This window comes from Hibiscus syriacus, unplaced genomic scaffold (assembly GCF_006381635.1).
Source record: "Hibiscus syriacus cultivar Baekdansim isolate YM2019G1 unplaced genomic scaffold, ASM638163v2 tig00110342_pilon, whole genome shotgun sequence".
NCBI classification, from domain to species: Eukaryota; Viridiplantae; Streptophyta; class Magnoliopsida; order Malvales; family Malvaceae; genus Hibiscus; species Hibiscus syriacus.
This window is the reverse complement of record NW_024062693.1, coordinates 101,804-173,892: the sequence shown is the minus strand read 5'-3', so window position 1 is coordinate 173,892 and position 72,089 is coordinate 101,804. Positions and strand designations below refer to the sequence as shown.

The following is a 72,089-nucleotide window of genomic DNA, read 5'->3' as shown; positions in this document are numbered from 1 at the left end:
TTATGACAAGTCAAATTCAACTTCTAAATCCATTTATACATCCTTATTCAAAATTTCACTTATCCATTTCCTATCTTTAATCCTTCATAACTTACAAATCTGTGAGTTTTTATAACCTTTTTCATCTATATCATCTTCCCTAAAGCTTCATGAATCAAAACCATGTTTAAATTTGAAGGATTAACCAAAAGAAATCAAACTCACCTTGGCTATGAGGCTTCACGGTTGGAAGAATAGAAGAAGTTAAAGAAGATAAGCTGGAAACTTATCTCCTCAATTATGATTCACATGGGTATTATAATACCCACTAATTATTATTTTATTTTTTTTATTTGTTCAATGACCCTTTTACTTCTCATTCACTTATTAATTCATCCTATACCAACATCTTTTAATTAATTCCTTCAGTTTTCAATTTATTTAATCTGGTCATTGAATTTTAAAATCTTACACTTTAATCACTAACTCGATATTGAGGATGTTACAAATCTCCCCCTTAAGAAAATTCGTCCTCAAATTTTTCATTACACGAAGAAATGGGGGTACTGATGTCGCATATCCTCTTCATTTAAAAACAATAAAGATCCTTAAACACTATAATTTCCAATCTATCTAAACTAATTAACTTTACCATTTCTATTCTACAATCAAAATTTGCATACTTGCTATATAACTAGTCTATTTCCAATATTACTTCAAATCCCTTAATATATCTTATTTACTTGAGCACTTTGCCTTAATGGATTTGTATCTACAATATTACTACAAATAACTTCTAACTAAATTCTCAATTCTCTCTCCAATTTACTATTCATATATGAATATACAAACCCAGATCAACCAATATCACAACATATTTACTATACAATAGAAATATACCTGATATCATCTCTGGATCATCACAGTCCTCATTACTCTGAAGATTATATACTATAGTAGTGGAGCGTACTTCCTATTGAGTAGAAGATTCGATTTGTTTTTTACCTTTTCATCTACCTCTTCCTCTTTGAGATATTGAAACAGATCGTTCCAACTGTACAGACTTTCTTGTCCCTAATGGACAATCTTTCATGAAATGTCCTGTTTCCCCACATCGGAAACAAGCTCCAAATTAACTCTACATGTCCCACCATGATATATTCCTTAAATCTGACAATATCTCTGTTGTGCTCTTTCATCACCATACCTTACCGATTGAGTCTGTTCCACTCTCATCTGACTTGATCCTCTAGCAGAGGATGCCATCGATTCAGATCCTACTTGGGATCGAAATTCAGAATCCCTTCTTCTCTTGGATAGTGCAGAACTTGATGAAGTCCCAATTCTTTTAAACGATTGGCCTCTTTGCTCCCCAAATCGTTCATTTTGAGCTCTCTCTAGAGCTTTAGTACGGTTTATCACTTCTTGAAATGAAGACAAATTTAACACGATTAACATTTCTTTGAGCTTTAAGAACAAGCCCTCAATAAACCACTCACGTGCATCTTTTTCTGTAGGCACAAGCTCAACTGCAAACCAACTCATCTTATTAAATTCATAATCATATTCGTATATGGAGCGATTCATTTGTTTCAAATTCATAAACTCCTATTTCATTTGCCTGATGAATTGATCTCCAATGTACTTGTGCTTAAATTCTTCCAAAACAGAGACCAAGTCAACTGGTCACTTGACATTCTCATGGTAACGTTCGTCCACCATATCCTCGCTTGTTCCACTTAACAAACACACAACTCCATCCAACTTCTCCACTTCAGAGCAGTAGAGACCATCTAGCATGATTTTTTAAATCATTCAACCAAAGATCCGTTGACACCGGACCTTCCTCAGCTTCTCCCTTAAATTCTGGATCTCCTAATCCTTTCAACTCCTTTGCTACATTTACGTTGGGAGTTGATGGAGCAAGAGGTTGGAAACGTGTCAGGACAGTGTCTAATGTCCTGAAGAAAATATCTTGATCACGTAAAGGCACTCCAGATGATACATGTTCTTCACCTTGCCTGGCCAGGGCAGGTGAATGATTACTTTCAGCGGGTCTATCATCTCCCGCATCACTTCGATAACTATAATGTCCGGACATCTAATAAAATACAACCATATAACTCTATTAGCAAAATAACATACTTGTTACTCTTGTCAGATAAGAAGTTTTCACATCTATGTTGGCATGTACACCTATAAAGACACTCTAGACTTCGATTTAAGCCTAGAATCGACTAAACCGTAGCTCTGATACCATTAAATGTAACACCCAACCCGTATCCGACTCGGATACAAGACCGAGATGTCACATTAACATTAGGCCTGTAAATGAACTGAACGTTCATCGAACCATTCATGAACCGTGCGGTGGAAGTTCGTTTATGTGCGTTTATTTATTAAATGAACGAACATGAACAAGATTTTGTGTTCGTTTAATTAAATGAACGAACATGAACATAGTTCTCGTTCGTTCATTTACGCTCGTGAACGTTCGGCTATGTTCGTTCATTTATGTTCGTTTATGTTCATTCATTTATGTTTAACCCAATCTTCTTAAATCAATTTTGGTGACCAATTTGTGAGTATTTTAAAAATATTAATTAATCTGATATTCTGATGACAACTCCATAATTAACCTAATTTTATTTGGAGATTAAATCCAATACGTTAACCTGTGAGGTACCTCGCACCTATATTCATTTTCCCCATTTTTTCCCAAACCCTAGTGTTCACTGGAGAGTGGAGACGATCGCTGAAAGCTTCAAAACAAGTTATATTATAGTGCAATCTGAAGTTTTATAGGTCTGTTTTCATCTCTCTCTGTTTTATTTGGCTTAATAGTTGATATGTAAAGTTATTGCAGATATCTTCACATCTAAAACTCAAGAAAACATCATACTTCTTTCTAGAAATATATGGGAAGATAAAGGTAACAACCGGAAGTATATTAGCATCAGTAAAGAGAAAAATATATAGAATTTGCCAGAAAATAAAACAAATGTTTCTATGCAATTTCTGAAAAAAGTGTAATAGCGGAAGTAATGAGTTTTCCAGGAAGAACCCATTAATAAGTAGAAAATACACTTTGACAATGAACTTTTGTTTTCACAGTTCTTGTGTAACCTTTAGTTGTAGAGTAGACTTTAGGTACGTTAAAATTTTGAATGGTGGTTTAGCAATAATATCAGTTACGATATGTAGCATCGAAGAGATTTCAGATCTATGTTATTGCCTTGTAGTCCAATTTGTACCGTTCGAAATCTTCATGCTGTTAAATTTTCTACTCTGCCAACGGAAAGGACCATTATTAACAAACCTCACTAAAGTCTGACATTGATTTCACAAAACTTTTAGCCGGCGAATTTATTAGAATAACGTAGTGGAAAATGATTGTTCATATGTAATCATGGACCACTAAGATAAATGTTATAGCGTTAAATTAAAGTCGTGTGATTCATTTAATATCTTTAAAAGATCGATCGAAATATTTGATATCTTCAAACATTTCATCACTGTTAATCAACTCTTACGCTATTTATCACTGTAGATTTGGTTGATTTGCATTGTCGACTATTTTTCATGAAAGAACAATGGAAGGTAGGGTCTCCAACGTTTATGTTTGTGTTCATTTATGTTCGTGTTCGTTTATGTTCATGTTCGTTTATTTATTAAATGAACGAACATGAACAAGTTATATTCCTTAATAAACGAACATGAAGAAAAAAATTGTGTTCGTTTATTTATTAAATGAACGAACATGAACATACATCCGTTCGTGTGCGTTCGGTTCGTTTACAGGCCTAATTAACATTTCAAAACCTTTATTCTTGCAAAATAACAGAACATTTGAACTCATATTAAGAAAATACGATCGTATATTGTTGAATTGTGTTTGTTATAAAATTTTGAGGCAAAAAGTATTTATGAACAGTAAAATACGGTCTGAACAGTACCATGAACAATATCGTGAACAATACCGTGAACAGTACCCTACTACAGTACCAAATGCTAAAATTTTCCAGATTACTGCCAGGGAACCGATTCCCCTAATACAGTACTGCTATAGTACTTTCGTAAAACATACATAAACTCTTAAAAATATAATCGTTCATTACTATACGTTTACCATTTACATAAATACGTTTAAAACATTCTAAAATTTGATCATAGCACACATACTTAATTTAAAGACTTTGTTACATGCCAACCTATTTAACATATAGTAATACATGCTCTTTAATCTACTTCTGATCTGAACTTTAAATGGAGATATGTTGTTCTACTGAGCTTATAATGGATCTCTCTGCTTTTCGGTACCTACATGTAAAACACTTACACGTTAAGTCCTAGACTTAGTGAGACATAAACATATAATAAAGAATTTCTATAATTATAAACATTTAGTCAAATATCTAATAACAATTATACATATTACATTATAAATACATATTGTCATATAAGAATCAATATAAACAATAATAATATTTTATCATGCAAACCTGCACACACTCTTTACATCTTTTATAAGCCCGTGCACACTATTGAGAACTCAAGGTATACGAGTACGATGAGGTTGTGTACACTTATGTTGTCACCACATCTCATATAAAATCCACTAAGTGACATATGAAATCTGTGTCCCGAAGGACCTATCCATATGTTCTTAAGAACATAGGTAACTGTCCATATGTCCCGAAAAACATAGGTAATTCTGTCCATATGTCCCGAAAGACATAGGTAATACTGCCCATATATCCCGAAAGACATAGATAATACTGTCCATATGTCCCGAAAGACATAAGTAATTCTGTCCATATGTTCCATAGAACATAGGTAAACCATCGACTCTTGGCATGCCAACTATACCACTAGCTCTCATATTACATAACATGGGCATTATCATTTATAACATTTCATATCACATGTATCACAAGTGCATATTGTAGACGCTCGTTTTTGTTCGGCTTTAAAATATTATATATATATTATTAATTTTTTTTTATTTTATTATTAATTATTATTTTTTACATATGTTTTGCAGTTAATCACGTGAAGCATCAACCCCAAATAAATCTACTAACTACTCCAACTACAAACTACCCACTCACCCACTACCCAACCATTACCACCCACTTCGCACGTTTTTTTCTCTCAAAAAGAAAGTGGAAATCTAGATCAGGGGGAGCCTTGCTATTTATTTAAAGAAACTTGAGATTGGCAGGGAGAAAAAAAAAGGACAGAGGGAAACCGATGCTCCAAGGCTTTTGTTGTGTAAAACCCTCTCCAAACTCCATAACCAAATGCGTATCGGATCACCCGTATCTTTCTCTACTGCATCACTAAAACCCTAGTGGCTACTTTCATACCCAGAAACTCAAGAAATCAACAAAACACAAGAGGAACCACGGTCGTTTTATAAGCTTTTATTCTGTTTTGTAAAAGCAAACATTAATCACGGTCGATAAACAGTGCCTGCTGGTTGCTGTCTCTAACGCTGCTTTTCGTTGCGAGCGATGCGGGTTTCTTGTTACACAAAGCGGATATATTAGTCTACAATGACGTGCACGTCGGGACGAATATCAACATCCATTGCGAATCAAAGAACGACGACCTCGGCGTCCATGTCCTACCGTACCACTACCGCTTTCAAATTCCACCCACATTTCTGGGGAGTTACCTTGTTTTTCTGCAAAAATACAGTGGAATGGAGAATCACACTGGTTCGACATTTATGAGCAAAACAGGGATTCCAGGCTGTGTAATCGTTGCTTGTGGATTATAAAGCACAAAGGTCCCTGCATGCTTAATTATAAAACTCTCAAGTTGTTGATACCTTCTTGAAGCCACTGATAAGTTCATCCAACGACAACCAAAGGATTTGGGTGAGTCGGCTGGCTCAATGTTAGGACGAGACCTGGAAGCTTTGATCCAGCGCGCTAGGGCGTACAAGGAGTATGTGGATTCATTTGTTTATGTTGAGCATTTGGTTCTTTGGTTTACACAAGATCAACGTTTTAGGAAGCATTCCAAGTATTTTACTGGTTTTGAATTCGTGTTACCGATTGCCTTTTCGAAGGATGGTGACAACTATTGAACCTTGACCAACAAGTATTTGTTTGGTACGACCAGAAGCAGAAAAGAGTGAAAGAAGGGAGAAATAACAAAGCAAAGTGGGACCCATGTTTTAATGCCTTATTAATTTTGTTTTGGGTGCCCACGTGAAGTAAGCCATGGGTTTATTCTTTTCTTTTCTTTTGTTTATTTTATTACTTTTAAAATCTTAAATTTATTATTATTATTTTATTTTATTTTTTCTTTGATTCATTTAATATTTATTTATTATTTTTTATCTAACATTTTTAACTTTTTAAGGGTACATTTTTCAATCAATCGAAGGTAAGCAATTCGAACTGAATTTTTAAATTTTAATTTTAATTTTAATTTTAATTTTCGCAAATAAAGACAACCGACAAAATTAATTGGTACCGAAAGGAAGGTTCAAAGGTGATAATCCTTCCGTGACCGTAACCGACTCCCGAACCCGACACGTTTCTGGTAAACGCAGATCAGGTAAGATGGTGTCCGACCTACCTAAATTAGTTTTAAAATGGTCGGTGACGACTCTAAAGCATTTAATCAACGTCGAAACCCAATTCTGGACCCAACCGAAAGATGGTTCCGACACATATATTCACGTAGATCGTTTCATATGGCTTATACCATTTCTCATTTGTTCATGTAAACTCTCATGTCATATCATGTAACATATATCACATAATCATATAGGCTTACGGTTTTATCACCTATCATGTTATTTCACATATACACTTTTATATCACATAAACTCATATCTTCTTATCACATAACTTCTTATTATATCATTCACCTCATATAACTTATCTTTTGTGATCATGAAATCACATAAGTTTGAACCATGTTTTTCATATAACTCATATAATCCTTTCATATAATTCACATCTTATTGTCACATATTGCATAACACATATACTATATTCACATACTTCACTATCATTGGACTTATTTCCCTATATTACATTAAAACATAGACATGAAATCTTATGTGACATATCAATACTATTTGTTCATATAATCTCCTTTATTTCATCCAAATTCTTAAGGCTAAGAATCATACAAAATTTTCCATGTAATCTGCACTTATTTCCAACACTTATAACTTATTATTCACACTTATGACAAGTCAAATTCAACTTCTAAATCCATTTATACATCCTTATTCAAAATTTCACTTATCCATTTCCTATCTTTAATCCTTCATAACTTACAAATCTTTGAGTTTTTATAACCATTTTCATCTCTATCATCTTCCCTAAATCTTCATGAATCAAAACCATGTTTGAATTTGAAGGATTAACCAAAAGAAATCAAACTCACCTTGGCTATGAGGCTTCACGGTTAGAAGAAGAGAAGAAGTTGAAGAAGATAAGCTGGAACACATGAGTATTATAATGTCCACTAATTATTATTTTATTTTTTATTTGTTCAATGACCCTTTTACTTCTCATTCACTTATTAATTCATCCTACACCAACATCTTTTAATTAATTCCTTCACTTTTCAATTTATTTAATTTGATCATTGAATTTTAAAATCTTACACTTTAATCACTAACCCGATATTAAGGATGTTACAGATATGATCCCACTCACCCGTAACCGCATTCTCTGACGAATATGCTTGAGTGTATTGCGGTGCATCTCATGAACCTCCAACCCAATTCAGTTGGGTCTCGGCTGAAGTATGAAATAGAGGATAAAAACTGGAACTAGCCTGATGTAATATCCCAAATAACGGGTTAGTGACTAAATTGTAAAAATTTAGAATTTGGTGATTAAAGTAGAATAATTAAATAGTTTAAAAATAATTGTTAGTAAATATGAAATGAATTAAAGGATAAAATGGTCATTTATAAGGAAAAATAATTAAAAATTTGGATGGGTTTATATTAACCCACGTGGAAGAGGATAGGAAGGCAAAATTTGTTCAAGAGTTCATTTTCTCTTCTTCTCCTTGTTTTCCTCTTCTTCACGTTGGCTTTGGCTACAAAGGTAAGTTTGATTTTTATGGTTAATTTATGGAATTTTAAAGAGGGTTTTGATTCTTTGGGTGTTAATTAAGCTTAAGGAAAGCTTAATTTGTTCTAAAACAACAAGATAAATGTTTTAGAGATAGATTTGAAAAATGGGTTTTTAGATGAAATTTTGATATGGATGAGTTTTTGAAGTTTGAATAAGATTTTTGACTTGTCAATAAGTTAATTAAGGAATATGGAGTGTTAGAATTGGATTTAAAACATGTTAAAAATTGGGTATGATTTTTAGCTTTGAGAATTTGAATGAAGCATGGGAGATTTTAAAGTATTGGAATTGATAGAAGTTAATTAAAATGGTTGTAGTTAAGTTTGGTGGTATGAAAGGAACCTTGTCTGAGAAATTTAGTGAAGAGTTGATGATCTTCGGGTTTGAACAGTAAAATTTCAGATTATGCAGAGGGAATCGATACCCCTTGGGGGGAATCGATTCCCCCTAAAGGAAATGTTGAAGTTTGGTTTATTAAATTAGTTTAATTTGTTAGTATCAAATTACAAGGGTTAGGCTTCTGATAAATATCTTGAAAATTATGTTTATGTAGATATAAAACGTAATTCTATTCCGGAACAATCGAAGAGTTAGGATTGAAACAACGAAAGCGAGGCCAAGGTGAGTGCCTATTTTAAGGGTAGTACAATGGAATAAGACTTGTGATAAGTCTAATCCTATGATGATTTTTATAGAACAATAGTTATGAACATGCATACATGATAATTATTATGATACATGCATAAGGTATATATGCTCATATGATTTGATAAATGATATATGTGAATAAATTCAAATGTATATGTGATATGATAAGTGACATGAGCACATGAACATATGAATTATAAGAATGATGCCCATAGTATACGATATGAGAGCTATAGGTATAGTTGGCATGTCAAGAGTCGAGGGTTTCATAGGTCCTTCGGGACAACTCATAGGTCCTTCGGGACATATTCACATGTCCTTCGGGACAAATTTCATATGCCACTAAGTGGGACTTATACGAGCTGTGGTGAAAGTAATAGTGCACAACCTCAATGTACTCAAATACCTTGAGTTCTCAGTAATGTACATGGGCTTATAGAATGTTATCAAAGGTAATTGCATTATTATTGTTATATGTTATATCATTGAATGGATAGATCACATGTTCATATTTATAAGGAATACATCATCATTATATTTATATACCTCACTAAGTCTATGACTTAGCGTGTAAGAGATTTACACGTAAGTACAGAAAAGTAAGAAGATCGATCTTAAGAGAAGCAACGCAGCATACCATCATTAGGGGATCAAATCAGAAGTAAACAACAAAGTATGCATTTTAGTTGTATAAAGTATGTTGGCATGTAATAAGTTGTTAGTTACGAACACTCTGATCGACTTTTCTAATGTTTTTAAATGTAATTATGTAAGTGTATAGTAATGAACGGATGAATTTTTACGAATTTTATGTACATTTTTACGGAAGTACTGTAGCAGTACTGTAGCAGGGGAATCGGTTCCCTGTAGCAGGGGAATCGATTCCCTATTTGTAAACTGGAAAATTGAACATTTCGGGTACTGTAGCAGGTTACTGTTCACGGTATTGTAGCAGATTATTGTTTATACGTATTTTATTGTTCGTAAATACATTTTTTTTACCTCAAAATTTTATACTGAATATAATTTAATAATATATTATCTTATTTTCCTAAAATAAGTTCAAATATTTTGTTATTTTATAAGGAAAATTATTTTAAAAAGGTAATGTCACATCTCGGACTAGTATTCGGGTCGGGTATGGGTTAGGGGTGTTACATTTAATGGTATCAGAGCAAGGTTTAGTCGATTCTCGGCATAAACCGGAGTCTATAGTGTTTATAATGTATACATGCCAACAAAATAGTGAAAACTTCTTATCTGGTATGGTAATGAGTATGTTGTTTTGCTAATAGAATGGTATGTTTATTTTTAATAGATGTCCGGACATGATAGTTCTCGAAGTCAAGCGGGAGATGATCAACCCGCTGAAAGTAGTAATTCACCTGCCCTGGCCAGGCAAGGTGAAGAACATACACCTTCTAGAGTGCCTGTAGCTGATCAAGATATGTTATTTAGAACGTTAGATGCAGTATTGACGCGTTTCCAACCTCCTGTTACTTCAACTCCAAAAATGAATGTTGCATAGGAGTTGAAGGGTTTAGGAGCTCCAGAGTTTAAAGGTGAAGCCGAGGAAGGTCCTGTTGCTGCGGACCTTTGGCTTAATGATGTGAAAATTATGTTAGAAGGACTCCACTGTTCTGATGTGGAGAAGTTGGACGGGGTGGTCTCTTTGCTTCGTGGGCAAGCGAGAATTTGGTGGACAAATATCACTTTGAGGATGACCAGTGATCAAGTGACATGGTCTCTGTTCCTGGAAGAGTTTCAGCATAAGTATATAGGAGACCAATTCATCAAGCAAATGAAGCAAGAATTTTTAAATTTGAAACAAATGAATCGCACTGTATATGAGTATGAGTGCGAATTTAATAAGTTAAGTCGCTTTGCAGCAGAGTTGGTGCCTACAGAGAAAGATTCATGTGAGTGGTTTGTTGAGGGCTTGCGTCCAAGGCTAAAAGAAATGTTGATTGTATTGAATATGTCCTCATTCCAAGAAGTAGTAAATCGTGCTAAAGCTCTAGAGAGAGCGCATAATGAATGGTTTGGGGAGCAGAGAGCTCTACCATCCAAAAGAACTGGAGCTTCATCAAGCTCTACACTACCAAAGAGAGGTAGAGATTTTGGTTTTCGATATCAAACAAGATCTGAATCAGTGGCATCCTCTACTAGAGGATCGAATCAGGAAAGAGCTAGACGAACTCAATCTGTGGGGACTGGTGATGGGCGAGCACAACAGAGTCAAGTTGGGCAGTGTCAGATCTGTGGAAGAAACCATAGTGGAATATACAGAGTTAAAACAGGAGCTTGTTTTTGATGTGGGGTAACAGGACATTTTATGAGAGAATGTCCTTTGAGGGTAGAAGAGTCTGTTCCACAGGAGAGGTCTGCTTCAATGTCCCAGAGGGGACGGGGTAGAGGAAGAGGTAAAACTCAACATGAATCCTCTACTCAGCAAGAAGTTCGCTCTACTGCTCGGGTGTATAATCTCAAAACCAATGAAGACCGGGATGATCCAGAGATAATAACAGGTACCTTTTTACTGTTTGATAAACATGTTATGGTATTGATTAATCCGGGGTCTACATACTCATACATTAGTAGCAAGTTAGTTAGAGAACTGAACATTCCGCTAGAAGCCACTGATAATGAAGTAATAGTGACAAATCCATTAGGGCATAGTACTAGTGTGAATTTGGTATGTCGAGGATGTCCCATACGGATTCAGGAAATTGAATTCCCTGCTAATTTGATGAAATTACCCTTCGATGAATTTGAAGTGATACTGGGAATGGATTGGTTGTTTCGTTATTATGGGAATGTGGATTGTAGATTAAAAAGAGTAACGTTGAAAAGTCCAGAAGGGGTAGAAGTCGTGGTGGTTAGTGAAGGGTGGAATCCATTGGCAAATGTAATCTCCGCGATAACGACAAAGAAGTTACTGCTACAGGGATGTCAAGGGTTCATTATTAATGTGTTGGATATTAGAACCAAGGAGAAAAGAATTGAAGAAATTCCTATAGTCACAGAGTTTCCCGATATATTTCCTGCAGAATTACCAGGTTTGCCTCCAAACAGAGAGGTAGAATTCCATATTGAAATAATGCCTGGAACTGCGCCTATTACTATAGCTCCATACAGAATGGCTCCAAAAGAATTGCAAGAGTTAAAGATACAGTTAAAGGAGTTGTTAGATAAAGGATTTATAAGACCAAGTGTCTCACCGTGGGGAGCTCCGGTGTTGTTCGTCAAAAAGAAGGATGGATCAATGCGTCTTTGCATTGATTATAGACAGCTTAATAAGGTGACCATCAAGAACAAATATCCACTTCCCCGAATTGACGATCTGTTTGATCAATTAAAAGGAGCTTCAGTGTTCTCGAAAATTGATTTACGTTCTGGTTATCATCAATTAAAGATTCAAGACAAAGATATCCCAAAGACGACATTTAGAACGAGATATGGTCACTATGAGTTTATTGTGATGCCGTTTGGAGTTACTAATGCACCAGCTGCTTTCATTGATCTCATGAACAGAATATTCCAACCCTATTTGGATCAATTTGTGGTGGTATTTATTGACGATATTCTCGTGTATTCAAAGTCCAAAGAAGAACATAGTTCACACTTGAAGAAGGTGTTACAGATTTTGAGATAAAATAATCTTTATGCCAAACTCTCCAAATGTGAATTCTGGTTAAAGGAAGTGACTTTCCTTGGATATGTGATTTCTGCAGAAGGAATTCGAGTGGATCCCCAAAAGATTAAAGCTATTTTAGAATGGGAAGTTCCAAAGAATGTGTCAGAAGTCCGGAGTTTTCTGGGGTTAGCTGGTTATTACCGAAGATTCGTTAAAAACTTTTCGATAATAGCATTACCCCTAACCAAGTTATTGAGGAAAGAGGTAAAATTTTCTTGGACTCCAGAATGTCAGGAAAGTTTTGAAAATTTAAAGAAGATTTTGACAGAAGCTCATGTGTTGGTTCAACCTGAGTCTGGCAAGAATTTTGTGGTTTATAGTGATGCGTCCCATAATGGCTTGGGATGTGTGTTGATGCAAGAAGGCAAAGTGGTGGCATATGCGTCAAGACAATTGAAGTCACATGAGAAAAACTATCCAACGCATGATTTGGAGATGGCTGCAGTAGTATTTGCTCTTAAGATTTGGCGTCACTACTTGTATGGTGAAAGATGTTATTTATATACAGATCACAAGAGTTTAAAGTACTTGATGACTCAGAAAGAGTTGAATTTAAGACAGAGAAGATGGGTAGAATTTCTCAAGGATTATGATGTTGTGATCGATTTCCATCCGGGAAAAGCAAATGTGGTAGCGGATGCCTTAAGTCGAAAGACATTTGCAGTTCTATGAGCTATGGATGCTAGATTATCATTAAGTGAAGATAGTGCTATTTGTGCTGAATTGACTCTCAAGCCATCATGGCTAGATAGAATTAAAGAATTGCAATCTAGGGATGAAAAGTGTTCAAAGAAGCTACAACAAATAAGGAATGGAGAGTGTACAGATTATGAGATGAAAGCTGATGGGAATCTATATTATCAAGGGAGGATAGTAATTCCAAATGATGATAAGTTAAAGAATGATGTATTAACGGAAGCTCACTGTAGTCCATTAACGATGCACCCAGGAGGAAACAAAATGTATATGGACCTCAAGAGTCGATATTGGTGGCCAGGAATGAAGAAAGACATTACAGAATTTGTGTCCAAATGTTTGACTTGTCAACAAGTCAAAGCTGAGCATCAGGTTCCGTCAGGATTATTGCAACCAATGACGATTCCTCAGTGGAAATGGGATAACATAACGATGGATTTTGTAACGGGATTACCTGTAACTCCAAATAAAAGAGATTCAATTTGGGTGATTGTAGATAGGTTGACTAAGTCAGCCCATTTTATTCCGGTACGAACTAATTTCTCCATGGATAAGTATGCTGAGTTGTACATCCAAGAGATTATACGGTTGCATGGTGTACCTGTTTCTATAGTTTCTAATCGAGATCCTCGATTTACTTCAAGATTTTGGAAGTCATTGCATGGAGCATTGGGAACTCGATTAAATTTCAGCACATCGTTTCATCATCAGACCGATGGACAATCCGAACGGACTATTCAAATTTTAGAGGACATGTTAAGAGCTTGTGTAATTGAATTCAAAGGATCATGGAAAAAATATTTGCCACTTGCTGAATTCGCTTACAACAACAGCTATCAGTCGAGTATTAAAATGGTTCCCTACGAAGCTCTTTACGGAAGAAAGTATCGTACGCCTTTGAACTGGTACGAGCTCAAAGATAAAGAAGTGCTTGGTCCTGAGTTGATTCAGGAAGTAGAAGAAAAGGTCCAAATAATTCAGAGTAATCTAAAAGCTGCAACAGACAGAAAAAAATCATATGCAGATCTAAAAAGGAAAGAAATTGAGTTTCAAGTTGGAGATAAAGTGTTTTTAAAAGTGTCTCCATGGAAGAAGGTGTTGAGGTTTGGTCGAAAAGGAACATTGAGTCATCGGTTTATTGGACCATATGAGATTGTAAAGAGAGTAGGACCTGTAGCATATCAGCTAGCTTTACCACCTGAGATGGAAAAGATACATGATGTCTTTCACGTTTCAATGCTTCAAAGATATAGATCTGATCCCTCTCATATCGTGACACCAGAAGAGATTGAGGTTCGACCTGACTTGACTTATGAGGAAGAACCTATTCAAATATTAGCTCACGAAGTGAATCAACTAAGGAATAAGACTATTCCTTTGGTCAAAGTGCTATGGAGAAATCATAAAGTAAAAGAAGCAACGTGGGAACGTGAAGAAGATATGCGACATCAATACCCCCATTTGTTCGTGCAACAAAAATTCGAGGATGAATTTTCTTAAGGGGGAGAGATTTGTAATATCCCAAATAACGGGTTAGTGACTAAATTGTAAAAATTTAGAATTTGGTGGTTAAAGTAGAATAATTAAATAGTTTAAAAATAATTGTTAGTAAATATGAAATGAATTAAAGGATAAAATGGTCATTTATAAGGAAAAATAATTAAAAATTTTGATGGGTTTATATTAACCCACGTGGAAGAGGATAGGAAGGCAAAATTTGTTCAAGAGTTCATTTTCTCTTCTTCTCCTTGTTTTCCTCTTCTTCACGTTGGCTTTGGCTACAAAGGTAAGTTTGATTTTTATGGTTAATTTATGGAATTTTAAAGAGGGTTTTGATTCTTTGGGTGTTAATTAAGCTTAAGGAAAGCTTAATTTGTTCTAAAACAACAAGATAAATGTTTTAGAGATAGATTTGAAAAATGGGTTTTTAGATGAAATTTTGATATGGATGAGTTTTTGAAGTTTGAATAAGATTTTTGACTTGTCAATAAGTTAATTAAGGAATATGGAGTGTTAGAATTGGATTTAAAACATGTTGAAAATTGAGTATGATTTTTAGCTTTGAGAATTTGAATGAAGCATGGGAGATTTTAAAGTATTGGAATTGATAGAAGTTAATTAAAATGGTTGTAGTTAAGTTTGGTGGGATGAAAGGAACCTTGTCTGAGAAATTTAGTGAAGAGTTGATGATCTTCGGGTTTGAACAGTAAAATTTCAGATTATGCAGAGGGGATCGATACCCCTTGGGGGGAATCGATTCCCCCTAAAGGAAATGTTGAAGTTTGGTTTATTAAATTAGTTTAAGTTGTTAGTATCAAATTACAAGGGTTAGGCTTCTGATAAATATCTTGAAAATTATGTTTATGTAGATATAAAACGTAATTCTATTCCGGAACAATCGAAGAGTTAGGATTGAAACAACGAAAGCGAGGCCAAGGTGAGTGCCTATTTTAAGGGTAGTACAATGGAATAAGACTTGTGATAAGTCTAATCTTATGATGATTTTTATAGAACAATAGTTATGAATATGCATACATGATAATTATTATGATACATGTATAAGGTATATATGCTCATATGATTTGATAAATGATATATGTGAATAAATTCAAATGTATATGTGATATGATAAGTTACATGAGCACATGAACATATGAATTATAAGAATGATGCCCATAGTATACGATATGAGAGCTATAAGTATAGTTGGCATGCCAAGAGTCGAGGGTTTCATAGGTCCTTCGGGACAACTCATAGGTCCTTCGGGACATATTCACAGGTCCTTCGGGACAAATTTCATATGCCACTAAGTGGGACTTTTACGAGCTGTGGTGAAAGAAATAGTGCACAACCTCAATGTACTCGAATACCTTGAGTTCTCAGTAATGTACATGGGCTTATAGAATGTTATCAAAGGTAATTGCATTATTATTGTTATATGTTATATCATTGAATGGATAGATCACATGTTCATATTTATAAGGAATACATCATCATTATATTTATATACCTCACTAAGTCTATGACTTAGCGTGTAAGTGATTTACACGTAGGTACAGAAAAGTAAGAAGATTGATCTTAATAGCAGCAACGCAGCATGCCATCATTAGGGGATCAAATCAGAAGTAAACAACAAAGTATGTATTTTAGTTGTATAAAGTATGTTGGCATGTAATAAGTTGTTAGTTACGAACACTCTGATCGACTTTTCTAATGTTTTTAAATGTAATTATGTAAGTGTATAGTAATGAACGGATGAATTTTTACGAATTTTATGTACATTTTTACGGAAGTACTGTAGTAGAACTGTAACAGTACTGTAGCAGTACTGTAGCAGGGGAATCGATTCCCTATTTGTAAACTGGAAAATTGAACATTTCGGGTACTGTAGCAGGTTACTGTTCACGGTACTATAGCAGATTATTGTTTATACGTATTTTATTGTTCGCAAATACATTTTTTTTTACCTCAAAATTTTATACTGAATATAATTTAATAATATATTATCTTATTTTCCTAAAATAAGTTCAAATATTTTGTTATTTTATAAGGAAAATTATTTTAAAAAGGTAATGTCACATCTCGGACTCGTACTCGGGTCGGGTACGTGTTAGGGGTGTTACACCTGATATGTATAATAGTACTCTTTAGGTGTAGATGCTGAAGCGGAAGAAGACGACAATGATGCTTTCTTCTTAGACTTGGACTTCGACTTGGCGAATGCGGCCTGATGATGTTGTCATTCTCTTATCTCTTCTAGTGTCGTCAGATATGATTTCTCATTTGATTCGTAAGTTTGGAGGTAGGGAGAATGGTCGAAATCTAGGTCCAGCGGTGTAATGTCTTCACGCGGGGAGATCGATAGTTTACGTGGATTCCATAGGCCGATGTAGTAAGCGTGCCTCACCGGTCAATTTTCGGTATGTTTCTCATGCGTATCGATTGCATGGAGAGCATCTATATCAACCATTTACGGCGTAAGAATTGGCTGGTGCGACGCAAACTGTAGCATCACTCTATTAGTGGTGTGTCACTCAACAATTGCTTGGTGCAACAACGTCGTCACGACACACCATAAGTGAGACCCCTCAAAAAATTGCGTCAGCAATAACTAGTTGTTCTCTAGTTGTCAACAAACGGAAGCCAAGAGAACTGTAAATATTAAATATCAAAGTTAGTATATATAAAGTTAAAAAGATTCAAAAAATAATAATAATTTCGTATGTCATACCGTATATCTACCGATGATGTCAATCATCATCTGTATGTCTCGTGCAATGACACCCACCAACTTCGTCTCTGATATTTTATGACGCCATATAAAATATTTTTTAAAAATATTATAAACAAATAAAATAAATAAATCTATGAAATTCAAAAAAGGTTAAATAAATGAAATTAAACAATACCTTGCGGCTTACGGAAACTCGATCGGGGCTGGTGTAATCGACGTAAAAAATGGGAATCGATACCAAGCCCACGATTATAGCAGTATCAAACAGCCTGCTACATCGGCTTTTCGACCCGACTAGACTTACAGCCTTGCAAAAATCCTGATATAGAAAGGCAAAAATCGCCTAGCCCCAACTGTTATTACGGTACACATCGAAGTCTTCCAAATATCGCAGATACTAAGTGTGCGCCAAATTACCAGATTTATCCAGTAATAATATCTCTCCGATCAGTTGGATAATAAATGCTTGGGACGCGAAAACAACCTACACCTCGGTCAACTCGATAGTCACTTCAAATTCAGACTCCAACCATGTTATCATTACCTGATAGCCCCCCATGACGTTGGATGGTAGCCATTTTCCCAAAACTTGGTTGACCAACGTCGCGTGGTCGTACATGTTCTAACTCACCACGGGGTTCCATTCACAGGAACAACGACTTGGTAATAGACGTCTTCCAAAGTAATCGTCGCTTCACCACTCAAGAAGTGGAACGTGTGCGCCTAGGGCCGCCAAAGTTCGATCAAAGTCTCAATCAACGCCAGGTAGCTTGAAGCCATGTAAAAATATAGCCGAAAATAGACTGGATTGATGCAGATATGTCATCATTTGTTGATGAGACTCTATGGTTGTAATCTCCCACTTACATGAACGTTATCTAATCGCAACATATATTCTCAGGTTGTCATTTTTTGAGATTTTAACAGAACATATGATTTTTTATAATTTTTTTGATTCAAGGTTTAGTAAAAAATCAAAACCCCAAACCACTATTTATAGTATTGCCTCCAACAACTATAAATAACTAATGGGTTTGAAAATCTAACCAAACTCACCACCTTGAGGTGACAAGTTTCAAGTGACCGTTACCCAACAGCTAGAAAATGACTAGTATTTTTTAATTTGAAAAAACTCGTCACATCAAATTGATGAGTTCTAACTTTTTTTTTTAATTTATTAATTTTATTTTCATTTTAAAATTTTTTATTAAAAATTTTTTTTAATAGACTCTTCACCTCAACATGACAAGTCATATTAATAATAATAAAATAATTACTCAAGTAGAACCCACTATGCAGGAACCATTTAAAAAATAATTTCAACAGAGGTGACAAGTTCGGAGTATATTGTAAAAAATGTCGTATTCTCCAAAATAAACTCTAGGTAGGCCCAATACCCTAAATAATTTACCCGCTTATTGGGCCAAAAAAACCATTTTAATGACATTCAATTAAAAAAATCTAAACAACTCATTGAATGACATAGGTGATAAAAAGGAAATGCTGTTCTCCTTATAGAATCCAATTTCGAGCAACTGCATCTAAAAGTATATAATCCATTTCCCTAATAGAACATAATATCCTCGGTTATTCCATAATAGTAGCATTGCTGCAAGTTCAGCAGACATAGCAAGAGCTAGAACAATTGCTGAACTGCACCACTGGGAGAATCATTTAACAGAAGTGCTGCAGAAGATAACAGCCGATGAATATATACGAATACGACCATATTTAATTTATAAATAGAATGTGGTTTCAAAAAGTTTCCACATAATTCAGGAAAATGATATTGATTTCTTTCTGGTATTGTAGACCAAGGACTAACATAGAACAATTACTCATTTCAGTTCTTTCTTCTCAGACGAACTTGAATTTTGCGCGTATTTTTTGAGCCATTTCTGCTTGTTCTTTTCGGATGTGTTCTGATTTTCAGTGAATTCTGTTAACCCTTGTCTCAATGCTCCAAGATTAACCCCATTACCCACATATATGCTTGTTACTCCCATCTTGGAGACCTGCCATTGTCATTACAAATTCTGTTGAGTGAAACAAACATACGATACCAAAGCAGTTCTGACCAATAATAACCATAACAAAGAGAGTACAAGGTTCTTAAAATCACAATGCATAAACGTACAAGATCCGAGTATCCAACTCCATGAAATACCAGCTACGTTATCCGAATTTAGATGTAAATGTTATATACATCCAATACAAGTAAACTCAATTTTCTCTCAAAGTTTTTTTTTTTGTTGAGTCATATCCCACATATCGAGATATTTATCGGATATAAGTGTTAGACACGTACTTTAAGAAATATGAAGAGTTGGAGTAATTTAGAATACCATGAGGTGAGCAAAGAACACAGGTAAAAGAAGAAAATAAAACACATTCTTACAGCTTCTATGTTCCTATCCTCGTCATCAAAAAAGAGCATTGAGTTGAAGGGAATCCCTGTCCTTGAGTGAATTCTTTGGAAATGATCAGTCTTGTGCGTCCAGCTCGAAAAAATTTCCTGAATGGTCCAAAAGAAGAATAATTGAATGCGATTGCAACAGGAAAAAAAAAACAAAAGAATGATTTTTGTTCAATTACTATGGAATTCATGTGTTGACAAACAGAACCCGACCATGTTGTTAATACGCAACAAAAGCCCAACTTGTATATGGCCAACTGCTTCTAAATTTACTGTTTGACTATTATTACAAAGAAAATACATATATAAGAACAGTATCCATTAACATTTCAGTATCAGAGGTCTATTGTCTACCGTTCAAGTAAGAAAATGCTAAAAGAAATTATGCTTGCATTATTATTTAAAAGAACACGGGAACAAAGATTTTTAGCTACATCTTTCTACACGGCCTGTATATACTGCTGTTGAAAACCCAAGTAGGAAGCTATTTTACTCGGACTAGGGTGTCGTGCGGATAAGTATGTCTGATACATAAAACTTCAAAAAACATAAGGATTAACACTTGAAGAGCTGGAGCAACATCAATTGTTAGTAAAGGATTAACACTTGCAAGATCCTTCAGGACAGAAAGTGTATATATAACATGAGAAAGGATTTTGACTGACCTTTGCAACAAAAAAAGACTTGATGTTCAATTTGTCAAGGAATGTGTTAGCTATATCTGCAGTAGGAGACCTAGAGGCAATAGCCATATCGATCCCCTTTTCCTTGAGTGCAGCTATTATGCCTTGGACATGGGGGTACATCGATGGCATTTCACGTCTGGATCGACACTCACTGGCAAATCAACCACGTTAAATAAACATTAGCAATTAAAAATGTCAACCCAAGCTAACAAAAGCATGCCATTTCATGTCCGGAATAGAAAGAAAAAAGCAAGAGACAGATACAAAGGCCAAAACTATAGGAAGGGATGGTCGGAAGGGGGGCAGGAGCAGTCGTCCCTGAAAATTTCAAATTATCATATATTTTAGATATTTTCTTTCTATTTTCAATTGATAATCTGTTTTTGTCCCCTAGAATTTTATAAGTTCACCTCCCCTAAAGAAATTTAAGTTCGCACTTAACATATAACTCTACACCTGTCTGACTACAGGCAGCCATACTTTCATACAAACAAGATGAAACAGATGAAACCCCAAGTTCATTTCAATGGTGTAAGCATTGGTAAATGGTAATTAAATCGTTAAATTCAGAAATTCATTTGTTCATCAGCTACACGGGTAATAAGAACTATTACGCCCTGATTTACATAAGATCAAAGGTGAATGCTTGTGGGTATTGATTCGCAGACGACCCCAATTCCGTAAAAAATGCACAAAAATATTAAAAAAGGAAAAATAAAAGAAAGAAAACCCAGGAAAGTAGTAGAGAGAGAGTAAAACCAACCAGTAGAAGGGCCAGAGAGTGTAATCAAGATCGAAAACCACCAAACGTGGAAGAACCTGGAACATCCCGATGATCCGCATCGCCTCCTCTTTTACTTTCTCGTCTCCCATCCTTTGGAATTCTCTCTCCTCTTCTCTCTAAGCCCTATGGGTTGTTGAAAACTATTGCAAACGAGAGAAGAAGAGAAATCAAATTCCACCGTGTGTCGTTCTCTTTTTACTTGTATTGTTATTGTGCGAGTAAAGGTGATCAAATTGGTTGGCTGCACCGACCCACTACGGTCCAGTATTCAACTTGATTCTCGCCAGAGTATCGGCCCAACTAGTTCCTGGTACAGTGTTAAGGCACGACTACGACCACGACCACTATAGTCAATTGTATCATCTTCAAACCCATACTACCTATATTGCAACAGTAAGGATCAAGATCAATGACTTGTAAACTTATTCAGTAATCTTATTGAGAAAAAAAAATATTGTTCCCTTTTAAAGAATTTAAATTTGAATAAACTATATTTATGTATATTATTAATAGTACAATTTGAATAAATAGTTGTCATAGCACGTTTAAAGCGAAGTCCCCAAAACAAACATAAAAATGGCTGAATTCATATTTAATCCTGTGAAAACTTTTTCTTTTTCAATTACATATTATATATACAACATAACTTTAGAAACATATAAGGAGTGAAACCTAATATTAGGGTCAACGTTCGGTCGAGTCGTGTTGAGTCAAAAAATTAAGTTATATGAATTGACGAGTCTATTCTATAATTCAAACTTGATTTGAAATTTTTTGAGCCTATTCGAATCAAATTTTGAGTTTTTGTTTAAATTTAATTATAAATGCTTATAATATTATGATAGTATTTTATTCCAATTTAAATAATTTTTTATATCCATATACAATACACATATATATTTCTTCATATATTTTTTCATATGTGATATACTAATATCATACAAAGTCGAGGGACTTGACTCAAACTTGAAAATCAATACACTAATTACTAAAATTTTGAGTTATTTGAATTATTATTCGAGTTGTATTTTATAACTCGATTTGAGCTTGAATTTTTTTCAAGTTGAGTTGAGTTTATGAAATTACAACTCGAAGTTAATTCGAGTAAAAAAATCAGTTTTTTTCAAGTCAAGTCGAGTTTTGCTTACCCGTACATATACACAAATGCATCAAAAGGCTATTAAGTATTAATCAAAATTATGAACAAGTTCATTTGGTCAGTTGGCCAAGCTACTCATTTTTGTTCTCTCATATTCTCTTAGGTTTTGAGTTCTATACCCATTAGGAGCACTCATCTTCCTTCTACTAGAGTCTCCCATTCCCCTCTCCTATGGGTAGATTTAGGATTAGATTTAGAATTTGTCCATAATAATAATAATAATAATAATAATAATAATAATAATAATAATAATAATAATAATAATGGTGAGAACAAGTTGGTTTTGTAGGTCGTAGGTGTTCACCCCTTTTAGTTTGGACAACCAACGAGAAAACTATCGTTGTTCGATGCTTTCTGTAAGAGATTTTAAGGAATCAAGAAAGGTGTTATAAAGGAGAAGATTTTTAGCCGTTACTCGATCTTGATTGAGATATATATATATATATATATATAGTGGCTCTAGCTGACAACTTTAATATAAGACTATTATGCTTACCCATAAGTTAGTAGGTAGATCTCATAGTCAAATTTTGGATTTCGTTTTTATATATCATTTGAGTTTATAAAAAATCACTTCTAAAGATATTATATGTGTCATAACCTACTTGAAGGTTAGTGGCACTCTCGTTTTTTTGAGGTTAGGGATCCTTTAATAAAAGAATCTATATTTCCGAAGTTTATGTCCATAGTATAACAAGTAGTAACAAAGAGGTTAAAGGGAAATTTTGTTGCATGCCTTGGAGATCATATCAAAAACTATATTCCATGGCTTGTTGTTAGATTCGAAACGATCAATCGAAAACCGCCAAGAGGGGTTGAATTGGCCTTTAAAAATCTTAGGTGTGGAAGCAATGAGAGATAGAAAATTTGGCATAATGATTTATAGTGGTTCGACTTCTCAACCAAGTCTACATCCACTACCTTAGCTCCACACTAAGGATTTTCTAACAAATTCACTAATTTGTTCTTACCGTTCAAGGATAAGGTGTAACCTTACAACTCACTAGTTTTTCCAAAGGCTAAACTAGAACCTCTTCCCTCTTTACAATGTTTAATTTTGGGTAAAAAAGAATACCTCTCTAGGTAGGTGTTTACAAGAATTAAGGTCACAAAGAACGAATTTAAAAAGATATACAATAAGCTCAATACACTTATGTACAAGAGAAAGTGAATCAAATAGGAATGAAAACTTTTTTCACTTGATCTCTAAGCTTGGATAGGTGTAGTCACCTTCTTCAAGTATTCTTGTAGTGTTTTTATTGTGTGGAATGAGTTGCTAGCCGTTTGTGACCGTTGATGATGAGTTATAGCCGCTGGAAGTGTAACATCCTCAATACCGGGTTAGTGATCAAATTGTAAAGTTTCAGAATTTGGTGATTAAAGTAGAAGAATAAAATAGTTTAATGATTTATTTTGAAATATTACTTAAACGATGTTAATAATTATAAGGTGAATTGAAGGGAAAAAGTGTCATTTGCAAGGAAAATATTGAAATATGGTTGTATATTAAACACGTGGAATAGAAGAGGAAATAAAGTGGTTTCCAGAATTCTCTTCATCTTTTTTCTTTCTTCACGCGTGAAAAACCAAGAGCCAAAGGTGAGTTTTCTGATTATTGAGTTTTTGGTTAAATTTAAGATTGGGTTTTGATTATTAGATGATAACTAAGCTTAAGGAAAGCTTAAGTTATCTTAAAATCAAGGTATGATGGAGTTAGAGGGATTAAAGATTTGAGGTTCTTGGATGAAATCTTGAAATAGAGTTCATAACTAGAGTTGGAAGATAAATTTGACTTGTCATCAATCTAATTAAGAGATATGAAGTAATAAAATTGAATTTGGAACATGTTGAAAATTTAGTGTAATTCTTGAATTACATATAGAGAATAGGGTTTTGATGTTAAAGAGGTGATTAATGAATAGAAATGAGTTTGAATATGAGTATGTAAGTTAAGAATAAGAAAGGGGATGATATATGAAGTAATTAAGATGAAAATAGTGGATTTTCGAGCATAAATTGGAATTCTAGGTTAGTGTGCATCAGTACACATTCATCATGTACCGATGCATCAAGGGTAAATTTCCATAAATTGTTCAGTGCATCGATGCATAAGGAGTGCATAGATGCACATGTTAAGGGATGTATCGGTACACTGTAGAATGCATCGATGCACTTCAAGGGAAATTGAAATAGACAGTTCTTTTGGTATAAGAAATGATAGATTAGAGTATATCAATGGGATACTGATATGTATCAATCTATGATTATGTAGATATCGAACATGAACCAGTTCCGGAATGATTATCAAGTTAAGATTTGATCGAAAGAGAGGAAACCATAAAGTGGATGGGAACTTAGTGAGGCCAAGGTGAGTGCATCTTATTACATAAGATTATATGGAAAGTGACTTGCGATAAGTCTATTTCCGATAGTATAGTACATGATTATATAATTAATATGAAATGTATGTATGTTTGATTATATGAATTGATATGTTTTTGTATGTGCTATATGGTTTATGTAAAAGCACTATTAAGTGTTGATGAAAGAATATAAAATAAGTTATGAAATTATAGGAATAAAGAAGATAAGTCAAGTGATATATGGAAATGAAAATAGATGTCTATGAAGAGTCATAGGAGAACTAATATAAGTCATATGATAATGAAATATAAGACCATGTGAACACATGGTTATGAGATAAAATATGTAATAATAGGAAAATATGATGAAAGTGAGTTCGTGAGAAGTGATAAGAACTAGGTAAACATGTTTAACAGTTATATGCATAATAGAAACATGAGTTGGACAAGTACATAGTGATATGATCCATTATGAGAATGAGTATAATAGAGCTTTTTGATTTATTGAGAGTGAAGGGAACTAAATAAAATTGAATTATAAATGAAAGGGGAATAGTATATCAAGTAGGAAACTTAAATTTAAAGCGATGATACGAATATGTAAGATAAATTATAGGCTAAAGATCTATGGAGTTATATGAAAAGGTTATAATAAATATATGAAATTGAATTAAGTAAATAGATTAAATTAATACATAAATAAAATACTATTAAATGACATATGTTTAGAAATACGATATAATTTATGAAATCTAAGGGAATATAAAGAAATAGAGCATAAGGTAGATGATATGATAGAAGTTATTATATACATATATGATATATGTTATAAAGTAATATGAAAGGACTCCAAAAATTGATATAAGCTATGTGAAAGTGTTCTAGGTGTTTCTATGTACTATATGAAGTATATATGATTATATGAGAACAAGATATGATATTTAGGTTTACATGAACATCTAAGAAATGATCTACGTGATTATATACGATTTGGATTATGTTATATGCCATGGATCTATGTGACTACGTGAGAAAGAATAGAAGCTATGTGATATGCTATGAGAAATAATCCATGTGAATACCTGAGCTTATGTGAATTGGTAATGTGAATATAAGTAATATGAGCTACGTGCTTATGAGATATGAATATGGAGCATGAGCTATGTGAAAATAAGTTAAGTAATTACATGTGCAAATGGAAATGTTATGTGAAAAGCTATGTGGCTATGTGAAGATGTGTAATGGTATAAAAGATAATGCGCATGTTATGTAATATGAGAGCTAGGGGTATAGTTGGCATGCCAAGAGTCGAGGGATTATCAGTGGTCCTTCGGGACAAACTGTGGTCCTTCGGGACATAGTGGTTCTTTGAATTTTCTTTGAATTTTGTCAAGAGTCAAAGTTGGAAAAGTCAATGTGACATCTCAGACTCGGATCCGGGTTGGGTACGAGTTGGGGGTGTTACAGGAAGCTTTAAAACATGCAATAAAGGCCACATGGACATGCAATTTTGAAACTTTGGAGAAAGTTCTGAAACTTTGTGAAAGTATCGAAACTTTTAAACACACTGTTTTTGAAAGTTTCAAAACTTTGATTAAAGTGTCGAAACTCTTACTTAAAAACATGACTTGAAGAAAATCGGGCCGTTAAAACAGTTTCAAGGTGCAAAGTTTCAAAACTCTTACAGAAGTTTGGAAACTCTTACAGAAGTTTGGAAACTTTTACAAAAGTTTCCAAACTATGAACAATATCCGTGTATGAACAATATTATGAACAGTACCAAATAGTGACTTAATAGTATTTTTCATATTTTAAAAGCTTTAAACACATTTTAAACACTTTAAACATGATTTAATTAACTCAAAACATTTCACATATATAAAACAATTTAGAAAACATATTTTTTCAAGATATTTTGGACTTTGAATTATTTTTGAAATATTTAATTAAGTACAAAATCAACTTTACAAATATTTATTATATCAAAATATAAGTTCAACAATCTCCCACCTTTTTGATATAACGAAACTTCTTTGAAAAATTGTTTTTGACAAAAGCTCCCCTTTAGAAAAATATATTTTGAAAAAAAATAATTTATTAAAAAATATTTAAGCTCCCCATTTTTCTTTGAGAAATTTATTTTTCACTTACTTCTCCCCTTTTTGTTATATAAAAAATAATTCAACAACGGATAATAAGTTAAATAAAAAAAATAAAGATCTCAAGTATTTAAATCATTTGAAAACAAAACTCCCCCTTAATAAAAGCATTTCATTAATTGTTTTGGCACAAAAACACTTATACACTTATGAATAATATTGAATTTCAATAAGATGAGAAAACATGTTAGTAATACATGAAATTCATTAAATTGAAGACTCGTTATACTTTATGCAATAATTAAACATGACATATTGAATCCTATATGCATAAAGCACTACACAATGTGATACATTTAATATGTATATAAATTATTAATGAGAGCATATGCATGAACATTTAAAGATTTGCATTTGCATATTAAAGATGTAAAAGATAAGTATATATATATATATGAAAAAAAGTAGAAGAATGAATTTCATCAAAATATCAAGACTCAAACATTTAAAATCAATTGATGAACATTCAAACTAATTGCTATTTAATCATGCAATAGAAAAATATATTTCATAAATCACATTCTGCATGATTTAGATTTGCATTCATGCAAATCCATTAAAATCATTTTCTATAACTCCCTTCACTTACACATCCCAACAAAAATTTTAAAGATAAAACAAATGGGATAATAATATGTAAAAAAAATTGATATATATTGATATTTGAAAAAAACATGATATCAATTATAGGTATGGAGGATGTTAAAGAAGGCATATGTAAGAAAAATATTTAAAATTTTCTTACATATGCATCATTTAAATGATATCAATTGAAAGAGATTTAAAAATATTACCAAGCTTGGTATCATAAGCTTAAAGTGATTCCAAATGTTAAAAAAATATTCAATAAATTAAGAACATCACTTGTTTTGAAAATAGTTTTCAATAAAAGCACAAATTAAGGTCAATGTATTTTGAAAAAATTATTAAAGCATAAAAGTTTAATTTGACCAAAAATCATTATGATGAACTAATTTTTTTTAAAAAAAATTTAACTTTAAAAACATGTTCATCATAATACATTTTCATTATGCATGAGACAACAAATGATATATAAACCATCATACTCAAAATCTCATGCTAAAAAAATCAAAATAGGCAACCGATATTCAAAACTAATAAACATTAAGTTTAGAGGTTACTCATCCTTCTTTTGTGTGACTAGAACTTTCAAATATTTTGGAATTTCAATTAATTGCTCCAACATGCCTATAAAAGACATTTATTTGGATTTTAGTACCCAAATTTATTTGGGTCCTTGAGGGTTAGTACCAATGTCTCTAGTTTCCAAGGGAACTCATACTTGTCTAATTTTAAAATGTTTTCTCTTATTTATAGGATAAGTATATACATTGTGACCATGAAAATTCAATTTGAACATTTTGCCATTTTTAAAGTAGATGATTTTTTTAGAAATGATTTCTTGTTCTTTTATTAAGCATTCAAGTTTAACTTTCAAATCAAGATTTTCTTTTTCTAAATATTTAATTTTGATTTTTGAATCTCAAAATCATTTTTCAAAATCTCATTTTGTTTTTCAAAATCCACTTTGATTTTCAAAAGAAAATCATTTTCATTTTTGAATTTTGAAATCAATTTCTTATATTTGGAATTCATGGTCTCAAATTCAAAATACAACTCATCATAGGCTTCTTGTAACTCTTTAAAGGAATAAGAATTTAAATCAGAAGAGTTAGATGTTAGCTTTTGCTCTTCAAGAGCCATAAAGCACACCACCTTTAGATTTGAAAGGAGGTTTAAACTTGATGGTTCTTCTTTCTTGTCACAATGAAGTTCTTCAAGCTTATCCCAAAGCTCCTTAGCATTACAACATGAAGAAACTCCTTCATATACATCAGGACAAATTGCAAAAAATAAAATGTGCATGGTTATAACGTTTTGTTGAAATTTATTCTGTTCTTGGTCACTCCACTCCTTCATCTTCAGAGAATAATAGTCATTCATGATCATCTCCCATACTCCAAGAACAATGGATTAAATGAATAACTTTATTAAGCTCTTTCAATGACCATAGTTAGCTATATTAAAGTATGGGGGCATGTCGATCGGTTGAGAGTCATTCATGTAGAAAGAGTTGGAAGTGGAAATCATCTTTCTCGGTTGATTAAAGAAGTTGATAGAGCTTTCTTATGACTTTCTCAAGGTCGTTGAACCATCGATAGAGACCTGCTCTAATAACAATTTTTAGGCTCAAAACGTCAACCAAAAACCATCAAGAGGTGTGAATTGGCCTTTAAAAATCTTTAGTGTGAAAGCAATAAAAGATAGAAAATTTGGTACAATGATGTATAGTGGTTCGACTTCTCAACCAAGTCTACATCCACTACCTTAGCTCCACACTAATGATTTTTTGACAAATTCAGTAATTTGTTCTTACCTTTCAAGGATAAGGTGTAACATTTACAACTCACTAGTTTTTCCAAAGGCTAAACTGGAACCTCTCACTTATTTACAAAGTTTGATTTGAGTAAACAAGAATACCTCTCTTGTTAGGTGTTTACAAAAATTAAGCTCACAAAGAATAAATAAAAATATATACAATAAGCTTAATACGTTTATGTACAAGGGAAAGTGAATCAAATATGAATGAAAAATTTTCTCTTAATCGCTAAGCTTGGATAGGTGTGGTCACATTCTTCAAGTATCCTTGGATGTTTTTATTGTGGGGAAGTTGGAAGCAGTTTATGAGCGTTGGGGATGATTTATAGCCATTGAAAGCTTTAAAAACATGCAATAACGGTCACTTGCACATGTAGTTTCGGAACTTTTTAAAAGTATTGAAACTTTTATACACACTATTTTTGAAAGTTTTGAAACTCTTACTTAAAAATATGACCGTTGAAGAAAATCAGATCGTTAAAATAGTTTCAGGGTGCAAAGTTTTGAAACTCTTACTGAAGTTTCAAAACTCTTACAGAAGTTTCCAAACTATGAATAATACTCGTGTATGAATAATATCATGAACACTGCCAAATAGTGAGTGAATTGTGTTTTTTTTTAAAGCTTTAAACACATTTCAAACACTTTAAACATGAATTAATTGTTGGAAAAACATTTCACATAAATAAAACAATTTAGAAAACATATTTTCAGGATATTTTAAACTTTAAATTATTTTTGAAATATTTGATTAAATCCAAAATCAATTTTATAAATATTTGTTATATCAAAATATAAGTTCATTTCCCTTGAAATACTTCCAAAGCTTTAAAGTATACACCACAAATACAATTTTCAAATTTTTTTGGATGAAACCAATATATTAAAGACTTTTTTACATAAAGGTTAAAGACAAATCAAGAAATTCCATCAATGAATAAGAAAAGAAGAAACTACTTGCACAAGAATAATAGTGATACTTATAACAACTTGAAACCATTATGCAGAATTGAAAATATTTCTTTTAACCAAACAAATCTAACAATTCCTATATTCAAGATATGAAAACAAAGAAAAAGAAAAAGAAAAAAAAACACCCATATGAGAGTGCTCATAATGGTTATAAGAAAAACCCAGATTGCAAATTTATCTGAGACATGAATGTTGAAAATTTGATATGCACCGAAAGTGCAAGCACCGAAAATAGCATGCAAAAGTTGAAAAAAAATTCCACCGAAAGTTTTTGTTGAATTTGGGCAATGGTATAATTGTAATTTAGTTATTGTACTTTAGGGTATTTATAAGACTAGTCCTTAATCTTCAACTATAAATACCCTATCCCATTTAGCTTCAAAACCATCCCAAATCATTCTAGCTTTCTCCCAATACTAGAGAATTTAGAGAGTTTTCTTGAGAGTTGTTTTCTCCTTTTTATCACGAGAGAATTGTCATTATTTTATCCTTGGTAGATTGAGAGAAGTTGTAATTCATATTTTCTCATAGTGAAATTCTTCTACTGTTACCCCTGGTTTTTACCCTATATTATTTAGGGGGTTTTCACGTAAATTTTGTGTCTTCTTTATCTTTTTTTTCTCAAATTATCAGTTGCAATTTTGATTTATCCGATAGTCGTATTCTGCAACAATTGGTATCAGAGCCAGATTTGAGTGTGTAACATCTACTTATTATCTTTGTGGTTGCCACCAAAAGGTAGATCCTCAAACATAACAAAGTAAGAAGGTATTACCCATTCTTTGAAGGATCTAGAGAACTATTCACGATAGTGAAATAGTGGGAGCTATCCGTAATAGAAGCTACGGCAAAAAAATTTGATATTGAAAAATTCAATGGGAGAAATTTCTCATTGTGGAAATTGAAGATGAAGGCCATCCTGAGGAAAGACGGTTGTCTAGCAGATATCAGTGAAATGCTGGTAGATTTCACAGATGACAACAAATGGATCGAAATGGATGAGAATGCTATGAAAAACTTTCATCTAGCATTAGCAGATGAAGTATTGTCAAGCATCGAGGAGAAGAAAACAACTAAGGAGATATGAGATCATCTCACCAAATTGTACGAGGCCACATCGCTGCACAATAAAATTTTCCTTAAGAGGAAATTGTACACTCTCCGGATGCCAGAATTTACTTTAGTGACGAAGAACTTAAACACATTGAACACTTTATTTTCTCAACTTACATCCCTAAGATGTACAATAAGAGAACAAGAACATGCTGAACTTCTACTTCAAAGTCTACATGATTCGTATGATCAACTTATCATCAACTTGACAAACATTAATGTCACCAGTCTAGTATTCGATGACGTTGCAGCTGTTGTTAAACAAGAAGAAAAATGGCGCAAGAACAAGGAAGACAGACAAGTAAATCTTCAACAAGCATGAGTGTTGACAACGATGAGAGGGAGATCAACAGAACGTGGCCAAAGCAGCAGTCACAAACATAGTAGATCAAAGTCGAAAAGCAAAAATAATTTAAAGTGCTACAACTGTGGAAAGAATGGTCACTTGAAGAAGGATTGTTGGAGTTTAGGTAAAAACTCCAATCCACAAGTCAATACCGCAAACACTTCAGATGATGGAGATGCTATATGCTGTGAAGCGTCAACCACTATGGAAGGAAGAAAAAGATTTGCAGATATATGACTCATTGATACGGGAGTCACATATCACATGACCTCAAGAAGATGATGGTTCCATCAGTATGAACCTGTCTCAGGAAGATCTGTGTATAGTTGCAATGATCATGCCTTAGAGATCGTTGGCATGAGAACCATCAAATTGAAGATGTATGATGGAATAATTAAAATTGTTCGAGACGTGCGGCATGTAAAAGGTTTGAAGAAAAATTTATTATCTTACGGATTGTTAGATAATAATGCAAGAAAGATTGAAACATGAAAAGGAATCATGAAGGTGTTTCGTGGAGCGCTTGTGGTGATGAAAAACGAAAAGATAGCAACAAACTTGTACATGCTGAAGGGAGAGACTTTGCTAGAAGCAGAAGCCTCTGTTGCCTTATGTAGTTCAGATTCTGCAATGCTATGGCATCAGAAACTTGGACACATGTCAGAAAAAGGAATGAAAGTCTTTGTGGAGCAAAAGCTACTTCCAGGCTTAACAAAGGTAACACTTCCTTTGTGTGAGAGTTGCATAACAAGTGAGCAACACTTGTTGAAATTTAACACATCAAATTCTAGAGGTAAAAGTGTTCTAGAATTGGTTCACTCTGACGTATGGCAAGAACCAGTTACATCCCTAGGAGGAGCAAAATATTTTGTCTCATTTATTGATGATTACTCCAGGAGATGTTGGGTGTACCCTATTAAGAAAAAGTCAGATGTGTTTTCAACTTTCAAAAACTTCAAAGCGCGGGTGGAACTTGATTCTGGAAATAAGATCAAGTGTTTTAGAATAGATAATGGAGGAGAATACACAAGTGAAGAATTTGATGACTTTTGTAGGAAAAAAGGCATCAAAAGACAGTTCACTATGGCAAACACTCCTCAACAAAATAGAGTGGCAGAGCGGATGAACATAACCTTGTTAGAAAAAACAAGAGCAATATTGAGGGCTGCAAGCCTAGAAAAATCATTTTGGGCTGAAGCAGTCAATACCGCATGTTATTTAGTGAATCGAGCTCCATCAACTACAATAGAGCTGAAGACACCAATAAAGATATGGACTGGTAAACCAGTTGATTATTCAAACCTCCATATATTTTGAAGTATTGTGTACGTGATATAACACTCCCAAGAAATTTCAAAGCTGGATCCAAAATCCAGGAAATGCAAATTCTTGGGGTATGCTGATGGAGTGAAGGGGTATCGCTTGTGGGATCCCACTGCCCGCAAAGTGATCATCAGTAAGGATGTTATCTTTGTAGAGGATAAACTACAAAGAAAAGAAGAAGATAATAGCGCTAAAAAGTCAGAGACTACACAAATACATGTGGAAAAGGAGGTTTAATAAGGATATTCTTCTGAATCAGAACCAGTACATGATGAACAAGAACCAGAGATTTCTGAAGGTCCAATAACTCGTCAATCAAATCATGTGAGAAGATGTCCCAAATGGCACTCAGACTATGTTATAGAATGAAATATTTCATACAACCTTTTAGCAGAGGACGGTGAGCCATCAACATACCAGGAGGCAATAAACAACTTAGATGCTTCACTATGGATGATGGCGATGTAAGAGGAAATTGAAGTCATTCATAAAATTAATACATGGGACCTTGTGACACTACCACAAGGAAGGAAGCCAATTAGTAACAAATGAGTCTTCAAAATCAAGCGAAATGGCGACGATCAAGTTGAGAGGTATCGTGCAAGACTGGTGGTCAAAGGATATGCTAAAAAAGAAGGTATTGATTTCAATGAAATCTTTTCTCCTTTGGTTTGACTAACAAAAGTTCGAGTAGTCTTGGCAATGTGTGCTACATTGAACTTACACTTAGAGCAACTAGATGTTAAAACAACTTTTCTTCATGAAAATCTTGAAGAAGAGATTTACATGCTCCAACCTGAAGGTTTTGAAGAAAAAGAAAAGAAGAACTTGGTTTTTAGGTTGAAGAAATCTCTGTACGGTCTAAAGCAGGTGTCGAGGTGTTGGTATAAGAGATTTGATTCATTCATTATGTGCCTTGGATACAGCAGACTTATTGCAGACCCTTGTGCTTATTTCAAGAGGTCTGGTGATAACGATTTTGTTATATTGTTGTTGTATGTGGATGACATGTTAGTTGCAGGGCCCAACAAAGATCATATTGAAGAATTGAAGGCACAAATTGCTAGGGAATTTGAAATGATGGACTTGGGATCAACAAACAAGATTCTAGGGATGCAAATTCACCGAGACAGAAGTAATAGGAAGATTTGGCTTTCACAAAAGAATTACTTGAAGAAGATCTTGTCACGATTCAACATGCAAGATTGTAAGCCAATTTCTACCCCTATTCCTATTAAATTCAAATTATCCTCCAGTATGAGTCCTAGTAGTAAAGAATACAAGATAGAGATGTCTTGAGTACCGTATGCATCAGCAGTGAGAAGTTTAATATTCGCTATGATATGCACAAGACCGGACATTGCATAAGCAGTGAGAGTGGTTAGTCGGTACATGACGAATCCAGGCAAAGAGCATTGGAATACAGTAAAGAGGATCCTGAGATACATCAAAGGGACCTCAAATGTTACATTATATTACGGAGGATCAAATTTACTTATCAATGGGTATGTTGATTCTGACTATGCAGGGGATTTGGATAAAAGCAAATCTACTACAGGATATGTGAAAGTTGCTGGTGGAGCTGTAAGCTGAGTTTCAAAATTCCTGTAACATCCTCAATACCGGGTTAGTGACTAAATTGTAAAGTCTCATAATTTGGTGATTAAAATATAATGATTGAATAGTATAAAGATTTATTTGTAAATTATTGTATGGATTTGAATTGAAATGAAGAATGAATAGAAGGGCAAAGAGGTATTTTAAAAGGGGATAAGAAAAGAAGGGTTATATATGTATCCATGTGGGTTAAAGTGGGGAGAACACAAAGGCTTCCAGAGTTCTTTTCTTCTTTTTTCTTCCTTGTACGTGTAAACCAAAACAAATGTGAGTTTTCTGATTATTGAGTTTCTTGTTAAATTTAAGATTAGTTTTTGATTATTAGATGATAACTAAGCTTAAGGAAAACTTAGGTTATCTTAAAATCAAAGGATGATGGAGTTAGAAGAGATTAAAGATTAGAGGTTCTTGAATGAAATCTTAGAATATAGTTCATATCTAGAATTGGAAGTTAAATTTAACTTGTCATCAATCTAGTTAAGACATATTAAGGGTTAGAAGTGGAATTAAATCATGTTACAAAGTTGGTATAATTCTTGGATTTCACAAGAAGGATAGGATTTTGAGGTTTAAGATGAAATAAATGAGTATTGATTGGTTTAAGTATGTGTACTGGATTTAAGAATATAAAAGGGGATGAAACATGAAAGATTTAAGCTGAAATGGATAAGTTTTCGGGTTCAAGAAATGAATTCTGGGTAAAGTGCATCGGTGCATATTCAACGTGTACCGATGCATCAAGAAAAAATCCCAGAATTTGTTGAAGGTGCATCGATGCATATGGAGTGTATCGATGCACTCATTTAAAATAAATGAACATCGAATTCCATTAGTGCATCGATGCATAAGGAGTGCATCGATGCACCTGCTTAAAATACAAACATCGAATAAGATTTATGCACCGATGCATGGGTAGTGCATCGATGCACCCGTCAAGGGATGCATCCATGCATGGTGTAGTGCATCGATGCATACCTTCAATAAGAGATGAACATAGTTTTTTTTAGCCTAAGGATTAATAGTTTGGAATATATCAATTCGTATGCTAATAAGTATCAATGTATTACTATGTAGATTTAGAGCGTAATCTAATTCCAGAACAATCGAAGGATTAGAATCGAATCAAAGCAAGGCTAAGGTGAGTGCATTTTATAGTTAAAGTGTATAGAGACAAGACTAGTGATAAGTCTATCTCTGATAGTTGAATTAATGATTCCATACCCATGTATATGCATACATATACTATTGTAATAGTGATTGCATGCATAATTCATTATATGTTCATATGACATTGAATGAACGAATATCAATGCCAGAGAATATAATCCAAGTATGTGAAATAATGGAAAAGATTATGGGTTTATATGAAAAGTGATGAAAGAGATATGAAATGAGAAATGTATTCATATTAAGCCCATGCTATATGATACGAGAGCTATAGGTATAGTTGGCATGCCAAGAGTCGAGGGTATATTAGTCCTTCGAGACGTATCCAGTGATCCTTCGGGACGTATCCAGTGGTCCTTCGGGACATATCCAGTGGTCCTTCGGGACGTATCTAGTGGTTCTTTGGGACATAATGGTCATTTGGGACAAATACTGAACAAATGTTCAGTGCCCCATGAGGGAATTTATTGAGCTGTGGTGACAGTATTAGTGCACAACCTCAATGTAGTCAAATACCTCTGTTCTCAATAATGTACATGGGCAATTGAAAGATAAATTATGTGAAAGTGATACAAGAAGATAAGTTTCATATGTACATGACATGATTATATCGGTTATAGTGAAATATATACATGCATATTGAAATGTCATGATGAAATGGTAAGAATGCATATTCATGAATCTATAGCTACATGTTTATTTATTGCCTCACTAAGTCGATGACTTAGCGTGTGAGTGTTTCACACATAGGATCAAAGAAATTAGATGATCAAGGTTAAGCAGTTAGACAACATTACTCCTGTAACTATCAGATCAGAAGTAACTTAATATTATGCCATTTTGTTATGTAAATCAATGTTAGCATGTAATAGAATGTTAAGTTATGTATGCTCTGAGTATTTTGATAAACTTGTATTAACATATGTATATTATTGTATTTTAATAATATAAGTTCAAATGTTTTATCAAGTATGTTTTTTAGTCGTGTTTTTTTAAGAGTATGGGTTTGTTTAGTCAATGTGACATCCTGGACTCGTATCCGGGTCGGGTATGAGTTGAGGGTATTACATTTAATGGTATCAGAGCTACGGTTTAGTCAATTCTCAGCATAAACTGAAGTCTAGAGTGTCTTATAATGTATACATGCCAACAAAATAATGAAAAATTTTGATCTGATAGAATAATAAGTATATTATTTTGCTAATAGAATGATAATATTGTGTCTTTATAGATGTCCAAACATGGTAGTTCTAGAAATGAAGCGAGAGATGATAGATCCGCTGAAAGTAGCAATTAACCTGCTCTGGCTAGGCAGAGTGAAGAACAGACACCCTCTGGAGTGCCTGTGAATGAACAAGATGTATTCTTTAGAACGTTAGATGCGGTATTGACGCGTTTCCAACCTCCTACTACTTCAACTCCGAAAATGAATGTTGTGAAAGAGTTGAAGGGTTTAGGATCTCCCGAGTTTAGAGGGGAAACTGAGGACGGTCATGTTACTGCAGACCTTTGGCTTAATGGCGTGAAAGTCATGCTTGAGGGACTTCATTGTTCCGATGCTGAGAAGCTGGATGGAGTAATTTCCTTGTTAAGAGGGCAAGCAAGGATCTGGTGGACCAATGTTACATTGAGAGTGTCTAGCAATCAAGTAACTTGGTCATTGTTTTTAGAAGAATTCAAGCATAAGTACATCAGAGATCAATTTGTTCGACAGATGAAACAAGAGTTCATGAATTTGAAGCAATGGAATCACACTGTATATGAGTACGAGTATGAATTCAATAAGTTGAGACGCTTTGTTGCCGATCTTGTTCCTACAGAGAAGGATGCTTGTGAATGGTTCGTAGAGGGGTTACGTCATTGGTTGAAGGAAATGCTGATTGTATTGAATCTATCCTCATTTATAGTCAATTCAAGTTCTGCACCATCAAAAATGGGAAAAGATGCTGGTTCTCGATCCCAAGGGAGATCAGAGTCAGTGGCATCCTCCGCTAGAGGATCGAATCCGATGAGAGGTAGACAAACTCAGTCAGTAGGATCTGAAGCTGGGAGAGCTAATCAGAGTCAAGTCAGACAATGCCCACATTATGGAAAGAATCATTCAGGGATATGTAGGATAGTTTTTGGAGCTTGTTTTATATGTGGGGAGACCAGACATTTTGTTCGGGATTGTCCCAGGGTAGCCGATAATTCTGCACAACTAGAGAGGTCTATTTCTGCATGCCAAAGAGGAAGAGGTAGAGGCAGAGGAAGAAATCAGTCAGAGTCCTCTGCTCAACAAGAGATACACTCCACGGCTCGAGTGTATAATCTCAAGACCAATGAGGATTGAGATGACCCAGAGATTGTAATAGGTACCTTTCTATTGTTTGATAAACATGTTATGGTATTGATTGATACGGGGTCTACATATTCATACATTACTAGTAAATTAGTGAGAGAATTGAACATTCCGTTAGAAACTACTAGCAATGAAGTGATAGTGACGAATCTATTAGGGCACAATGCTCGTGTAAATATGGTGAGTCGAGGATGTCCCATACGGATTCAGGGAATTGAATTTCCTGCTAATATGATGGAATTACCTTTTGACGAATTCGAGGTGATACTGGGAATGGACTGGTTATATCGTTACTATGCTAATGTTGACTGTAGAATGAAAAGAGTAACGCTGAGAAGTCCAGAAGGGGTAGATGTGGTGGTATTTAGTAAAGGATGAAATCCATTGGCAAATGTAATTTCAGTAATGTCAGTGAAGAAGTTAATGTTACAGGGATGTCAAGGGTTCATTGCTAATGTATTGGATGTTAGAACCAAGGAGAAAGGGATTGACGAAATTTCTATAGTCAGAGAGTTTTCTGACATTTTTCCTGCAGAGTTACCGGGTTTGCCTCCAGATAGAGAAGTGGAATTCAAGATTGAAATAATGTCTGGAACTTCACCTATTACAATAGTACCATACAGAATGGCTCCAAAAGAGTTGCAAGAATTAAAGATTCAATTACAAGAATTGCTGGATAAAGGTTTTATCAGACCGAGTATCTCACCATGGGAGCTCCAGTTTTGTTTGTTAAGAAGAAAGATGGTTCAATACGTCTCTGCATTGACTACAGACAACTCAATAAGGTGACTATCAAGAATAAATATCCACTTCCTCGAATCGACGACTTATTTGGTCAATTAAAGGGAGTTTTAGTATTCTAGAAAATTGATTTACGTCCGGATTATCACCAATTGAAGATTCAAAAGAAAGATGTTCCAAAGACGGCGTTTAGAACGAGGTATGGTCATTATGAGTTTATCATGATGTCGTTTGGAGTTACGAATGCACCAGTAGCTTTCATTAATGAACAGAATATTCTAACCCTATTTAGATCAATTTGTGGTTATTTTCATTGATGATATTTTAATATATTCAAAGTCAGAGGAAGAGCATAGTTCGCATTTGAAAATTGTCTTACAGATTTTACGGGATGAGAAGCTTTATGCTAAACTTTCTAAATGTGAATTCTGGTTGAGTGAAGTGACATTCCTTGGACATGTAATTTCTACAGAAGGAGTTCGAGTGGATCATCAAAAGATTAAAGCTATTATGGAGTGGGAAGTTCCAAAGAATGTATAGGAAGTTAGAAGTTTTCTGGGATTAGCTGGTTATTATTCGAAGGTTCGTTAAAAACTTTTCCATAATAGTATTACCCCTAACTAAGCTGTTGAGAAAGGAGATAAAATTTTTGTGGACCCACGAATGTCAAGAGAGTTTGAAAGGTTAAAGAAGATTTTGACAGAAGCCCCAGTGTTGATTCAACCTGAGTCTGGCAAGAACTTTGTAGTTTACAGTGATGCGTCTCATAACAGTTTGGGATGCGTGTTAATGCAAGAGGGCAAAGTAGTGGCCTATGCTTCAAGGCAACTAAAACCACACAAAAGAATTATCCTACACACGATCTGGAGATGAAGGCAGTAGTGTTTGCTCTTAAGATCTAGCGTCACTATTTGCATGGTGAAAAGTGCTACTTGTGTACGGATCATAAGAGTTTAAAGTATTTGATGACTCAGAAAGAGTTGAATTTAAGACAGAGAAGATGGGTGGAATTTCTCAAGGATTATGATGTAGTGATCGATTTCCATCCAGGGAAAGTGAATGTGGTAGTGGATGCCTTAAGTAGAAAGACGTTTGCAGCCTTACAAGCTTTGGATGCCAAACTATCATTTGGCGGAGACGGTGCAATTGTGCGGAATTGGCTCTCAAGCCATCATGGCTGGATCGAATTAAGGAATTACAAAGAAAAGATGAAATGTGTTTGAAGAAATTACAACAATTTAAGAATGAAGAGCTAAATGATTATGAAATCAAGTTGGATGAGAACTTGTATTATCAAGAGAGATTGGTGATTCCAAATGATGATGAGTTAAAGAATGATTTATTAATAGAAGTTCATTATAGTCCATTAACGATGCACCCAGGAGGAAACAAAATGTATATGGATCTCAAGAGTCGATATTGGTGGCCTAGAATGAAGAAGGACATTACGGTATTTGTATCAAAGTGTATGACTTGTCAACAAGTCAAAGCTGAGCATCAGGTTCTGTCGGGACTATTACAATTAGTATCAATTTCTCAGTGGAAATGGGAGAATATAACAATGGATTTTGTGACGGGGTTACCTTTAACTCTGAACAAAAGGGATTCAATCTGGGTGATTGTAGATAGATTGACTAAGTCAGCCCATTTTATCCCGGTGCAAACCGATTTCTCCATGGATAAATATGCCGATCTATGTTAGAGAAATTATACGTTTACATGGTATACCTGTTTCTATAATTTCTGATCGGGATCCTAGATTCACATCGCAATTTTGGAAATCATTACATAGAGCGTTGGGAACTCGATTGAACTTTAGTACAACATTTCATCCTCAGACCGATGGACAATCCGAACGAACTATCCAAATTCTGGAGGATATGCTTAGAGCTTGCGTAATCGAATTCAAAGGATCGTGGGAAAGGTATTTGCCACTTACTGAATTTGCATATAACAATAGTTATCAGTCAAGCATCAAAATGGCTCCCTATGAAGCTCTTTATGGAAGAAAATGTCGTTTGCCCTTGAATTGGTTTGAGCTTAATGATAAAGAAATTATTGGTCCCGAGTTGATTCATGAAATGGAAGAAAAAGTTCAAGTGATTCAGAGTAACATCAAAACAGCAGCTGATAGACAGAAATCGTATGCAGATTTAAAGAGAAAGTAAACAAGAAGAGCAGTACTAGAAGTGACAAGAATAACATCACTACTAAAAGATCAGATCAGAAGTAATTGACAAAGTAGGTATTTTGGTTTGTGTATAGAGTGTTGGCATGTAATAAGTTGTTAATTACGAATGCTCTGGTCGATTTGTATTTCGTGATCTCTTTTATGTAAATTAACGTATTTGTTTTAATGAAAGTTTAAAATTTCCCTGTTTTTCTTTAAGTGGCAAAGTTTGAAAAGTCAATGTGACATATCGGACTCATATTCGGGTCGGATACGGGTTAGGGGTGTTACAATTGCAGTCAGTTGTGGCTACATCCACAACAGAGGCAGAATATGTAGCAGCTACACAAGCCAGTAAAGAAGCAATTTGGTTGAAAATTATTGGAGGAGTTTGGGCATAATCAAGAGTATGTCTCTCTATTTTCTGACAGTCAAAGTGCCTTGCATCTAGCAAGGAATCCAACATTTCATTCAAGGACAAAGTACATACGAGTTTAGTACCATTTCATTCGTGAAAAGGTGGAAGAAGAGACGATAGATATACAAAAGATCTATGCCAAAGACAACATAGCAGATTTCATGATGAAGACAATTAATATTGATAAATTTACCTGGTGTTGATCCTCTTGTGGCTTGTCAGAAACGTAAGCAATATGAAGGTACAAGGTAGAAAGAATGGTGTGAAGATATGAGTTCCAATCAAATATTCAAATGGGAGATTGTTGAAAATTTGATATGCACCGAAAGTAGCATGCAAAAGTTGAAAAAAAAATTCCACTAAAAGATTTTGTTGAATTTGGGCATTGGTATAATTGCAATTTAGTCATTATACTTTAGGGTATTTACAAGACTAGTCCTTAAGCTTCAACTATAAATACCCTATCTCATTTAGCTTCAAAACCATCCCAAATCATTCTAATTTTCTCTCAATACTAGAAAATTTAGAGAGTTTTCTTGAGAGCTGTTTTCTCCTTTTTAGCAAGAGAGAATTATCATTATTTTTTCCTTGGTAGATTGAGAGAAATTGTAATTCTTATTTTCTTATAGTGAAATTCTCCTACCGTTGCCCGTGGTTTTTACCCTATATTATTTAGGAGTTTTATACGTAAATTTTGTATCTTATTTATCTTTATTTTTTATTTTCTCAAATTATCAGTTGTCATTTTGCTCTATCCGATAGCCGTATTCCGCAACAATAAAATCCCCAAATTTCTTCAATCTCTCTTTATAATTACTATTTTGTCCTTCTAAGCAAGAGAAGGGTGGAAGCGAAATGAACATAAGAAAGTAACGAGACTAACGCTTTCGGAAAGTATCAAACTTGGTGCGATTATACACAAAACCTGTCACTAGCTAAAATGCAGCAACTCTTTCCAACAGAGGGAAATTTATACATTTTGCTACATATATTACTTGCTGATATCACAAAATGGCTCATCAGCTCATCATTTATACACTTAAATTAATAGGCATGGAAAACCCAAATATACTTTAATCGAGTTTTTCCATAATCCGAATGACTAACTCAACAAGAAGTTTTATTTGTGGCCATAAATTTGTTATAAATATGATAATACGTACAGGAGCCAGATTCTATATTTACTGAGAGACACGCCATTTGAAGATAATAAGATGATGAAAGAGGATCATAATGATGATGTACAAACATCCATTGGCATCTTCCCCTCGAAACTTTTCGACACTCAGTTAGGGTAAGGTAATCTGCAACAAGCAAGCATTCCAACATACTCAGACGAAGCTCTATGGCATAAACCAGACATCAATAAAGGCTTTATGTAGTCCTTTGAAATCGTTACGAAAATGCATTCGTATATATTGTTCATTCAGTAGTATTAATGATAAAATATAACATTGTTGTTCCTTTAGAGTATTTTAAGGTGTATGCATTGTATTAATTAAATTTTTTGAACAGATAAAAAGTAGTAATCACACCAAACAAATAAAAAAAACAAATCAAAAAATGTATGAATGGTGCTAAAATCGTGTTACCCCAATCTGAGAGAAATGTCAGAGCTAAAGCTTCTCCATGCATGGCCATTAGACTTGATGGTCGGCCTTGCTCAGCCACATGAGGTGGCAAATTCACATCTATACCAAAATCAACTTTACCATTGAATGAAATGAAAACCATGCAGGAAAGTAAGAGTTTTCCAGGTGATATACACTCACTTCTCTTTCAAACGCTGGTTTTTTCTGTCAGTTCTACTCCCTTCAAATTCAACAGGGTAAAAGTAATTTATCAGCACTGAAGATCATTTGACCAAGAAAGGACAGAAATCTTGGGAATAAAACAAAGTACAGGTATCTTTTTGCAATCATTGGCAAAAACCATAATATATATACATATATAAAAGTATATATCCGCTTACACCATTAAAACTAATCAGTTTTACACTAATTATAGTCATTAAATTTAAATAAATAAAAGGTTTATATTTGATTAAAATTTATAATTCATAAATAAATATTTTAACTCAAAGTAAAATTATATCTATTTTTACCCAATCCAAAATCTTAAACCCTAAACTCCAAATCATAAACTTTAAATCCTAAATATTAAAACTTAAATCTTAAACCCTAAACCATAATCCTAAAAGGAAAAATATTGTTTCACTATGAGTTAAAGAAATATTTATTTATTTGTTATAAATTTTAATTAAATCTAAGTCATGTTTTTATTTAAGTCCAATGACTATAAATTAGTGTAAAATTTATTAGTTTTAAGTAGAGTTAGGATCCACTTAAACATAGTGTACAACTTTTAGTTTTACACCATTTTAGAATCTTTGGATGAAAGAAAATTAAAGACTAAGATTAACTCCTTGATTTTTTTCCAGGGAATATCTTCTTTTTTTACTATTAATCTCAACCTTTGATTTTCCCTCATCTAACGATCCTAAAAAGGTGTTAAACTTTTAATTTTACTATGTAATTGGATCCTAGCCCTATATATGGGCGAACAAACTCGACTAACTTGAAAAATTGATTTTTTCAATTGGATTTGAATTGACTTTGAGTTGTAATTTCATAAACTCCACTTAGCTAAAAAAATTCAAATTCAAATCAAGTTATAAAATACAACTTGAATAGTAGCTCATACAACTCGAAATTTTATTATTAATATATTGATTTTCAGTTTGAGTCGAGCCTCTCAACACTGTATGATATATGTATGTCATATATGAAAAATATGAAGAAATATATATGTATCATATATGGTTATAAAAATCATTTAAATTGGAATAAAAATATTATAATATTATAAATATTTACAATTAAATTTAAACAGAAACTTAAAAAACATAACTCGAAAAAAATTTCAAATCATGTTTGAATTATAAAATAAGACTCGTCAACTCAAATAACTCAAAATTTTTTACTCGACTCGACTTGACTCAATTAAATACCTCTCTATATATGGTTAGGATCGATGATGGACCCAGGGAGTATTGGGATGTGGTCACATCTCTCGAAGTTTCAAATCCCCATAAATTTTAAGTATTTCTTATGATTATCTAATTTTGCATCATGTTTTATAGTTTCCCACTCTTAAATTCTTAATATAACTTTAAGTTCAATTCCCTGACATAAATTTTTGCATCCATCTTGATTAGTATTCACTTACACCTAGAGTAAAACTTCTACTTTTATATCTTTTAGGATAGTTGGATAGAGTGAGAATATATGGTTGAGATCATCTTCTTGTTTATTTTTCCTATGAATATCTTTTCATTTATATCCGTTAATCTCAACGGTCTATTTTTACTCATCTAATGGTTCTAAAATTGTGTAAAACTAAAAAAAATTACATAATATAAACGGATACTGCTCATATATACATATATTATATTATACCTTCCTTTTGAGGGTGCTGATTTCTTTGAAAAATCGTTCATCCTGATATATAGAAAGCAGTCAGCATAAGTTAAATCACAATGTACAAAAGTGTCACATGAAAACCTGGTTTACTGAGAGGTGAGTTGGGGCTTGAAGAACACCTTAGTTTGCGTAACTCGTTTAAGGCCTCCTTCAAGTAATTTCTCAAGCTGTTTTAATTCCTCTAAATCTAACCCTTGGAGCTCCTCTCCTCTCAGCTGCCTATGAATGAAAGGATGGCATCAATGGCTCTAACACAGAAACAACAAAACAGTTCTAACATGCAGATTTACCTCAGTTCTCGTGTCTTTTCTGCTATCTCCTTGCTCAACATGGCACATGTGCTACTTTGAAGCTAAATCAAGAAAGAAAAAACAATATCAGATATCGTAGCATCAATGGCATAAGAGAATGAGGCTCTGTTGCAAGCATTTGCAAGGGACAGTGCTGCTTGAGTTCTTAAATTCATAGTCACTCAACTTTGAGTGTTAAAATTACTGCATATATAATAAGACAAATTTGAGTGTTGTAAATGAGTATATAATTAATCAAAAAATAAATAAATGAGTATATAATTCGGATATTAATCTTAAGTTTTGTAGCCAACTATATATTATATGTTATGCATTTGTTTGGTTGAAATAGAAAGGGACAAAATATATAGAAACAAGTCAAATGCATATTCTTTGAGTCTATTATATTTAGGATTTGGTCCAAAATTTCTAATTGACCAGGCAAGAGCTGGTGTACGAGAGGTTCACTTCCCACCATTCAACCCAGTAAACAAGAGAACTGCCTTAACCTATATCGATCTAGCTTTAAAATTTAATTAAATTATTGTTTTCTTTGACTATGTAACAACCCGGAATAAAATTTAGAGAAAAAAAATTTAATTAAGTAATTTGGCAAAATTTGAGGATTAAATCGAAAGTTTTCAAAATTGTAGGCCATTTTAGAAGTTAAAGGAAATTCAGGGACCAAGCCCTGCATTACTCCTTTTAGTGTCGGCAGAAAATTTCATTTAAGCGTATGAATGGTTTTCTGTTTTCAAAACAGAAAACAATTGTGAAATTCCTCCTCCCGCACTCTACTTCAAAGCCGATTCCGACGCCGTCCGAATTCCGATCGTTGTTTTGAAACCACCGTTGTGTTCATCATCGAGCGAGGAACAAACCCTTCAAATTAATTGAAGCGAAACGCGGCCAAACGTCGGGAATTTCCAGTCAAAGTAGCGACGGTTTTGTTAGCTCTATCGCCGAGGAAATCTTAAATTCACCGCTGATCGTTGCTCCGTTTACGACACCTCCCGCACCATCGTGTTCCTTGTGCCGTTCCGAGTTCACCGGTGTCAACCTTGTCCGCCGTAGACGGCGACGCGTGAGGAGGTGGTGCAGTCAAAGATTCGGCCGATTTGAAATCGAGCTCTCCGCCGTTCAAAAATTTGAACCGATCGTTGTAAGTATCTTGAAATCGCTCAAAATAATTTTTAGAAATTTTTCTGGGATTTTTAGGGCCCCGGAGGACGCCTCACGCGCCACACGCGCCGCCGCAGGGCGAGTGGCTGCTGGAAACCGGTTTAACCGGTTTTCAACCGGTTCTGACCGGTTTGACCGGTTTCAACCGGTTCGAACCGGTTTGACCGGTCTGAATCGGTTTGACCGGTCTGACCCGACCCGACCGTTGACCCGACCCGACCCGACCGTTGACCCGACCCGACCGTTGACCGTTGACCGTTGACCGTTGACCATTGACTTTCTTTGACCAAAACTTAAAATGGCTTTGACCGAGCATTAAACGACCGTTAATCTTTTCCGAGTATACCTATTGTGATTTTATGGAAATGTTGGGACACACTGAGCCTAGCTCACCTTTTGAAAATGTTTTCCCCTTTCAGATACTGTTGGGTAGATACCTTGGTTCGAGCACTTGGAGGATCAACATATCTCTTGAAGTAAATCAGATTGTAATGTTTTTATCTGGCAAGTTTACTTTATTTTGGTGACATGGACCTTATTTTAAAATATCGGATTTTATAATGATAACACTTTTGCTACTACTGCTCGGTTCATTGTGATTTTGAATTTGAAGACATGTTTTAAATTAAATTATTATTTATTTGTACTATATTTACAAGTTGGATTTTGATAGTATAAATTGTTTATAATTTCATGTTTTTATAATGTGATTTTATATTGATGGAATAACGGTTGCGAAAAATGTCTTTAATAATTATAATGTGATCCACTAGACTTAGTCGAAACGCATAGGCCGGGTCTAGGGGGTTACATTTATTGGTATCAGAGCTTTTGGTTTTAACCCTCGGACTGTGTATGAGTCCACATTGAAAATACGGTTTTGAAATATTTTACAAAACGAGTTACTAAGGCCATGTCACAAAGTTATTAAGATTTTAACTATGTTTGAGACTCCAAGTGCTTATCTAACCCTAAGTTTTATCTTCTGTAGTAAACTTGAGATCCATCAAAATGAGTGCTAGACGTAGTCGTCGAACTAGCCGTGGACGAGGTCGAGTGGCTAGATTCGCAGATCCGATCGATGAGATACGGGTAGATCCCCCACCTCCGATAGGTGATCATGCTCCTACGACCCCAACGGATCTGCCTCCTGCCGCTGGTATTGGCATGACTACACCGATAATAGGAGCGACCGATATTGAGTTAGAGTCTACCGGAGTTGCTTTGGATGAGAATTTTGGTAGACAATTTCTGCAGTTAATACAGGGAGCAGTCAGAGCTACTGGTGTTGTATCTGAGGTTCCTATTTCGCAGACTTTGATTGCCAATTGAGTTAGAACTTTTGGGGGACAGATAGGTGGAGCTCCTACTGAAGCTGAGGATTGGCTCCAGGATACAGAGAGACGCATGGATCAGTTGGGTTTGGACTCAATTAAGAGATATCAGGGTGCTGTGGCGATGTTAGATGGCAATGCCTACACTTGGTGGGAGTCAGTGACCAGTAGTGTTCCTACCGATCGTTTGACCTGGAATTTCTTTAAGGATCGCTTTCGGAGCCGTTTTCTAGGAGAGCGCTACTTAGCTCAGAGACGACAACAGTTTCAAGACCTGGTTCAGGGAGACATGACTGTTTCTGAATATGAGATCGAGTTCCTGAAATTGCTGAAGTATGGATTCAGTATGGTACCTACGGAGAGAGATCGATGTCGTAAATTTGCCCTTGGACTCAGATACGAGCTGCGTAGGCAAGTTGTAACCCATCAGGATGAGATATTTGATGTGCTGGTGGGCAGAGCCAAAGATGCGGAAGAGGTGGAGTATTTAGCTTCTGGTAGAGAGCGTGTTGATCAAGATCGATCTAAGAAATTTTCAGGCCCGATGGAGTCATCAGCACAGTCCGGAAAGAGGACTCTTACTTCAGCTCCTCAGAGAAGCAATACACGTTTCAGGCCTGCAGCATCCTCACCTTTAGCTGTCAGTCGAGGCGGTTCCTCGTCGTATTATAATGGGCCCCTTTGTGAGTATTGTGGTAAACAACACTCAGGAGAGTGTCGTAAGAAGATGGGTCTTTGCTATCAGTGTGGATCTAGTGGTCATTATCGGAGGGATTGTCCTCAGTTAGTTTCGTTTGAGCAGACCACTACCCAAACTCCTGTGCGTTCGCAGACTACAGTACAGACCCCAATTAGAGATCGTAGTCAAGGAAAGACTCGAGGATCAGCGTCCAGGACAGACAGTAGAGCCCGACCTCAGCAAAATAGAGGGCCAACAGCTTCTGAGGCTAGACAGCCAGCTTTGGTTTATGCAACTAGACGTCGTGATGACAGAGATGAGCCTGAGGTTATTGCAGGTACATTTACTATTTATTCTATCCCATACTTTGCATTACTGGACAATGGCTCCACTCACTCCTATGTATCGAGCTCAGTATCTCGAAACCTTCAGATTTCGATAGAGAACACTGAAAATACTGTTACAGTTACGAGTCCAGTAGGACAAGCAGTATTAGTGAATAAAGTATTTCGGCGTTGCCCTCTCGAGGTTCAGGGAGAAATTTTTCTCGCTGATCTTATGGAGCTTCCTCTAGAGGAGTTTGATCTAATTCTTGGAATGGATTGGTTGAATAAACACAAGGTAAAGCTGGATTGCGAATACAAGCGGGCTACTCTGAAGACTTCAGATGGTCGGACTGTTGTGTTAATTGGGGAACGGCGTGGCTATCTCTCCAATATAGTTTCAGCGATGGAAATTGATCGTATGATCCGAAAGGGATATGAGACCTTCATTGCTTGTATTTTGAACACCAAAGGTGCATTGTCCACGATCGAGGAGATTCGTACAGTTAGCGAGTTTCCTGATGTTTTTCCGGAGGAGTTGCCTGGGTTACCTCCTGATAGAGAGGTAGAGTTCGAGATTGAGACTTATCCAGGATCTTCACCTATTTCTATGGCACCTTATCGTATGGCTCCAAAGGAACTTAAGGAGTTGAAAGTCCAATTGCAAGAATTATTCGATCGAGGATTTATCCGACATAGTACTTCACCATGGGGAGCTCCAGTTCTATTCGTGAAAAAGAAGGATGGGTCGCTAAGATTATGTATTGACTATCGGAAATTGAACAAGATGACGGTCAAGAATAAATACCCATTACCCAGGATAGATGACTTATTGATCAATTGCGAGGAGCTACTGTATTCTCTAAGATTGATCTTCGTTCGGGGTATTATCAATTGAAAGTTAAAGGATCTGATGTTGCAAAAACGGCCATTCGCACTAGATATGGTCATTATGAATTTTTAGTGATGCCTTTTGGTTTGACGAACGCTCCTGCAACTTTTATGGATTTGATGAATCGGGTGTTCCGACCATATTTGGATCAATTTGTAGTGGTCTTCATTGACGATATTCTGATCTATTCTCGTACGGAGGCAGAGCATGACGAGCATTTGAAGATCGTTCTGCGGACTTTGAGAGAGCATCGTCTATATGCCAAACTAAGCAAGTGTGAGTTTTGGCTTCAAGAAGTGTCATTTCTGGGGCATATTATTCTGCGCGAGGTGTTCAGGTTGATCCCAGCAAGATAGAGGCTATTATGAATTGGAAACGACCTAAGAACGTATCTGAAATCCACAGTTTCTTGGGCTTGGCTGGTTATTATCGACGTTTTGTTGAGGGCTTTTCGATCATTGCTTCTCCTTTGACAAAGTTGTTAAGGAAGAATGTGTCGTTTGACTGGGGTGAGGCACAACAGGAGAGCTTTGAGAAATTAAAGGCGGTTTTGACTCAAGCACCGGTGTTGATTCAACCACAGTCCGGGAAGGATTTTACAGTGTATAGTGATGCTTCACATTCAGGACTTGGTTGTGTTTTAATGCAGGAAAGTAAGGTGGTGGCTTATGCATCCCGTCAGCTGCGACCGCATGAGTGTAATTATCCTACTCACGATTTAGAGTTGGCAGCAGTAATTTTTGCCTTGAAGATATGGAGACACTATCTTTATGGAGAGAAGTGTTACATTTTCACAGATCATAAGAGCTTAAAGTATCTTCTGACCCAGAAGGAACTTAATTTGAGACAGCGTCGCTGGTTAGAGCTTCTAAAGGATTATGATTGCGTGATTGATTACCACCCTGGTAAAGCTAACATTGTAGCAGATGCTTTGAGTCGAAAGACAGTATCGGAGTTGAGGTCTTTAATGGCCAAGATGAATTTATATGACGATGGCACTTTGTTAGCAGAATTGCAAGTTAAGCCGACCTTGGTTGATGAGATCAAAGCTAAGCAGCCCCTTGATAGCTCCTTGCTTTCCATCTTTGAGCAAGTAGAGCAGGGGACAAACACAGATTACGCACTTGATCAGGATGAAGTTTTATGCTTTAAAGGTAGATATTGTGTGCCTGATGACGTTGAATTGAGGCAGACTATCCTTACTGAGGCTCACAGTAGTCCATATGCTATGCACCCCGGAGGAGATAAGATGTACCGGAATTTGAGAGAGAGGTATTATTGGACTGGTATGAAGAAAGACATATCTGACTTTGTGGCTAGGTGTTTGACTTGTCAGCAAGTTAAGGCAGAACATCAACATCCATCAGGTTTGTTACAGCCTATCAAGATTCCTGAATGGAAATGGGAGCGTATTACTATGGATTTTGTTACTGGCTTGCCTATGACTCCTTTGAAAAAAAATTCAGTTTGGGTGATTGTTGACAGACTTACAAAGTCAGCTCACTTCATTCCTGTGCGAGTAAATTATACTTTGGATAAGCTGGCAAGATTGTATATTTCAGAGATTGTCAGATTGCATGGTATTCCATTGTCTAATATTTCTGATCGAGATCCGAGATTTACTTCGAGATTTTGGAAGGCGTTACATACGGCTTTGGGAACAAGATTGGATTATAGTACATCCTTTCATCCACAAACTGATGGTCAATCTGAGAGAGTAATTCAGATTCTGGAGGATATGTTGCGGGGTTGCGTAATCGATTTTCATGGTAGTTGGGAGAACTTTTTGCCGTTGGCTGAATTTGCTTACAATAACAGTTATCAGACCAGTATTCGTATGGCACCCTATGAAGCACTCTATGGGCGTAAATGTCGCACTCCGATCTGTTGGACTGAGTTGCGTGATAGGAAAACGTTGGGACCTGAGTTAGTGCGAGAGATGGAGGACACAGTCAGATTAATCCGTGACCGTCTGAAAGAGGCATTTGATAGGCAGAAATCTTATGCAGATCAAAGAAGGAAGGATATACAGTTTGAAGTGGGAGATCGGGTCTTTTTGAAAGTTTCACCCTGGAAGAAAGTATTGAGATTCGGGCGTAAGGGTAAATTAAGTCCAAGATTTATTGGACCATTTCGTATCTTGAAGAGGGTAGGACCTGTAGCATATCAGCTTGAGTTGCCTTCTGAGTTAAGTCGTATTCATGATGTTTTTCATGTATCAATGTTGAGGAAATACCGTCCAGATCCAGGTCACATTATTCAGGTTGAAGAAGTAGAGCTAAGACCTGATTTGTCATATGAGGAGGAGCCCATTCAGATTTTAGAAAGAGATGAAAGAGTTCTTCGGAATAGGCGAATTCCAATGGTCAAAGTTCAGTGGAGTAATCGAGGCCCCTCAGAAGCTACTTGGGAGACATTGGAGTCAATGGAGGCTCAGTTTCCTCAACTATTCTCATAAGGTAAATTTCGAGGACGAAATTTCTTGTAGAGGGGGAGAATTGTAACAACCCGGAATAAAATTTAGAGAAAAAAAATTTAATTAAGTAATTTGGCAAAATTTGAGGATTAAATCGAAAGTTTTCAAAATTGTAGGCCATTTTAGAAGTTAAAGGAAATTCAGGGACCAAGCCCTGCATTACTCCTTTTAGTGTCGGCAGAAAATTTCATTTAAGCGTATGAATGGTTTTCTGTTTTCAAAACAGAAAACAATTGTGAAATTCCTCCTCCCGCACTCTACTTCAAAGCCGATTCCGACGCCGTCCGAATTCCGATCGTTGTTTTGAAACCACCGTTGTGTTCATCATCGAGCGAGGAACAAACCCTTCAAATTAATTGAAGCGAAACGCGGCCAAACGTCGGGAATTTCCAGTCAAAGTAGCGACGGTTTTGTTAGCTCTATCGCCGAGGAAATCTTAAATTCACCGCTGATCGTTGCTCCGTTTACGACACCTCCCGCACCATCGTGTTCCTTGTGCCGTTCCGAGTTCACCGGTGTCAACCTTGTCCGCCGTAGACGGCGGCGCGTGAGGAGGTGGTGCAGTCAAAGATTCGGCCGATTTGAAATCGAGCTCTCCGCCGTTCAAAAATTTGAACCGATCGTTGTAAGTATCTTGAAATCGCTCAAAATAATTTTTAGAAATTTTTCCGGGATTTTTAGGGCCCCGGAGGACGCCTCACGCGCCACACGCGCCGCCGCAGGGCGAGTGGCTGCTGGAAACCGGTTTAACCGGTTTTCAACCGGTTCTGACCGGTTTGACCGGTTTCAACCGGTTCGAACCGGTTTGACCGGTCTGAATCGGTTTGACCGGTCTGACCCGACCCGACCGTTGACCCGACCCGACCCGACCGTTGACCCGACCCGACCCGACCGTTGACCGTTGACCGTTGACCATTGACTTTCTTTGACCAAAACTTAAAATGGCTTTGACCGAGCATTAAACGACCGTTAATCTTTTCCGAGTATACCTATTGTGATTTTATGGAAATGTTGGGACACACTGAGCCTAGCTCACCTTTTGAAAATGTTTTCCCCTTTCAGATACTGTTGGGTAGATACCTTGGTTCGAGCACTTGGAGGATCAACATATCTCTTGAAGTAAATCAGATTGTAATGTTTTTATCTGGCAAGTTTACTTTATTTTGGTGACATGGACCTTATTTTAAAATATCGGATTTTATAATGATAACACTTTTGCTACTACTGCTCGGTTCATTGTGATTTTGAATTTGAAGACATGTTTTAAATTAAATTATTATTTATTTGTACTATATTTACAAGTTGGATTTTGATAGTATAAATTGTTTATAATTTCATGTTTTTATAATGTGATTTTATATTGATGGAATAACGGTTGCGAAAAATGTCTTTAATAATTATAATGTGATCCACTAGACTTAGTCGAAACGCATAGGCCGGGTCTAGGGGGTTACAGACTAAAACCTAACTAGATCGTTAAAATTTTAATAGGGAAACATGTCAACTTATTTAGCAATCCACATTTACTTTAAATAATATATAGAAATATTTAAGAAGTTATCCATCTCAAGAGTTATCGCGTGAATTGTAAGACAATAATTTTATCTAAAAAATTGTATATAATTTGACCAAATTTTGAAGGTGAGGGTTAAAATGATAAAAAATTATGGCCATTGTGACAAAATGAATAAATGTTACACGTTAAATTTGTTATTATACAAAAATAATAATATTGTATCATCAAATTTAATTAAATTAACGATTATTTGAGCATATAAAATTTTTTAGACCCTTATTTTGAATATGTTTGAAAACATTTGACCTCTCCTTCGACTGAGTCAATGGTTAAGCCTTTAAAAATATTTTTTATTTAACCATTTTAAAAGATAGACCTTTTATGTGAATAAATCTTAAAATAATTAGAATTTGGGTGCTTATTTGAACATTTAACCAAAAAAAACAATCTATACTATTGGTTCAAGACTGAAGTTAGAAAACTAACACTAAAAGAAGATTTTTAGATAATTATGACTTATTTATGATAATTAGTTTAAATAGTTTGTGGAATGATGGGTAGCAAAATGAAATGATAAAAAAAACATATATATATATATATATATTATTAAGTCATAGCTTGTGAAGAGTGTCAATATTCAAAGATTGCAACTTCTTGTGACAAATGTAGACTTGGATGAAATTGATTGAATCTTGGAACAATTGTTGCTAATATAGAAAAGAAGAAGAAGATGAAATGATGTTCAAAGCTCTAACCTGCAGTTCAAGGGATGGAATTGGATCCAATCTGTCGATCCTTTCTGACAGCAGATTTCGCCTTTCAATCACCTGCCTCGTACTTAAGGATACACCAATACAACATGATATTTGCAAGATTTTTCAAGGACCAATTTCTCAGTATTAATTTGCAAACCATATATATCTGTGGGAAGGCTAACACTCATCATACCACACCCTAAAGTTTGTTTTGCAAAGATAGGGTTCCATGCCATACCCTAAAAGAACCAGAAGCAAAACAAGAGAAAGCCATAGACAAAGCTCGAGAAGCAACATGTTTAAGACACAAAATCAATGATGAATGAGTGCCTATTTTGTATAAGACCTACGATTTGCATGTATCAGTGTTCACGCCAGGTTCATTTTAGGCAAAGCTTTGCTCGTTGTCCAGTTAAATTTGATAATCGCATCGTTTGCAATAAGGATAAAAAAAATGAATTGAAGGTCAAAATGATGAAAGTTTTGCTTTGAATTTGAATCGATTTAATTGAACCAGGAGGGTAAGTAGAATATCAGGGTTCTCTTGTACCTGCAACAGAATACAATACACTGAAGGCGTCGTCTATCAGACAGAAAATCAGTCATAAAATATGGCTTCTGCAACCTTCAACATATAGAAATATCTTGGGCTTCAAGTTATAGTAGTACTGCATATGTGTTTTTTACTAAAGGGAGAAGCTTTTTTTAATAGAAATGTATAGGAATCCAGTACATTTCAGTCATTATGATTTACACTTTTAACACAGTTTTCTTTTTCTTGATTCTAAATATCTTCATTCAATGCCATAATATCTTGGTCTCTTTATCTCAGTCATTGACCTACGCAATATAATATACAAGCAAACAGCATGCGTAGTTTCCTACGAAAAAAGAAAAAAGAAAAAACCAGACTGAAAAATAGAGCAAGAGCACAAAAGGACGATGACATATAATACGAGAGAAGGGAAGAAGAAGCATAATATTAAATTGAGGCCGTAATTAACACATCATAATCGCAATTTAGTACTATGAGTGAAGAAGACGAAGAAGAAAGAGGAATTTACCTGGTGTTGGAGTACTCGAAGAGCTTCCCGGTGTTAGAAAACACTAAAAGAGCAATCTCGGCATCGCAAAGAGTAGAGAGCTCATGAGCTTTCTTGAAAAGCCCTCTTCTCCTCTTAGAGAAAGTCACCTGCCTCGCCGCTAAGTTGTCGATTTTCTTGATCTGGATTTTCTGTCTCGTCATTTGATCAATTTTATCCAAACCTTTCATACAAAATCAAACCAAAGCACCATTTGAACCAATACTTCCTTAGAATCAAAGGCAAACAGTGATATTTCCAGAAAAAGGGTGTTTCAAAGAAGATCAAAATTTAGTCAAAACACAAAAAAATCCAATCGGAAATGAAAATTCGCCAAGCTATTGAGGAATAGAAAAAAAAAATAAAGGGTGTTCGGTTTTGGTAACAAAAAATAAAAAACGGGAGAATCCACAGAAAGAAAAAACAAAAAAAATGGTGTTTAGTTTCATTAACAAGAAAACTCCACAGATCGAGCAAAAATACAAGAAGAGAAGCAAGTTTAAGATGAGCAAACGTTTCTAGATATGCGAAAATGTATAGAAAAGGAATCGGTGATATAAAAAGCAAAGAGATCAACCGCAGCACAGTTTTCTTTCCAAATTAAGCTTAGCGTAATCAATACTTTACGAAAAAAAATAATAAAATAGAAAAAGAACCCCAGGGTACCTCATCAATAAAAGCATAAAAAACCCTAGATAGGGATTAGAAACTAGCTAGAAAGGATAAGAGCATAGCCAAAGAGGGGGAGAAGAGAGTGAAGAAAAAGACATTAAAAACCTACCAACGGAAGCACATTTAACGAGAAAAATTGAAGGAAGAACAAGTGAAGGGATTGGAGTGAGTTTGTATGGCTTTTCACATAATATATCTGCTTTTTAGGACTTCACAAAGAACCAGATACAAAGCCACCAATTGTTTTCAGAGAGAGGGAATTTGGAAGGGATATAAAAAGAAAAAGGAACTAAGTAAAGATATTGAAAGATTCTTTTTTTTATGTCCCAAACAATGAGTGAGGACCTCACCCGCAAAAAAAAAAAAAAAAACACTGTCGTAATCATTTTTGAAAATAATTGTATTTTAAAAATAAGGGTAAAGTATAGTAATGGTCACTGAATTTTTCTAATACTTACATTTAGGTTCTCCAACTTTTAAAACCTGTAATACAATCCTTTAACATTTAGTCTGCTTGCAATATGGTTCCCGACGTAACCGACCGTTTGACACCATTATATTGTCGTTAATACGTTTGTAATATGGTCATTAAACTTTTCAGGCGCTTGCATTTAGGTCCCCCAACTTTTAAAACTTGCAACACAATCCTCAATTTTATTCTAAACCCTAAATTCCATTTCGATCTCGAACTTCCTTCTTCGCTTCTCTCTTCTCATTTCTAGCTTAACTTTTCAATCGGGATGCTTGGGAAATTCTAATCTAACTTTGAATTCTGTGGAGGTGTTGACTTGAATAAGGGTCCATTGAGAGAAGACCTGACGAAGGGACTATCGGGCCATCAACGATTCAAGGTGTAATGTTAGATACATGTCATCTCAGGTGAAGCATAAATGTTCGATGATGCTTGCGAGAAAAAAATGGGGATAAAAATGCAGAGTTGACAAATACTACTAAGATGGACTAAGTATCATTGTTGAAAGTCACCAACAAAGATGGAATTATTTTGTATAAATGGCATATAATAATTTCTTCGTTTAATCATTGTGGTTAAAGATTTTCCAACAGTTAATCAAATATAATGAAATCCCAAACAACGTCTTCATCTCTCTGTCTCTTTCGCTAACATGCACTCTCGTTTGGTTTTTGTTCTTCAGTTTTATGCCATGTAAAATTGTAAACCCAAGCAGTGCTCTGTCTTTCAGCTTTTTATTTACAAAGAAAAAATGGAGGAAGAATTGCTGAAACACAACACCGATTGCGTTTATTTCTTAGCCTCTCCCCTCACTTGCAAGAAGGTATTTATTTTCTCTTTTGGGCTCTCCGGAAGTAATCTTTTTCTCTTTCGCACTTTCCCATTTTCAGCTCGCATTGTGTGTTTTTTTGTTGGAAATTTTATGTTTCTGGAATTGCATGTCAAGGATCTGGATACTCAGTGTTAGTTTTGAACCAAACCCATCTAATTTTATTTCTTTCTTCTTAAGCAAAACTTTTAGTACTCCTTATGAAAGATATTTAATCCATCATAATAGAAGTGAAAGAGGATCCCAGGCTAAATTTTTTTATCTTCTTGTTTGGTTTTTCTTTAAATCAGGGATTTGGTTGAGTATTGACATAGTGAAATCGCTAGGCTCAATTCAAGAGACTACTGGTACTACTGGGAATTGTATTGATCCGACTGTGGTTTTTAACGTCCTGTGAGCTCGTATTATTTTTAATAAGTTCATGTTAATTATGGGATTGATATATGATGAACGAATTGGATTTTTTACATGTTTTGAAAATTTTACAGTTGAATCTATATTGAATTATAGCTTTAGAAGATAATTCTGCATGCACGTAACTCGAAAGACATCATGATAGGGTAGTATATTTGGAGTAGCTACTTGATATGTTGTCTGGTCATTGCACCGTCATTTCTAGCATATATATGTTTGTTACATTGTCCTCTATGTTTACAATGTCTTTTTATTACTGACATGCCATGAATTTACAAGAATTATGGGGTTCTATGATTTTAGTTACGCTATCTGCTTTAGATTCTCATCATGTTTGACTATTGAGTAACATTAAACATGGAGCATTAGAAGTAATTATATGTTAAAAGGGTATGCCATTAATGCATTTGCAATTGGTAATGTTGTATTTGGCATTTAATGTATATCTTAAACAACCCATTTAACGCCTTATCTTTTGGAGTGACTATAACCGAACCTCTTTCCCTTTATTTATTAAGTCCTCCTTTTGAATGGGTTATTAATTGATATTATTGGTTTATTTTAGTTATTGTTTGGTTGTATGTTGTAGTCCTATGAACTAAAACTCTTTACTATTTTCGCAGCCGTTGGATGTGCATGCTCATCCATCCAAACCTATTGGATTGTTATACCAAAGTGCGACAGCTACGAACAAGACAAATTGGCCTTGTTACTTTTACTTCAATGATTTATGCAATAAACGTGATGGGTGCATTTTTCATGTTCAAAGTGCAATAGCCGTTGGATGTGCATGCAACAAACCTCAAATTTATATTGAAGTAAACACTGTCAAATAGAAAATTCATGTTCAAAATTCTAAAACACTTCAATTACATTCTAAACCCCAAATTCCAAAATACTTTAATTATATTCTAAACCTTAAATTAAAATATTTTAGATTTTGGGGTTTAAAATATAATTGAATTATTTTAGAATTTGGGGTGTAGAATGAAATTAAGGATTATGTTGTAAGTTTTAAAGGTTGAGGGACCTAAATGCAAGCACCTGAAAAGTTCAGTGACCATATTGCAAACAGACTAAATGTTGGAGGACTGTCACATCATCTTTTTCTAACGCTAGTGTAACGGCGTCAAACGACCGGTTACGTCGGGGACCATATTGCAAACGGACTAAATATTGGAGGTCTATATTGCAAGTTTTAAAAGTTAGGGGACCTAAATGTAAGCTTGAGAAAAGTTCGGTGTCATTACTATACTTTACCTTAAAAACAATTATGATTTTATTATAAAAATTTGGATTTTGAATTATTTTGAATCGGATTCGTCATCGATCTTTGGTTTAGGTATGTCGAATACATAAAACGTCTTTTAAAACAATTTTAAGAAAAAATCATTTAAAAGATAAAAGTTGGTATGCGTTTACCAAAAATTCATTTTTTAAGAATCCGAAAGTCGATTACGCATAGGGGAATGATAAGCACTCCCACAATGCCCAAAAAATTGGTACTCAGTCACTTATACATTGTCGTAAACGGTGGACATCGTAAATTTGAATCAATGTTTAAACGATCCTTTTGTTGAACATAGAGTAATTTTTTCCGAATTAATTATTAGAGAAAATTCTTCAACTTAAAAAGAAATCTCAAGATTTGTAATCCTCCATCGGAAAAGATATCTCAATTATTTCTTATCTATAAAAGAATATTCTCTCATTAATTGCTTAAAAATATTAAATCGAATAAGACATTAATATGAAATAATTTAATATTTTTTCTAAAGAGCTCACATCGTCAATACTTAAATTGAAATGGAGAAAAGTAAAATAAAAATAAAACGAATTAAAATATTTCTAACATTTTAATAAATAAATAAAAATGCTCGATTTATTTCAAGTTCACCCTTTGTTTGAATATGGTATTGAATTGCATTACTTCTATAAGGTAGTTCTTTTCATCCATATTCTACGATGAATATTCTTGAAAATATTTGAATCAGCTACAAACATTTTACTCAAGTATGGGAGATATACAGAATGTTGACAATAGATTAATTCATGAACTAAATTATTGTGAATGAAATGGAATAATATAATATAGCAAAGTTTATAAACATACAGGGGTTAAGGCAAATTACTTAAGCATATACATACATATGATATAACATAACAATAAAATATTACTAACATATACGTAGAAATGGATAAAAAAGAATGTGTTAATTTTTTATGAAAACATTTATTTAGTATACGAAGCATTCATGAGCAAAAATATATAAGTATATAAATATTTGATACATGATACATATAAATATAATGTAGTAACAATGGAAATGAAACAACAGGCCACATTATGTAATATTTTAAGGAATTAAAACTTAATATAGTCAAACAACAGGGATTAAACTGGAAATAAAATAAAAATTTGACACCAAGTCAAAGTTAGTGACCAAAATGTATACATAACCAAGCACGAGACTTCAAAGCATGAATTACACAATTTTAAATATTGTAAGTACAAAGTGCCAAAATAAAATGAACCAGAAATTCTGAAGGGTAAATAAGAATAATACCTAAAAGCAACAATATACAAAGCAATGACTGAAATGAAAGATTTGCATATATTATGACCAGAGTTAAACATTAACGAAAATGGTATAATACAAAGGGTAATGACTTAATATATACATGGAAAAATATATGCCTAAAACAAGATATCACAAAGTTTCATTAATGACTAAAACAAAATATTACATGTGAGCAAGGACTTAAACTGCAATTAGCCCCTATGCTATAAAACGCACGGAACCTCCCCCAAACAACGTCGTTTCGCACTCGATATATATGGCTAAAAGCCATGCCTAAACCGGCTGCCCCTTCCCCATTTGCTTTATTTCTTACTTTGGCCTAAAAGGGAGAGATCCAAAGCTCTCAACCTCCCCCTTCTTTCTCATATCCTCCACCGAGAAAAGACCAAAAAACCATCCAGCCACCGTAAATCAGTGGTCCCAACAGCGGCTAAAAAACAAACCAAACCTCTTTTACTCCTCTACACCTAAGATTCTAAAAAACAACTCGAAACTTTCTTCTTGAAGCCCCAAAAAATCCCAAGAAACTCTCCACTTTTCTAGATCTAAAAGACAAAAGACTTTTTACCTTCGGTATGGTGGTTTGTTTTGGCCTCGACGAAACCCACGGCGGTGGTTGTTTGAAAAGGTAAAACCTTTTTGTTTTCTTGGTTTATTTTCTTTTGATTTTTCTTCTCTTCGAATGACCCCTTTCTCTCTTTGGGTTTTTTTGGGGTTTTTTCTTCTTTTGTTGTTCAAATCCCCTCTTTGTCGGATTAGAAAAAAACCTCCCTTTCATTTTGCTTGCATGTCGATTTATGGGTGATTATAGGGTAGGAATTATTAGATCTGCTCATAGTGGAATGATTTCCCTATTCTAGAGTAGATGAAATCCCCGAAAAATAAGGATTTAACCCAATTTTTAATGGGTTTTGAATTGGTTGGATTGATTTGTCTTTTTCTTCTACTGTTGATGATGATTTCATGTCACTGTAGGTTGAAAACGACAGCGTCAGTAGGTGATCGCGGCGGCTCAACGCGACGGGGGGAACGAAAGTGTGGCGCGTACATCACACGCGTGCCATCAAACGACCGAATTTTGATGTTGGCAGTAACTGTTGATATTTATTAGGGTGAAACCCTAAATTCTAGGTGATCTAGACCATTGATCTACTTCTAGATCCAATGGTGGATATTAGAGGCGGCTGGAGCTAAGGGTGAAAAAACCCTAGTTGTTTGGGTCCTGTGGGCTTCGTTCTGGGCCTGAACCGGGTGAGCTTGGATGCTGTTGCAGGCTACATTGTTTCCTGGCGGGCTGGCAGCTGGATTGGCTTGGATGCTATTGTAGTTGGGCCCTTGTAATTTGGTTTGGGCATATTTGTAACATGTAAAAATAATAAAAGAAATAATAATAATAATTAAAATAATAATAATTAATTATAAACAATTAAAACCCGTACAAAAACAGGTGTCTACAATCACGTTCTTTTGGATAAAAAGGAAATAATTTGAGATTTTGTTTTGGTTATATTTCGTAGGAGATACTTGTATTATTAGCTTTTGGTGGATTTAGCCTAAAAACTATAATTGAATTGTTTTTAATACCTTTATTTTTCAAAACATGCATTTTCAGTCAAATAATATAATATGACTTTTTTAAACATGATATATATATATACAAAATGATATTTTACAAAATTAGGCAACTTTCTGTGCATTACAAAAAGAGAAGAAATATTAATTATTGAGCGGTACTCTCAGTGTAAAAGAAAATGTTATTTTTCAGAAGATTCAAGTTCGTGTAGCTAAGTCTACATGATATGTGTGCATTATCAATAAGCTACAAAAATTATGAACAAAATTCTTTTATAATCACCATAAATTATTTTAAAAATAAAGAAAATATATAATATGTATATAATTGTAAAAAATATAAATGCATATACATATCACATTTTAAAAGACAAACCACGTCAAATTGTTAGGTATGATTATCAGAAGAAAATGATTATAGGATTGAAAATACATCTATATGGAAGGTTTAAAACTTTTAAATGATAAAATTATAATGAAAAGATAAATTTATAAGAAATGGATAGTATAGGGGTCTTTTATGAAATTAGATATTTTAGGGTGGAGTTTTGGAATTTTCGTGCAGATAGACCATTCTGAATAGCAGTCAAAAAATTATGACTCCTTTGTTTGTAGCCTCGTACCCGTTTACTTCTTCGAGGCTTCAACTTGACTCTCTCATTTTTTAAGAGTAAAATTCAATTCAACTAATTCAATTATGTATGTATTATATCTTCTAAAAATATAATTTAATTACTTAATTAATATTATTATAAATAAATTATTTGATCATTAAAATTAAAATAAATGTTTAATATGATTGATATAATAATAATTTTCACCATTAAAATTTACACGTTCTATTAATATAGGTTTAAGTCAAAAGATAGGAAAACAAGTTATTTTCAAAAACAATAATGACATTGACTTCAAAAACTTATCATAGATCATCATATAAATTAAATTACAAGTTAAAATTTATATGGTTTGAAAGGTTACTGAATTTAATTTCTTATAAAACAAATGGAACATGATTTAAAATCGTAGATTATTTTTTTAATTACATTTTTATTTATTTTCTATTAAAATATATTTTTAATGGTTAAAGGGATGATTGTTATACCTATAAGTTATGGGTTCGATATCAATGAGTGTAGGATATTTAAGCATTTATTCTCAAATAGTTGAGAGTTTTTAGAACATATATTATCACTTGTAATCACCATACGTTAATAAAATAATAATAATACAAACTGTTATATTTTAATAATTAATATTTTAATCATGTTTTATGATTTATTATCGATTATAGATCATTTTTTAAAAGATTAAAAGTTTGTAAAACTTAGAAAGGATTTTATAAAGCCTAAAGATTTATGATTAAGCATAATACACTCTTTGATAAGCAAGTTTGAAACTAACAAGGGATCATGAGTACCGTTCCGTAATGTTACTAACAAGGGATCATGAGTACCGCTCGGGATAACATTACGGGCATCCAAAATTATTTGACTAGAAACTATGAGCGACACAAAACTATTCGAATACTCAATTATTTGATCACATTTTCAATCTAGTAAATTCGTCAAGTTAGATATGCAAGCGATTTGATCATGTTTATTATGAAGATCAAGCATTAAAATGTACGATACGCATGCCCAGGGATGAACCGAGGAAAGGCATGTGGAGGTTGTCACCCCTGTAAATTTAAAATTACCATATATTTTAGATTTTTTATGTATTTTTTATTGAAAATCTATTTTCGTCCCTCCTGAAATTTTATAAGTTCGTCATTTCTTATGATTTTAAAAATTGACCCCATAACTTAAATCCTGTGTATGTCCATGTCCATGTATGTTTCTATGTATACATTTGACTTACGTTCTCATATTTATGAGTTGCTTGAAGTATAGTAGATTAGTTGTTTACAATTGAACTTGTAAATCTCAATGTTCAATTTGTCTTTCTTTTCATATTAATAGATTTTTGTTCTTGTTCGAGGAGCATCGTCGACAAGGAATTTCCAACTCCCAGTATATAAAGTATGATACCTTATCTATTAATGGCCAATATATTTCTCGGGTCTTACTTGTATTTTGAGATTTGTAATTCATTTATTGTTTTAGATATTTAACTATTTTGATATTCACTTATATCAAATCTTCATATATTCTTGTATAATTATTTTTATTACCGTTTTAGTATAATCATTTGATAATATTTTCCCAAATATGAAATGTTTTTAAAATATTAATCTATTTATTAAGTTGTTTCGGTGACTCAAATGTAATATCTTAATTTCGAGTAATTTGTATTTAGGATTAGGGTGTGACACAATTTAATATATATAATTGTTATTTGCAACTGGTTTTAAAACTACTAAGGTGTTTCAAAAAAAAAAAAAAAACTTTTGGGCAAAACACACAAATGGTCTCTCGAATATAAGATATTGTTTTATTGAATCCCTCAACTATGAAAAGTTGCAAAATAGTGCTTCAACCATAGGGAGTTACTTTATTGAGTCTCTCGACTATTAAAAATTATAAAATGGTCACCTTACTATTTATTATGTTTCAAACTTGTCTTTTTTCTTTTTAAAAAATTAGCGATCGTCTGATTTGGACGTCAACATGATGAATAATATATGATAGTATTTGAGATTATGAGATTAGATTTTATCATATCTCAATCAGCAGGTTAACGTCCAACTCATACCACCGTTAGCTTTTTTGAAAAAAGAACTAGTTTGAAATATAATGAAGTGTCATGTGACTATTTTATAACTTTTAATAGTTGAGAGACTCAATGAAACATCTTCCTATAGTCAAGGGATTATTTTCTAACTTTTAATAATTAATTATTATGCAATTAAGACTATTCGTCTTGCTAAACTTAGTGAGTTTATATTCCAGGCCCGTAAAAATTATATTATACATCGGTTGAAATAAGTCTCACAAAGCCTTTTGTTTGTGATCAAATAGTTTAACAACAGTTTGATTGATTGTCTCCTTTTAATAGCTAAACTATGAGAACAAAAAAAAAATCTAGTATATATATGGTAATTCACATATAGAACTTAAACACATCAAGCCAATAATTTATACTCCTCTTTATGATTATCTCATGGCTAGAAGCCATATGTTTACCATTATAAAATTTTGATTGTGCATTATATATTTATATCAGTCCACCATAAATGCACAAAATTAATATTTGAAGTAGATTGAGTATAAATCTTGCTTTATTGAATGTTTTGAGATTCAATATGGCATGAATTACCTATTATTATTATTTTCATCAGGGAGAAGAAACACAGGTGGATGAAAAAGATATATGAATTATCATTTTATTTTGATCATCGTACATAGTGATATGTATAAAAAATCATAAGATAATTCATTACAAGTTAGCTGCCACCAAACTTGAGAGAAGATTTGTCCCCAATACTTACTAAAACGAAAGAAAATAAAACTACATGCTATTAATGTAATGCAATGCAAGGTACCTTAGCTTTAAGCGGGTGGTGGTGCAGCGGTTGCACGGCGAGTGCGCTTTCTTAGCTTGGCGGGGCTAGAATGTTCGGAGTCATACGCAGGTGCGGCTAGAGGAGTGCTAGGTCCTTCTGGAACAGTTGGGAGCGGAGGCTCATAATGCTGAGATGCTTTCCTGAGGTGGCATCGGCTCCTACGCAAGGGAGCTTGCCGTGGCATCTCTGATTGTGACTCCTCGGTTAACTCAATGGGATGTGGTAGGTCAGGGTGTGCTTCTTCCATAGGCGCGGCAGGTTGCGGTATATGAGGATGTTCTACCGCCAGGGGTTCAACGAATTGTGGTGTTTCTGAGATATTGGCGAGTTAGAGGTTGGCTTCTCGATCTACGTCGGGTGACACTGCATGGACTGGATCAGGGTCAACTAGAACGTTTGCGTCTGCGGACTGGTGACTGTCTTTACTGGATTAGTGTTGATCAGTAGCTGGAGCAGGGTGGGGTGCTTCTGTAGATGCCTCGGCATCCTCATTCGTTGGCACAAGTCTGTCAGAGAAGACAGGAATGGTGAAGTTTGTGTGCGGGAGAAACTCCATCAAGGCGCTGATGAGAAATTCATCTCGACGTTTGGCGTAGGAAAAATATGTCATCAGTTTGTCGGACAGCTGGCCGACATGCTCTTGAGTACACTGAACTGCCTGCTCCAGGGCATTTGAAGTTTCCCTGGCATGTGGAAATAGTGTAGCGCGAGATGTGGTTGCCTCTTTTTCCTTCCCTTTGGCTTCCTTGTAACTCAATAACAGAGGGATTTTTGCTTTGGTGATTCCAGCAATACCCGGTAAAATCTCATCAAATATTTCTTCGGGGACTTTCTTTTTACGGCATTAGGTGGTGATGAGATTTGGAAATACCAGGGCACTTGCAGGTCGCTTCAGGCACAAATGAGCATGTTCCACGATAAGTTTCCCTACATCGATGGTGTGCCCGAATATGATTGAATGCAGCAAGAGCATCCACTGGCAAGACACGGTGGTATTGTGGGAAGTGGGTAAGAGTTTGTGCTTCATGAAATGATTCCATAACTTCACTTGTGGAAGTAGTCTCTCTCGGTCCACGGTTTTTCTGCTCATTTGTTGCCTGTTCCTTTAAGTATCGGGAAGACAAAGGTCTTCCAGGATGCCTTGGTAAGTTTCGTTGTCAGTTTCTTGTGCAAAACTAGTATGGTGGTCATCAGCAACCTGCAGTTTAAAGTAGCAATTAATGGAAGAAGGAGTAAAACGAATAGAAATGCCGCAAACCACCACGACATGCTGATTTGGCTCGGTGATGTTTGAATAAAACTCCTTCACTATGGTTGCGTTGACAGATGCATGATGCTTGGCAAATTTTTGCCACTTATGTGTGGTGACCACATCGAGCACCTCGCTCCCTAAGTCAGCATCCTCCTCCTCGGAGAAGATAAACCCTAACTTGAAAAAGACTCATCGGTTCTTGATAGTTTGGAACCGTTCGCGGGCGGTATCATCTACAAATCATGGTGCCGAGGGTAGTGGAGGGGGTCATGATCGGACCATCGTGAAAATAGAATAAAAAATGAGGAAGAAAGCTTGGATCGTGATCGGTTATGGATGCTCGGTCAAACGGAAAGGAAAAGAAGAAGATAGAAAGTGAAAGTTGAAAGAGATAAGGCAAAAAGTGAAAAAGGGATACAAACAAAGTGAAGATTTTTGTGGGGACATGTTATAAAAAGGTGGGGTCTAGACGGGAAAGAAACAAAGTCAAAAAAATTCAATCCCTCAAGTCAAAAGTCAAAAGGGTAAATATTTTCCCTCATTTTTCATTTCGTTTGCCGCCTAAATTTTCACAAGCTTCTTCTATACAACTCACGTGCTCTCCATGTGGGTTAACCCTTGCAAAAATACAATAAAAATAATTAACAAGAAATATTAAAATAACAGCAAGACAAGAGTAATTTATGTACATAAGTAAAATTAAAATGCCACGGCATCCCTAAGATGCCAGACCAGTGTCGTCGTCGTGCAAGAGCAGCGCCGAGTTGTCACGCACATGTGGGATTCCCAGGTAGGACTTTAGACGCTAGCCATTGACTTTAAAGATGGATCCATCATCCATGTTCTTGATATTAACAGCACCGTATGGGTAAACATGATGGATTTTGAATGGTCCCGACCAACGTGACTTCAGTTTGCCAGGGAAGAGTTTGAGCCTTGAGTTGAAAAGCATCACTTTCTGACCCACATGAAAATGTCGTGGCAAAAGAATTTTTTCATGCCACTTTTTGGTTTTTTCCTTGTAGAGCTTGGTATTTTCATATGCTTGCGCTCAAAACTCCTCAATTTCATTTAGATCAAGCAATCATTTCTCCATAGCAAGTTGCTCGTTGAAGTTTAGCTTCTTGATTGCCCAGTATGCCTTGTGTTCTAGTTCAACTGGTAGGTGGCAGGTTTTTCCATATACCATCTTGAAAGGCGACATTCCCAAAGGAGTTTTGAATGCCGTCTTATAGGCCCATAATGCTTCATCGAGCTTGGGAGACCAATCTTTCCTTTGAGGGTTCACCACATTCTCAAGGATTTGCTCGACTTCTCGATTGGACACTTCAGCTTGCCCATTTTTCTGTGGGTGATATGCCGTGGCAATCTTATGTCGCACTCTGTATTTCTGTAATGCCTTGGTAATCAGCTTGTTGTCAAAGTGAGTGCCCTCATCGCTGATGATGGCTCTTGGGACTCCAAATCGAGTGAATATATTCTTGTGAAGGAATTTGAGCACCGTCTTAGAATTGTTCCTTGGCGTAGCAATTGCTTCAACCCACTTTGAAACATAGTCCACCGCAAGCAAAATGTATAAGTCTCCAAAGGAAGATGAGAATGGTCCCATGAAATCAATACCCCAAACATCAAAAAGTTCTATCTCCATAATATTTTGCAGCGGCATTTCATGTCGTCTGGAAATGTTTCCAGTGCGCTGGAATCTGTCGCATGCTTTGCAAAATTCGTGGGCATCTTTAAATAGAAATGGCCAATAGAAGCCCGATTAGAGGACTTTTGCAGCAGTCCTTGAACCTCCAAAATGCCCTTCATAGGCCGCTTTGTGGCAATGGTATAAGATATCACTTTGCTATTCTTCGGGGATGCACCGTCGAATCATTTGATCGGCACATTGCTTGAACAAGTAAGGCTCGTCCCAAAAATAGAACTTGGCATCATGCAAAAACCTCTTTTTGCCCTGGCTGTTTAGTTCATAAGGAAAAACACCACTAACAAGAAAATTAACAAGGTCAGCGTACCACGGAATTACCGTGATATATAAAATTTTCTCGTCAGGGAATTCTTCTTTAATATAAAAAATGTCATGGCATTATGAAATATTTTCTAGCCTAGATAAGTGGTCTACAACATGATTTTCAGTACCTTTCCTATCGATTGCCTTTAAGTCGAATTCTTGCAAGAGTAATATCCACCTAATCAGTCTAGGCTTGGCATCTTTCTTGTTCACTAAGTATTTTATAGCTGAATGATCAGTGTGAACTATAACTTTGGTGCCTATCAAGTATGGCCTAAACTTGTCAAATGCAAATGCCACAACAAGTAATTCTTTCTCAATGGTCGTGTAATTTAATTGTGCATCATTTAAGGTACGACTGACATAATATATGACATGAAAGATTTTACCTCTACGTTGCCCAAGCACGGCTCCCACGGCAAAGTCACTTACATCGCACATTAATTCGAACGGGGGCGTCCAATCTGGTGAAACCACGATCGGTGCAGAGATAAGTCTTTGCTTCAGCTCTTTGAATATGCCATGACATTTCTGATCGAACACGAACGGTTGGTTTTGTTGCAGCAGGATGCACAAGGGCTTGGATATTATGGAGAAGTCTTTGATGAATCTTCGATAAAGTCCGGCATGCCCAAGGAAACTCCGAATTCCCTTGACAAAATTTGCTGGGGGAAGTTTCTCAATCACCTCGATCTTGGCCTTATCTACCTCAATTCCTTTTGCAGAAATCCTGTGTCCTAGAACAATGTCTTATGTTACCATGAACTGTCTTTTTTCCCAATTCAGCACGAGATCAGCCTCCTCACATCGTTTCAGTACCTTTGCCAAATTACCGAGGCATTTTTGAAAGTCGTCCCCAGAAACAGAAAAATCAGCCATGAAAATTTCAAGAAAGTCCTCAACCATGTCAGAAAATATGGCTTGCATGTAGTGCTGAAAAGTTGTCGGGGCATTACAGAGTCTAAAAGGAATTCTTCGGAAAGCATAAATGCCATAGGGGCATGTGAATATGGTCTTCTCTTGGTCCTCTGGTGCGATGGCAATCTGGTTATACCCCGACTAACCATCCAAGAAATAATAATATGCCTTGCCAGCAAGTCGATCCAGGATTTGATCGATGAACGGAAAAGGGAAGTGATCCTTCTTGGTGGCCTTGTTAAGCTTGCGATAGTCCATGCAGATTCGTCATCCGGTGACCGTGCGAGTAGGAATCAACTCATTGTCTTCACTCGTCACCATGGTCATGCCTCCCTTCTTGGGCACACATTGAACGAGACTCACCCATTAACTATCTGAAATGGGGTAAATTACTCCAGCATCGAGACATTTGAGAATCTCTTTAATCTCAACTTGTTTCATGATTGGGTTCAATATTTGATGTGGCTCTATGGATTTGATGTGGCATTCTTCCAGTAGGATTTTGTGCATGCATATTGTTGGACTTATTCCCTTGATATCTGCCATCGTCCAACCTAACACTTTCCTATGCTGTGACAAAACACTTAACAAACTCGATTCTTGGGTAGGAGTGAGGGCATAGGAAATAATCACATGTAAAGTTTCATCACTACCCAGATAAGCATATTTAAGGTGTTGTGGCAAATTCTTAAGTTCTAGGGTAGGAGCATACTGTAATGAGGGCTTAGGAGGGACAAACTCTTCAAAGTTCAAAGGTTCAAAACGTGTACCTGGGCTAGCCTTGAGAAAACTAGCCTGCTGTTCCTTGAATGAAAAATTGTTAGGCTCTTTGGCCTTTAAGTCTTCCAGTAGCCTCTCATTATCATCCAGCTGAATGAAATTATCATGGCAAAATTGATCTTCTTCTTTTACAATTACTGTATCTACTTCAAAATGCTCTGGCATTCTTCATAATCATCCATGTACTTGAGAGATCGGAAGACATTCACAATGACTTGTTGATCGGCCACTTGCATGGTTAGCTTGCCCCTCTCACAATCGATAAGGATACGACTGGAAGCTAGGAAGGGTTTCCCCAATATGATGGGCGCTGTGGCGTTGACCTCACAGTCCAGAATCAAAAAATCGACAGGAAAAATGAACTTGTCAACCAGTACGATGAAATCTTCAATTCGCCCCTTTGGTCAAACATGTGAATGATCGGCTAATTGCAGGATGACCGAGGTGGGTCTCGCATTTCCTATCCTCAGCTTAATGAATATTGACTTAGGCATCAAGTTCACACTTAAGACAAGGTCACATAATGCCTTCCCAACAAATTTGTCTCCTATCAAACATGGGATGATAAAACTGCCCGGATCATGTCTCTTTGGTGGCAGTTTACTTAAGGAAGAGCAAAATTCTTTTACCATGATAATTGTTTAATACTACTCAACCTTTCTCTTCTTAATAACAATTTCTTTGAGAAATTTGGCATATGTCGGCATTTGTTCCATAGCCTCTAGAAAAGGAACATTGATTTGAAGTTGACTCAGAATGTCAACAAATATTCTGAATTGAATATCTTCGTTATGCTCCTTCAGTCTTTGTGAAACGGAGGTGGGGGTATGGCTTCCTGTACTGACGAGGTGTGGACATAAGTTGCCTTGACATTTTTATTTGCCCCCTCAGTTTCTTTACTTGATGACTCTTCAGCCTTTTCCTCTTCCACTGGTACTTCTTCTTGCACTTCTTGATCAGCTTGCTTAGTTATAGGGGTGAATCATCCTTCGGTCTTCCCCCAAACTTATCTTCAACATTAATTTGTGTACCACTTCAGAGAGTTAGCACACTGTAGTTTTCCTTGTCATGAGGTTTGGTGACTTCAGTGTCACTCAGTAAATGTCCTAGTTTGCGTTCTTGTAATGTCACGACAATTTAACCCACTTACTCTCCAACGCCCTTAGCGACGAACTATGGCTTTGAAGCAGGGCTCCTTGATTTTTTATGGAGGTTGTATGGTCTTGCATCATTGTTTTTGTTGTTGCAATAAACTCTTGCATTGTGTTTGATGAAGATGGCCCTCCCTTATTAGAATTATGCCATGGCATATTCGATTGATAATTATGGGAGTCATTGTAATTCTGCTGGCAAGCTAGTTGATGTGCACTGCTGGTTCCTTGATTTCCCCATAAAAAGTTTGGATGTTGATGCCATCCAGGATTATATGTGTTAGAATAGGGGTTGTTGTTACCTCGATTGAAGTTACCTACAAAGTTTATGGATTCTTGATTGGTCGGGCAGTCACTCTCATTGTGAT

At 35.0% G+C, this 72,089-nt stretch overlaps 1 protein-coding gene and 1 pseudogene across 2 annotated transcripts; both read right to left on the bottom strand.

Moving 5' to 3' along the window:
* Positions 1–18,907: 18,907 nt before the first annotated feature.
* LOC120120618 (magnesium-dependent phosphatase 1-like) lies at positions 18,908–21,415 on the bottom strand. 2 transcript variants are annotated; one of them, XM_039140212.1, is made up of 5 exons: positions 21,240–21,415; positions 20,456–20,627; positions 19,773–19,889; positions 19,101–19,389; positions 18,908–18,999 (listed from the first exon to the last, which is right to left on the bottom strand). In XM_039140212.1, exons 1-4 carry the CDS (start codon positions 21,347–21,349, stop codon positions 19,213–19,215), a joined length of 576 nt encoding a protein of 191 aa, XP_038996143.1. In that variant the 5' UTR covers positions 21,350–21,415; the 3' UTR covers positions 18,908–18,999; positions 19,101–19,212. The 2 variants fall into 2 exon arrangements, with proteins under 2 accessions (XP_038996143.1, XP_038996144.1); XM_039140213.1 differs by having other exon boundaries at positions 18,930–19,003; positions 19,105–19,389.
* Positions 21,416–42,548: 21,133 nt separating this feature from the next.
* On the bottom strand, positions 42,549–56,487 carry LOC120120622 (annotated as a pseudogene).
* Between the last annotated feature and the right edge of the window lie 15,602 nt (positions 56,488–72,089).

Coding starts and splice junctions, on each gene's coding strand:
- LOC120120618 (XM_039140212.1), bottom strand. CDS start 21,349: ATGGGAGACGAGAAAGTAAAAGAGGAGGCGATGCGGATCATCGGGATG. Junction 20,628..21,239: donor ACTCTCTGGCCCTTCTACTG/GTTGGTTTTACT, acceptor TTGATTTGCCAG/TGAGTGTCGATCCAGACGTG. Junction 19,390..19,772: donor AGGATAGGAACATAGAAGCT/GTAAGAATGTGT, acceptor TGACAATGGCAG/GTCTCCAAGATGGGAGTAAC.